This window comes from Oryx dammah, unplaced genomic scaffold (assembly GCF_014754425.2).
Source record: "Oryx dammah isolate SB20612 unplaced genomic scaffold, SCBI_Odam_1.1 HiC_scaffold_17, whole genome shotgun sequence".
In the NCBI taxonomy this organism is placed as follows: domain Eukaryota; kingdom Metazoa; phylum Chordata; class Mammalia; order Artiodactyla; family Bovidae; genus Oryx; species Oryx dammah.
This window is the reverse complement of record NW_024070201.1, coordinates 45,227,913-45,288,860: the sequence shown is the minus strand read 5'-3', so window position 1 is coordinate 45,288,860 and position 60,948 is coordinate 45,227,913. Positions and strand designations below refer to the sequence as shown.

Below are 60,948 nucleotides of genomic sequence, written 5' to 3'. Positions count from 1 at the left end.
GGTTTTATAGCCTCCTGACTCTCCAAGAGTTATTTCTCTCTCATTCTATGAGTCGGTGTGATATAATGAATAAAGGACCCCCCCAAAAAAGATATCCATTTTCTAATGCCCAGAAGCTGTGAATATATTGCTTTGCATGGCAAAAAGAACTTTTCAGATGTTACTAAAGATATTTAGTCACAAGATTGGGAGATTATTATGGGGGTTGTGACGAATGTAATCAGAAGAGTCCTTATGAGAGGGAGGTGTGGGGGTCAGAGGTAGAGTGATGTTGCATGCGGACAACTTGATTGGTCCCTGACAGCTTTGAAGATGGAAGGAGATTGTGAGCCTAGGAAGGGGGGCAGCCTCTAGAAGCTGGAAAAGGCAAGAAAACAGACTTTGCTTTAGAGCCTCCAAAAGGAGGCTTTGCCAATAATTTGTGTTTAGCCCCATAAGACCTAATTTTGGACATATCACCTCTAGAACTATAAGAGAATTAATCTGTTTTAAGTCACCAAATCTGTAGTAATTTGTTACAGTAGCAATAGGAAACTAATAGTGGGTAATTTATGTGCGGTGTTCTCCGATATTGTACCTGTCAGAGTACACTGTCCGTAATAGGTGCTCTGAAAATTGTACTGAATGTATGATCAAGCTTCAAAAGTGTCATTCCTCAGAATAGTAAAGGGATTTTTGAAATAAATAAAAATGTTGAGGATTCAACCAGTATGATGTGATGTGACCAGGCAGTTTGTACTAGTCTCTTTCTCTCTAATCTTCAAACTTCCATAAACATGAAAGGCTTAGTTAGAGTCTGGAGGTAAAGGAAAAGAGCACAGGGTTTGTAGTTATCAGGCACAACAAAACTGAATATGAGGATGCAGATAAAGATGGTATGATTAGGACTTTCCCTTGTCTGTGGAAGGCATTCGTTGTCAAGAGGGTGATTACAATATTTTACAAAAGAAATAAGACGGAGGTAATAATTCTTTTGATATCCCTAATGGATTTTGTTGTTGTAGTTCAACCACTCAGTCGTGTCTGACTCTTTGCAGTCCCATGGACTGCAGCACACCAGCCTTCCCTGTCCTTAACCATCTCCCAGAGCTTGCTCAAACTCATGTCCATTGAGTTGATGATGCCATTCAGCCATCCTGTCCTCTGCCGTCCCGTTCTCCTCCTGCCAACAGTCTTTCCCAGGATCACAGTCTTTTCCAAGAGTCCATTCTTCACATCAGGTGGCCCAAGAATTGGAAGTGCTACATCAGTCCTTCCAGTGAATATTCAGGATTGATTTCCTTTAGGATTGACTGGTTGGATCTCCTTGCAGTCCAAGGAACTCTCAAGAGTCTTCTCCAGTACCACAGTTCGGAAGCATCAATTCTTCGGTACTCAGCCTTCTTTATCATCCAACTCTCACATCCATTCATGACTATTGGAAAAACCATAGTTTTGACTATAGGACCTTTGTTGGCAAAGTAGTATCTCTGCTTTTTAATAAGCTGTTTAGGTTTGTCATAACTTTTCTTCCAAGGAGCAAGCATCTTTTAATTTTGTGGCTACAGTCACCATCCACAGTGATTTTGGAGCCCAAGAAAATAAAGTCTGTTACTGTTTCCATTGTTTCCTCATCAATTTGCCATGAAGTGGTGGGACTGAATGCCATGATCTTCGTCTTTTGAATGTTGAATTTTAAGCCAGCTTTTTCATTCCTCTTTCACCTTCATCAAGAGGCTCTTTAGTTCCTCTTCACTTTCTGCCATAAAGGTAGTGTCATCTGCATATCTGAGGTTATTGATATTTCTCCCTTGAATCTTGATACCTGCTTGTTCTTCATCCAGCCCAGCATTTTGCATGATGTACCCTGCATATAAGTTAGATAAGCAGGGTGACCGTATACAGCTTTGACCTACTCCTTCCCAATTTTGAACCAGTCCATTGTTCCATGTCCCGTTCTAACTGTTGCTTCTTGACCTGCCTACAGGTTTCTCAGGAGGCAGGTAAGGTGGTCTGGTATTCCCATCTCTTGAAGTATTTTCCACAGTTTGTTGTGATCCACAGATTTAAAGGCTTTAGCGTAGTCAATGAAGCAGAAGTAGATATTTTCTAGAATTCCCTTGCTTTTTCTATGATCCGGCGAGTGTTGGCAATTTTATCTCTGGTTCCTCTGGCTTTTCTAAATCCATCTTGAACATCTGGAAGTTGTCAATTCATGTACTGTTAAAGCCTAGCTTGGAGGATTTTGAGCATTTCTTTTCTAGCGAGTGAGATGAGTTCTATTCTGTGGTAGTTTGAGCATTTTTTTGGCATTACCTTTCTTTGGGATTGGAATGAAAACTGACCTTTTCCAGTCCTGTGGTCACTGCTAAGTTTTCCACATTTGCTGGCACATTGAGTGCAGCACTTTCACAGCATCATCTTTTAGGGTTTGAAATAGCTCAGCTGAAATTCTGTCACCTCCACTAGCTTTGTTCTAAGATCTACTTGACTTTGCACTCCAGGATGTCTGGTTCTAGGTGCATGATCACACCATCGTGGTTATCTGGGTCATTAAGATCTCTCATGTCTAGTACTTCTGTGTACTCTTGCCACCTTTTCTTAATATCTTCTGCTTCTGTTAGGTCTATACCATTTCTGTCCTTTGTTGTGCCCACCTTGGCATGAAATGTTCCCTTCGTATCTCTAATTTTCTTAAAGAGATCTCTAGTCTTTCCCATTCTATTGTTTTCCTCTATTTCTTTGCACTGGTCACTTAGGAAGGCTTTCTCATCTCTCCTTGCTATTCTTTGGAACTCTGCATTCAGGTGGATGTATCTTTCCTTTTCTTCTTTGCCTTTAGCTGCTCTTCTTTTCTCAGCTATTCGTAAGGCTTCCTCAGACAACAGTTTTACCTTTTTGCATTTCTTTTTCTTAGGGATGGTCTTGATCACTGCCTCCTGTACAGTGTTACAAACCTCCATCCATACTTCTTCAGGCACTCTGTCTATCAGATCTAATCCCTTGCATCTGTTTGTCACTTCCACTGTATAATTGTAAGGGATTTGATTTAGGTCATACCTGAATTGCTTAGTGGTCTTACCTACTTTCTTCAATTTAAGTCTAGTTATAATTACTACGGAGAAGGCAATGGCACCCCACTCCAGTACTCTTGCCTGGAAAATCCCATGGACGGAGGAGCCTGGTGGGCTGCAGTCCATGGGGTCACTAAGAGTTGGACATGACTGAGCGACTTCCCTTTCACTTTTCACTTTCATGCATTGGAGAAGGAAATGGCAACCCACTCCAGGGTTCTTGCCTGGAGAATCCCAGGGACGGGAGAGCCTGGTGGGCTGCTGTCTACGGGGTCGCACGAGTCGGACACGACTGAAGTGACTTAGCAGCAGCAGCAGCATAATTACTAAGATCTGTTCCCAACCAGAGAACACTTCTGACACTAAAAATGTGAGTTTTCCCTACCAAACAGTTCTCTAATTCCGTGCAGATACCAACTGGGTGGTGTCCTACAATTTAATTCAGTTCTGACACTAACTACCTGGAGTTAGTTCAGACCTCCCTTGTTAAGGGCTCAGGCCCACCAGACTGCCCTCCCACTTCAGATAGCAATTGCAAATTTTGGGTACCTAGTTATCCACAAGTTGTCTGACTTGTCTTAAAATTTGGGATTCCCATGACCCTCTCTTCTAGTTTGATAATTTGCTATGACGGCACATGGAAATCAGGGACTTTTCTTATTTATAGCTGAATGCATATGGGAGATACATATTTATATATCCTTACAAAGGATGTTAGAAAAAATATAAATGAAGAACCTGATTAAGAGGCAAATTCACAGAAGTGTCCTGAATAGAAGGGCTTCTGTGACTGTGGAGGTTGGGGTACACCACCTTTCTGCATGTGGGCGTGTTCACCACCCTAGAAGCTCTGCAAACCCTTTTCTTTTCAGTTTTATGGCGGTCCCATGACATAAGCATGATTAAATCATTGGCAACTCTGGATTAACTCAGTCTCTATCCCATTTCCCTCCTGGAGGTTTGAGGGGATTTGGAGCTGAAAGTTCCAACCCTCTAATCACATGGTTTCTTTGGCAAGCAACCTCCATCCTGAAACTATCTAGGGGGCTCATACAGAGTCACCTCATTAACATAAACTCAAGTATTCTAGGCAGGGACTTTTTAGGAGTAACAAAAGAGGCTCCTCTCATCCCTGTAACTCATCAAGTTCCAAGAATTCTAGGAGCTCTGCTCCAGCAACCTGGACAAAGACTGCATATATCTTTATTATTATATCAGAATAATGTACTAGTTAATAATGAGAAGTAATTGAAAACATCTCCTGGAAGCAGCCCCTTCCTTTCCCAGAAGAGACTCATCTGTGTTGCCAGTTTATTTCTCCTCTTGCCCCTCTTCCTCATTTTCCTTCATCTGTGTGTAACCTGTTCATTGAATGAGCAGGACTCAGTGGTGTATAATTGGAATATTCCTTTATTTATCTCTACTCTCTGCCTTCCACCATGTTATTTTGGTTCTCCCTGCCCCCATTCCTGGTAATATTCTTGGGAAAGTGACTTTTCTAGTCACTTTTGGTATTAGAATATCTAAAGTCTTAGGCATTAAAAAGGTTAGTCCTATCTACTATCAAAACTTCCATCTCTCATTAAACCCTAAGCTGGCACTTTGACCACCTTTCACCACCTCCATCAAGTTCAGGCGTGATTGACAATTTCATAGAATAGGAGGGAGTAAACTGAACTGAAGTCATGGCCTGTTTTCTTTTTCTCATTTCTTTACTTCCTTTCCTCCTCCTATTCTCATTATTTGGTTTGAGGGATGAAAGCTGAAGGGTAGCTGGTGCTATTTGTGATTTTTCTTTTAGTTGTTGAATATACAATAGTTGCTTCTTGTGGTTTTGCTTTTGTGGAGTCTTCAGAATGCGCCCATACACTTAATGACCTGATAGTAAATCCCATGGACAGAGGAGCTTGGTAGGCTACAGTCCATGGGGTCACAAAGAGTCAGACATGACTGAGCAACTTCACTCACTCACTCAGTGTAAGCTACCAGCACAACACATTGATGGATTTGTGGATAACGACCCATCCTAGCATCCCTGGGATAAATCCTACTTGATCACTGTATATGAGCCTTTTAATGTATTTTTGAATTTGGTTTGCTAATATTGTTTTTGAGAATTTTTGCTTCTATGTTCATTAGTGATATTGCCCTAATGTCTTCAACTATTTGCTGACCTGTTTTGCTGTTATCCCATGGTAACCTGTTTGACTTTCCTCTCATTCCTGCTTCTGGCAGTATATTTCCAGTTGCCTCTGCTAAAGTGGGTGGTGGGAGGGGTGGGGCATGGGAGGGGTGAGGGGTGGGGCGGGGTGAGAAAACTGTTGGGCAGAGGATCCCATCTGTATCCCATGGACCTTGGAGAAATTCAGCATCTTACTCAGGAGTAGAGGACACTAGTCACCATGAGCAGATAGCCCCAGCCTCCATGTGAACTACTATTATTGCTGTTTCCTGGAGGTTGCTCAAACTCAGTGATGCTATCTAACCATCTTGTCCTCTGCTGCCCTTTTCTCCTTTTGCCTTCAATCTTGATATCTCCTCCAAATTGAAAGACACAGAAGTCTGTCTTAAATCCCTGTGGATTTTGGGATGACAGAAATATTTAGTCTGCAACAGTTCATAATACACTTCATTTACTTAGAGACCTAAGTGAAAATCTTCTTAGTGCAAATTTCCATCTTTTTTAAAGCATGTGCTGGTGCTCAGTCAGGTCCAACTCTTTGCAGCCTCATCGACTATGGCCCACCAGTCTCCTCTGTCTATGGAATTTTCCAGGCAAGAATACTGGAGTGGGTTGCCATTTCCTTCTCCAGGGGATCTTCCAGACCCAGGGATGGAACCCAGGTTTCCCGCATTAGAGGCAGATGCTTTAACCTCTGAGCCACCAGGGAAGCCCTATGTCTATTGAAGTGGTGACCCCCAATTCCTTTGTTTCCATGATCCACATTTCAGTGACTCTGAGAGACTCTACTGATCATGTGAACCTTACCTCCAGTGACCTTACAACTCTGGCCATCTCTAATCCCTGTGACCTACACTGGGCCCAGCATCTCCCACTTTTGATGACTATAGGATTCTCATCCCTATGAATTCTATCATCCTACTCCAGTGTTCCTAAGATCTCCCTCACTGACCTCAACCCATTGACAATTTGATCCTGACCCCACCTTGATGGCACTTTACTCTCCACTACTATCACAGAAAACCATATTCATATGTTTCCATCTACCCTCTTTCCCAACTTATGTCTAGCCATTTTGTAGGGAACTCTTGACACCATCTCTGAATTGCATTTAGTAATCACTCTACTTAAATGCCTGAGGAATTGATAAAAAAATTATTTGTTTATACACAAGAATTTTGCCTGAAAATCAAGTTAATTATAATGCTTGTTAGTTAAAAGTTTTAATGGACTTACTGAACAAATATGAAAAGCATCGAACAAATGTTAACATTGCACAGTTATCAAGGATGCAGTGATGTCAGAGACAGGTGCTATATTGTGCATGGGTTCTGTTTTTATCACTATTTCAACTTTATCCTATTCGGAGGCTCTTCCAACTCTCAGTGAGACTATTTTTAAAGAATAAAAGGAAAATCCATCTATTCAAGAACATCTCTTTTCTATATAGCTTTTCTGTTTCATGATTTCTTCTGGAGACATGGTCATTTGACCTGAAACTGAAGAGTATGCTTGGGGCACAGAGATAGCAGAGTGAGCACTCCTGTCTCCCAGCTCCTAAGATCCATGTCCTTTGATTGATCTTCTTTGTACTGTATGTTTTCATACAGGCTGCGGAGGGGTAGAGAGTGTACTCTTAAATAGAAGCCAATGAATGGCCCTACGTTAGACATGAGTGACTTTTTTCTTTGCATCAGGATTCCTTCAGATCATCAGCTTTGAGAACGTAGCATAAGTCATTGTTTCAGAAGGTATAGGTTTGCAGAGTGGAGATTTCCTCCCCTCTCAGGTCCTTGGTTGGCTTCAGCATGTTCTCCTTTTTTATTTCTGATCATGACTCTATGGCTCAAATAATGTGAAAGTCACAAAGGTGCTTGATTGGAGATAAGCATTTTCTTACAGTTTAATACACAGAAACATTTCTTATTGAATTATCACTATGGTTTAGTGACTAAGACATGTCCGACTCTTGTGACCCCATGGACTATAGCTAGCCAGGCCACTCTGCCCATGGGATTCTCCCGGCAAGAATACTGGAGTGGGTTGCTATTTTCTTCTCCAGGGAATCTTCCTGACCCTGGAATCTAACCTGGGTCTCCTGCATTGCCGGCAGACTCTTTACCAACTGAGCTACAAGGGAAGCCCTGATCTGGTTCACAGCCTTGATTAAAATGGCCCCTTTTCCCTGGTCATAAATCTTGTTCCATAAACGGGTCCTTCTCAGATGTGTACAGAGCTCTAGGCCTTGAATACCTAAACTCCTGTGAATTTTTTCTTTACTTTTTTAAAAAAAACATGCCCAGGCAAGTGCCAAGTGCCCAGGAAGAAGAGAAAAATGGTTAAATTAGAAAAAGTTATTTAACTTCTATTTTTCATATTTGTTTAATATTGTTTCCTGAACTGATGTAGGCTCTATCTTGGCCAAGTTTCTGTTTTTTTTTTTTTTTTCCTTTAATAGAATGGCTCTAAATGGCATTATATTTGAGAATTGGAAATCTTGAATTTCCTATGATTGTTTTTGCATTCAAGCATTACTAACTCTTCCTCACAATTTCAGAGAGTGAAAAAAAAATACACTTGGAAATGAAAAGAATTTGTAACTTCCAGGGAATAACTGTATATTGATAAAAATATTCGTATAGTTATTCTATAGATTTTGTAGCAGTCTGCAATGATTTTATTATGGCACCCCACTCCAGTACTCTTGCCTGGAAAAATCCCATGGATGGAGGAGCCTGGGAGCTGCTGTCTATGGGGTCGCTAAGAGTTGGACACGACTGAAGTGACTTAGCTTAGCTTAGCTATGAAAATGAATCTCTTGAAGCTTTATATAATATTACATATTTAAAAATAAAAATATTCAGAATAATAATATAAAATATGAAGTTAGTATATTAAATGGACTTTATTTGATTTTATCATGTACTCGTATATATCAGTTATCTGTTTTTAAAGAAGGAATTGAGGCAAAGAAAAATAATGTTCTTACTCAACAAATCTTCAACTCTTGCTATGACTGATTTAGTTTTAGATGTTTCATTTGAAAAAAAATTGATACAAGGAAGGTTTCATTCTGAGTGGGTGGTATTTTAGGCTTGTTCTGGTAATGTGCCTTCTTTGTTTAGATACTGGAACTCTTATCTGTTCATTGAGTATTAATTTTTTTTCAAGTAATCAAGCACTTCCTGCTTTGTGATTTCCTTCCAGGTATCAGGAATTTCACCTTTATTGATAAATCTTTTGTCATAATTTTCTTCTAGTTTTGATCTGAAGTGACAGACAAACCATTGCCAGTATGGCTGGGTGGATGTGTCTGGGGTGATGCTCCATGTGGCATATTCCCCTCCTGCTTGTCGATAGGTCTTATATGGGATTTTCCTGCCATCATTCAAAATAAAATTACAGTCACTTGCTACCAGACTAGTACAGTAATCAATGACAAAATAGTCTGTTTGATCCCACCTCCATCCACTGAGAGCCTTTGGACGGTGGAAGGGAACACTGTGGTCTCCTTCATGGGTAGGGATTGTGTTTGTACAAATTGCTTTACAGAAGGGACACTGTTTCCAGCAGCCACAGAGATGTTCAGAGAGCATTTTCTGGATTTCAGGAATCATTTCTTCTACAAGAGTAGACAAACAGTTCTGTTCTACACTGTTCATTGCAGGATCCAAAGCTTTACTCATGGCCTCTTTGATAAACTCAGTATCTTTTATCTCCTGGTGTTCAATGCTTATCAAGTCTTTTCGTGGAAAGACCAAGGTACTCCCCAGGTGATCACAGAACAAATCTAACCACCCAGACACTGTGCTGCTTTTATCTTTAGCTATTGCTGTAGATGCATGTACAGCTGAGAGGATGGCATTCTTGATGTCATCTAAACTCATTTGTAGAAAAGTCTTTATTTTTTTACTTCCTGTGTCAGAAAAATACCTTTTAACATGGTTTTCAATGTAATTCTTAAAAAATGATTCTGGATTATGAAGGTACTGCCAGTAGTCATCAAAATTTTCCTCTTCTGCCAGAGAGATGAGAATGTGTTTCTCCAGGTTAGCTCTGTTTTCATTGAATGCCCGGCAGGTGGTTCGAATGTCCCCAGCAATTTTGAGGACCATGTTTTTCTTTATGTTGCTGGAGACAGCGGGTGTGAGTTTCTTCCACAGAAAATCAACAAATGTTTTAACTGAAGTTGCTCCTTGACAAGAGATCTTAAAACTCATGAAGAAATCATCTTTCTTGCTTTGCAGATAGTTTACGGGATCATTTGCCCTCTTGAATGCCTCGTGCATCTCCTTAAACTTCACTGATGCTCTTTGGAATAAACACAATGATAAGTATATTTCATATTTTCTTGTAAATATGTATCTTTTCTGAGTGGGTGCAGACTTCACCTCCTCTTCTATTATTCTCAGGATTTCATGGAAATAAGTTGGATTGTAATCATGCTTTTGCTGAGATATTTTGTTAACAGTTTCATTAACTTTTGAAATAATGTTGTCAGTAGTCATATCTATGGAGTGTATATCCTGGGCATCTATTGTCATTGTAGAGAGTCCCCAATATTTCCTGTTCTTCTTAACATGTTTGTCAAAGTTGATTTCAAACTTTTCTGCAGAATAGTTCTCCAGTATGCTTGCCATGTCTTTTTCCTTTTTGAAATATTCCAAAAGGATGTTTTCAGAATCCACTTCAATTTTAGGCTCTACAGCTGGAGGGAGACTTGAGGACACATCACAGACCCATTTTTCCCAAACTGAACTGAATTTCTCATGGAGCTCGTCCTTGCTCAATTCGGTGCCATTTAGCGATAAAGCCAAATTCCGGCTTTTTTCCAATAATTCCTTTTCATAACCTGACTTTTTGTTATCCAGATTTTCTTGATTTTTTTTTAAACTAATAAGTTCTTCAGCTTTTCTTTGGCCATCTAAAACTAGTGCCTCTTTAAGGGTTCTTAGTTTATTTTCAAAATTTCCTTTCCACTGAACCAGCACTTCACTATCTGGGTCTTCATTAAAATATTTTTCCAGTTTTTGCTTGATAGCTTCATATATCTCTGTAACTGGAGCCTCCAGGGTATATGTTTTGAGTGTCTGGATTTTTCCATTCTGAATCTGGTTGATCAGCTGGTCCTGTAACATCTTCACCTGACTCCTCAGCTCCCATGTCCAGGAGTTATACATGGTTTCCAGTTTGCTCATGGCCATGACTTCTTGAGTGTTTCTGAAGCTGAAAATAAAGTTCTCATTCAGTAGGGCTCTCCACAAATCTTGAACTCGGAATTTTACATCAGATATCTTCATGATGCTTCCGCTAGATTCCTGTTGGGCAGTCACAAGAATTCTGCTTTTGAGTTCCTGAGCATTGTGGCTGTAGCGAGGATTGGGTATGGCCATTGGGGGATTGCCATCCCAGAGGTGAGCAAAGTAGTAGACGTGGGTATTGACGTCAAACTTAATGACATCACTGAAGCAGGTTACATCGGAGCACTGCTCCTCTTCAGCTGCTATTGCTGCCATTTTGTCCAATGTCTGCTTTAGCCGCCTTCTTCCTTCCATAGTTTGGTCTTTAGCTGTAACTTCCTCCACATTCTGATGGACAAAGAGGCAACTGGGAGAGATTTTTACTTGCTTCATCCTCAGAAAAGCTTGCACAACTATTTGTAGAATATCTTGCATTTCGGATGGGTTTTCCCCCAAAATATTTATCAGAGTCAAGTTTCCAAGTCCAATGACAAAGGTTGCCAACTCATTGTCATGATTCAGGGACTTGCTGCTGAGTTCTGGGGCTCGAAGTCCCTCTGTGTCCACAACAAGCACAAAGTCAAAGCCAAGTTCAGCTGCGAATGTCTCCTCCACTTTCAGAAGCTGCATGTAGGCCCCCCGGGTACACCTCCCAGCACTGACAGTGAACTGCAGCCCAAAAAGGGCATTCAGCAGGGTGGACTTCCCTGAACTCTGCAGGCCAAGGACAGAGAGAACAAAGAGCCGCTTGTTTCCAAGTTTCTCAGAGAGCTTGTCAAAAACAGCTGCCACCCACCTCAGGGGCACATATGAAACATCCCCATCCATCAGCTCAATGGGAACACCAGATATCATCAGATCTGCAGCAATGTGGGGAAGGGAGAGAAATAGCGTAGCTTCATAGATCTGGCCCGCTTCTCTGAGAATGTGCTCAATTCCCAAGGTACAGTCATCAATCTCTCTGGAAATAGCTTCTATCTCTTTTTGCCAGTCTTTCAGAGAGCTACTCTTTGGGGCCTCTTGCTTTTCTTTTTGAACCAATGCCTTTTTCTTCTCCTTTAGATTTTCCAAGTGTCCTGCAGTCAGATTGTCCAAAGCTACATTCAGCCACTGGAGGAAGTAGAGTTTGGTGTGAGTTTCTGAATGATTGTGGAGAATTTCAAGGACAGAATGCATTAAAGCATTGAGAGGAATGGCTTTTCTCCACTGTTCATATCTTATCGTTTGTTTTTCTGTCTCAGTCTCACTTTTGTGTTGTTCAATGCTGCGATTCCCCTTTTCTCTCAGATGATAGAGTGCTTTGTCCTTTTTACACCAAAGTTGCCACAGTTTTCCCTGAAGAGGTAGTAAGTGTTCCTTGACCTGAGGTATTTCCATTTCTCTCAATAGGGTCATTAGAGCCTCTGCCTTTTCTTTGGCTTCCTTGCAATCTCTCTGGTCTTCATCAATAAGCATTCCTTGCTTGCGAGCAACGTGGGCACAGTTCTCCAAGCTGAGTGCAGTGTTAGAGAGCTTCAGCAAATGTTTGATTGTAGTTGTGAGCTCCCCTATTAATTCTGCCTCGTTTCTGTTCCTGATCCCAATTCTCACTCTTGAGCCAGATTTATTGACTGTGACTTTTCCTTTATCATCAAGCAACAAGATTAAAGGTTTTGATGACTGACACATGTCATGGACTATTTTTCGGTTTCCTTTATTGTCATCGGAAGTTGCCATGAGGACCACAATTATGGAGGAGACTTCCTGCAAAAAGGCGAGTTGCTTCTCATGTTCCTTTGCATCTCCATGAAGATTGGTAAAGGTCAAGCAGTTGTCAAATCTGTCCTGCTCTTCCCCCCCAGGACAGAACCAGGCGACTTCCACCACTCCTCCCATCAAGAGACAGTCTCTGCTGCTGCCTTTGCAATGTCGGTGAAAAAAGACATCATGTTTGCGTTCACTGAGAAGACAGTTCATGATCTGAGATTTGGAGCCAGAGAAGCCATTTCCAACTCTAATAAAGGTCACAATGGGGGCAGAAACACGACACATCTGTTGATTTGTGTAATTATCCTTTTCCTCTTTTATCGATATCCCTACTTGCTGCCAGCTCCTTCGAATTTGACTGAGAGACCAGAGAGAGAATTCAATTTGACCATTGCAAGGATTAGGTATGAGAAGGGGGAGGGCAAACTGACAAATGGAAAGTTTGTCCAAAATATATTGTCTGGAAAAATCATCTGCACAGTGAAGAATTGCCATCTGAATATCCATAGGGTGAACATAGGGTCTGACATTAGTGGCTGCTGAGGGCTTAGTAGGACAAACACTTTCTTCAAGTATATCTTCATATGGATCAAAAGCCTCCTTTTCTTGATTTGAGCTGCATGAATAGCCTTGGTTCTCTGTGTATTCTTCATGTTTGATGATCAGGTATCTCAGCCCATAATCCAGCATCATTAGCTTCTGTAGAAAATAGAAGGGAAGTTCTCTTTCAGAGCAGGGCTGGGTGTTGTACACAGAAGTCTTGTGGATCAGTTGGAAGTTAGCTCTGCTCATTTTTCTTGGGTAGTAATGTTCTAGGCCTAGACGCTGGAGCAAGTCTCGGAAGGCTCCATTTTCTATGACTTCCTCCTTTTTCTTTTCATTATCGTGTGGTTCGTGGGGCTCTTTCTTTTCAGGGAAGACACTTTGCAATTGTTTTCTCACCTCCTCCACTTGCAGTGAAGAGACAGTAGCCTCATAACTCCCATCAATGAGCAGTCTCAAGCCTTCTTCTAGGTTTTCCCAATCATGATCTCCAGGTTTGCTGAGGACATATACAACTTCTGTAGTCAAAGATTGTCCCATGTGATGTTTGATCAATGCCAAGCGTTGTGTTTTCTCCTCTGGAGAAACAGCGTTGATGCCCGCTGTTGCTGTCAGACCTGTGAGCACCAGGAATGCCTGAGCCCTGTAGTTGCAAATATTTTTAAGCTCTTGGTATTTATTTTGTGCAGTTTGCATTTTATCCAATAGGAAGTTTAACTCATCATGCCCTAGAAGATACTGAAATATATTGTCAACCACATGATATCCTGCACTAGATGCTATCAAAAGTAGCAAGATGTGTGTGTCTGGCTTCCCTATTTCTTGGAGGTATTTCAAGAAGCAAGCAAGAGACAAGCTGACCTCATCAGTCAGCTTTCTTTGAGCTTCCTCCACCAACTCTGTGGATCCAGAGTTTGCCTTTACTTCCCTTAGGTCATTCTTTTTTTTTTCAAATATTTCAATTAACTCAGAAAATTGGGTGATAGGGACATTGTCTTCCTTTGGTTCTGACTGAAATATCCACTGCATAGTGGAATGAGCTTGAGGAAAGTTTACTTTATGGATGTGAGGAACCAAAAGATTGCTCACCTGAGATTTCATATACGTTCCATAACTGGAAGATTTATCACACAAGTTGACAGTGTTTACCCGAAAATTCTGCAGATCCCGGTGTTTGAGGCATATATTAGTCCAAATGGTATTACTTTTAGCTTTTTGACTCAATCTTTGCATGAAATTTCTCAGCCTTTCAAGCTTTTCTTGAGACTTAAAAACTTTCCGGGATTTCACATCCTTTGGGAAAATCTTAGCCTCCTTCTCAATACTCAAGAATTCTTCTCCCTCCTGGATCTGAGCAGTGAGTTCAGCCAGAGCAGTATAGCTGTCTTTCAGGCAGTTAGCTACTTTAAGAGGGTCCTTAAAATCACTTCTGTGGCTAGAGAGGACAATGTCCCAAACAGGTACCAGCTGAAGTCCACGGTCAGTGACACACCAGGTTTGATTATTGGCAACTAGACCAGCTTTCCAGTTTAAAAAGCCATTTGCTTCTGGTGGGCCACCTGTCTGGGCTACAGATAACTGGACTTTGGTTTGGATATTTTGGAAGGTTGTTCTCTGAGAGGCTTTTTTCGAATGAGAGTCTGACATATCCGGAACTGTACCAATGTTCACTCCAAAGCCATGGTAACTGCCCCTTACGCAAATATTCAGGGCCTCTGCCGCTTGCTGTTTCACTTCTGCCAGCTGCTCTTTTTGGAAACCCTCTGAAATGGCTTTCCACCAGTAGATTCCCCCCAGGTGCAGAGGGCCCTGGTTAGCATGAGACCCATACCTCTGGAAGAAGGCTTCAGCCCTATGCCTCAGCAAGCATAGTTTGTCTGGGTCTTCTGACTGACTCAAAAGGTCTTCAATGTATTTTAAATCCTGGAGAGCAGCATTGGAAAGTTGTAGCTGGTCAATGGGAAAGTGGAAGGAGGCCAGTGGGATATAGATGAACTTGGTTGAGCAGAAATAAGAGTGTGTAGAATGTGACTGTTGTATTTTCTTGGATTCTGAATGCATGCTCTGATCCATACCAGCTTCCAGGCTAATTCCCCAACCTCCACCCTTTGCTAAGGCAGTTACACTGAAGCCCAGCTTCTCTACAGTCTGAGTGAACATGGATTCTTCTTGAGAAGATGTAAATTCCTTCATTTCCACCCGTGTACCCTGTTTAGGGCCACAGAGTACAAACTCCTTGGGGACACAGAGTAGCTCCTCTTTCTTCTCTAGGAGACACCTTTGGTCACTGGTTTTGTAAATTCCCTGTAGGGCTAGTCCTCCGGATGCATGTCTCACCAGTTCTCTATCTGGAAGACTTTTCCCGTGAGAAAGTGCTGCCTCCATGACCTTGGGTTGTCCCTGCATATCTTCTGTGACTTCTTCTGGGGGGTTTTCAGGAGATGGCCAGAGCTCTTTGGGGATCTCCATTGTTTGCTTCAGCCCTGCTTCCTTTTTCCTCACTGCCTCTTCCTGTTGCCTCTATTCTGACAGCATTTCTCTTTGTTCCTGTAGTGCCTGTTCTGCCTCCATCTTCCTTTTCTTTAATGATTCCACCCAAGACTTCTGTAACTCTGAAAGAGTATTTGAGTGTGTCAGGTTAAGCAGTTTCTCCAGGGCCCTTTTCTCCCAGGAATGTTGCACCTGGTATTTCAATTTCTAGAGGTCTTTTTTCCAGGTGTTGTAAGGCATGGGCAGAAGTCACACCCAGGTGTTCCTGCAGCTTTGACAACTAGTACTCAACTGCCAGTGTTACCTCTCTGAGCATCTCTTGGAGATCTTGCCTATTTTTGCCTCTAAACAGAGGGTCATTGGGCCTAGACTCTGCTGTGTCCCTGGCTGTTGGAAGAAAAGACACTCAGTTAGCCTGTGGCATGTTAATATGCAGTATTCTGTGACTAATTTGCAGAAATTGGTTGCTTTTGTATAAACTAATAATGAATTATCATAAAAAAATTTCAGGGAACAATCCCATTTATGATCACACTACAAAGAATAAAATACCAGGGAATAATCGTAACCAAGAAGGTGCAAGACCTATATTCTGAAAACTATAAACACTGATGAAAGAATTTGAAAATGATAAAAAGGAATGAAAAGGTATCCTGTGTTCCTTGATTAGAAGGATTAATGTTGTTTAAAATGTCCATACTATCCAAAGCAATCTATAGATTTAATGCAATCACTATCAAAATACCCAGGACACTTTCACAAAAGTAGGGCAAATTAATTCTAAAACCTTTTTTGGAACCACAAAAGACTAATTTGCAAGCTGACTGGAGAAAAAAAATAGCTGGATGTATCACGTTTCCTATTCAGACTTACTACAAAGCTACGTTAATCAAAAGAGCATGACATTGACATGAAAGCAAACACATAGATCAATGGAACAGAATAGAGAGCCAAGAAATAAACCTACACACTTATGGTCAATAATCTATGACAAAAGAGGTGAGAAAACAATGGAAAAAAGAAAATTCCAATAAGTGGTGCTGGGAAAATTGGATAGCTACATTAAAAGAATATTAGGAAAAAATAGGCAAAGAATAAATAGATGTTTCTCCAAAGAAGACATACAGATGACCAATAGGCACGTGAAACATCACTGAACATTTTTAATCGTTACGGAAATGCAAATCAAAACCATAATGAGGTATCACCTCAAGCCAGTCATAATGGCCATCATCATATAGTCTACAAATAATAAATGCTAGAGAGCGTGTGGAGAAAAGGGAACCCTTGTGTACTGTTGCTGAGAATATAAATTGGTTCAGCCACTATGGAAAAGATGGTAGAGTTTCCTCAAAAGTGAAAAATAGGATCACAATATTACCCAGCAATTCCACTCCTGGGTATATATGCAAAGGGAGTGAAGACAGGATACTGAAGAGATATATGCACCCCCATGTTTACTGCATCATTATTCACAATAGCCAAGATATGGAAACAGCCTAAGCGTCAGCCCATGGCTTAATGGATAAAGGGTATGTGATACAGCATGCACACGTGTGCACAGACACAGACACATGAGAAAGAGGGAAGTCCTGCCATTTATGTGTGACAACACGGATGGACCTCGAGTACATTATGCTAAGTGAGATGAGTCAGACCAAGCAAGAGAAATTCTGTATAATATCACTTACGTGTGGAATCTAAAAAAGCCACACTTGTAAAACCAGAGTAGTATGGTGGTTACCAGCGGTTGGAAGGTGCAGGAATTAGGAGATACTGTTTAAAGCTACAAATGTGCCATCAGTAGATAAATAAGTCCTAGATATCTAGGTTTCCCTGGTGGCTCAGATGGTACAGAATCTGCCCACAATGCAGGAGACCTGGATTTGATCCCTAGGTTGGGAAGATCTCCTGGAAGAGGGCATGGCAACCCACTCCAGTATTTTTGCCTGGAGAATCCTTATGGACACAGGAGCCTGGCGGGCTACAGTTCTTGGGGTCACAAAGAGTTGGACACACTGAGCAACTAAGCATAGCACATAGCACACATAGTGATTATAAACAATATACTGTATTATAAACCTCAAAGTTGCCAAAAGACTTTAGCTTAATTGTTCTCACCACAATAAAGAAATGGTACTGTGGTGAGATAGAGGTGTTAGTTAACTCTATCTTGGTCATATGGCTATATAAAAATGTATCATATCAGCACATTGTATACCTTAGACTTATGCAAGATAATATGTTCATTTATCTCAATAAATAAAATGCACTTCTTAGCTGATTTATACTTGTCACCCATTTCTCACTCTTTCTCTGACACTAGTTAATATTATATATATCTATTTTATATTATAAACTATATATGTATAATCAAATACTCTTTATCTACTGATGCCATATTAATGTGTTTATGTAGAACCAAACACTCTTATATTCAGTGTTTTCTCAATGTTATGTTTTTAACCCCGCTGTCTTTGAGACATATTATGAGACGAGATTTCACACATTTCAACTTCACACATAATTCAAGTTTCCTCTCTTCTTGTATTTCCTGTCCTACTGAATGTCACGATTATAATCCCACGCATCCTCTTCCTCCTAATGTGAATGTGGTTTCATGTCCTTTTGAATTATCCTTTTCAATCTCTCCTAAATCTCCATTCTTTTTAATCCCCTACCAGCTCTCCCTTAGATTTTTCCTTTATTTTTGTCTTTACTGAACCACTCTAATTGTCATCTCATCTTAGAGTCATTTTGATTTTTGTGCTTTTCCTCTTCCCCAGTGTCACTAAAATTTGAATCTAAATTTAATGGCAGACTCAGTAATTCAAAAAACCGGTTTTCTGGGCTTCTCTGGTGGACAGTGGTTAGGAATCCTCCTTGCAATGCAGGGAACACTGGTTCAATCCCTGGTCCAGGAAGATCTCACATGCCACGGAGCAACTAAGCCTGTGCACCACATCTGCACCTGTGCTTACAGCCCACAAGCCAAAACTACTGAGCCCATGTACTGCAATTACTAAAACCCGTGTGCCCTAGGGGCTGTGCTCCACAATAAAAGAAGCCACCACAATGAGAAACCCTTGGTGTATATGCAAAGGAAATGAAGACAGGACATGGATTAGATATATGCAGTGTGCATATGCACACTGCACCTAGAGTAGCCCCCACTCCTTTCTCAACTAGAGAAAGCCTGCGCACAGCAGTAAGGACCCAGCGCAGCCAAGACATAAATTAACGAAAAAAGAGAACAACTTTTCCAACTGAGTTATCTAAAATATCTAGATAAATTTTAAGACAAATTCTTTGCAGTCTAAGGAATTTAATTAGATAGTGAAATAATATCTGATGGAAGAGGTAAATAAATTTGAAGCAAGTGAAACACTTCCATGACAAATTAAAGACAACATTTAAGATACCTTGGCATACACCTCGGAAGACAAATAAAAGAAATTCACAGTCAGACATATCATAGTGAAACTGCAGAAAATACAATAGGAAAAGGAAAGCATTTAGAGAAAAGCAGATTTTAAAAAATTAATGTATTTTAATTGGAGAATAATTACTTTACAGTATTGTGATGGTTTGCCATACATCAACATGAATCAGCCACAGGTATACAGGTGTCCCCCACAATTCTGAACCCCCCTTCCCACCTTCCTCCCCTCCCTATCCTGGGTTGTCCCAGAGCACCTACTCTGGATGCTCTGCTTCACACATGGAACTTGCACTGCTCATCTATTTTACATATGGTAATGTGCATCTTTCAGTGGTATTCTCCCAAACCACCCCACCCTCACCTTCTCCTGCTGAGTTCAAAAGTCTGTCTTTCACATTTGTGTCTCCCTTGCTGGCCTGCATGTAGGATCATTGGTACCGTCTTTCCAAATTCCATATATATGTGTTACTATACAGTATTTGTCTTTCTCTTCCTGACTTACTTCACTCTGTATAATAGGCTCCAGGCTCATCCACCTCATTAGAACTGACTCAAATGCATTCTTTTCAAAAGCTGAGTAATATTTCATTGTGTATATGTAGCATGACTTCCTTATCCATTCATCTGTCAATGGATGTCTAGGTTGCTTCCATGTTCCAGCTATTGTAAATAGTGCTGCACTGAACACTGGGGTACATGTGTCTCTTTTAATTCTGGTTTTCCTGGAGTGTATGCCCAGCAGTGGGATCACCGGGTGGTATGGCAGTTCTAGTGCCAGTTTTGTAAGGCATCTCCACAAATGTACCAGTTTGCGTTCCTACCAACAGTGTAAGAGCATTCCCTTTCCTTCACAGCCTCCAGCACTTATTGCTATAGACTTTGATGATGGCCATTCTGACCAATGTGAGATGATACCTCATTGTGATTTTGATTTGCATTTACCTAATAATGAGTGATGTTGAGCATCTTTTCATGTCTTTATTAGCCATGTGTATGTCTCCTTTGGAGGAATGTCTTTTGTCCACTTTTTGATTGGATTGTTCATTTTTCTGGTATTGAGCTACATGCGAAGAGTTGACTCATTAGAAAGGACTCTGATGCTGGGAGGGATTGGGGGCAGGAGCAGAAGGGGACAACAGAGGATGAGATGGCTGGATGGCATCACTGACTCGATGAACATGAGTCTGAGTGAACTCCGGGAGTTGGTGGTGGACAGGGAAGCCTGGTGTGCTGTGATTCATGGAGTCACAAAGAGTCGGACACGACTGAGTGACTGAACTGAACTGAACTGAACTAAACTGAGCTACATGAGTTGCTTGTATATTTTGGATACTAATTCTTTGTCGGTTTATTCATTTGGTATTACTTTCTCCCATTCTGAGGACTGCCTGAGGTAAGTGGATTTTATCTTCAAATAATAATTAGAATGATGACCTCAACAGCATTGATGGAAGCCAGAAGGCAGTCGGATGGAAGGTTAAACCTACTGAAAGAAAATAGCTCATAAAGTAGGTTTCTATACAGAGTTTAAAATATCCTTAAAGAATTATGGTGGAAGAAAAACGTAATTGAAAACAGCACAGTAACAGAATTTGCTACCTGGAAACATACATTGAAGGAACTACTAAGGTATGTTTTTTCAGGAGGAGGAAAATATCACCAATGAATAGTCAGAGATACAGGAAAAGATGGTGAGGAACAAAGGAATAAGTATATGGAAAAATCTAAATAAATGCATAAAACAGTGGGGTTTAAAATACATGATGGCAATTACATTTAGGCTGGAGTATACAGCCAAATGGATTTATAGGACCCTCAGTTCCTTGGGGTATTTGAGAGGAAGGTCAAAGATTCTATTGATTTTGTAGAATATATGTTGCAATTTCTAGTACAATCTCAAATATAAGAGTCAAGAATATATAACTGTCACACTAACAGAGGAAAATAAAATAAGAAACATTTTATTATACAACTTATCAGTTTGTGGGTTACAGTGAAAGCTGTGCTTAGAGGGAAATTTACATTGAATGCATACATAACTAAAGAATAATTATATGAAAACAATAATCTAAGTTTCCACCTGAGGAAATGAAGAGAAAATTAAATCCAATTAATCAAGAGAAAAGAAATAAGAACTAAAAAAACAATAAAATTGAAAACAGAAAATCAATAGAAAAAAATCAGTAAAAGTACAACATGATTCTATGGAAATACCAACAAAACTAATAATTCAGACTGTGAAAAGAGGGAAAATACGAATTACTAATATCAGAAGTAAAATAGGGGTTATGGATATGAATTCTGTAGACATTGAGGATGAAGAAAAGAGTACTATGAAAAATTGTTTGCTCTCATGTTTGATATCCTAGATAAAAGGTATCAATTCCTTGGTAGACCAACTATTAAGCTTACATGAGAGGAAATAAATAATATAAATAGGTCTGTGTCTGTTAAAAAAAATTGAATCAATATTTAACAATCATCCAAAACAGAAAGCACCAGTCCTAGTGGGATTCACTGGTGAATTCTACCAAACATTTAGGGAAGAAATTGTACCAAATATCTACAATCTCTTTCAGAGGACTGAAGCAGAAGGAATACTTCCTAATTTAGTTCATGAGGTCAGCATTACCCTAATACCAAAACCAGTTAAGCACAGTATAAGAAAGAAAATTGAAAACCTATATCTCTTATGAAAAAAATTAACAAATTAAATCTAATAATGTAAAAAGGAGTTATATACCACAACCATGTAGCATTTACCTCAGGTAAGCAAAGTGGATTCAACATTCAGAATCAATTCATGTAATATACTACAATGAACTGAAAAGAAAAACCACATGGAGAGAACCCATTTGACAAAATCCAATACTTACTCATTATTAAAACTTCCAGCAAGCTAAGAATAGAGGGGAACTTACTGAACTTGATAAAAGACATTAACAAAAGCCCTACTATTAACATTACACTTAATGCTAAGAACCTAGAAACTGTCCTCTTAAAGAAAAATAGGTTAAGGATATCCTCTCTCATCCCTCTTATCACACATTCTATTGGAAGAGTTAGTTAATAAGATAAGGAAATAAAAATATACTGATTGGGAAGAAATAAATAGAACATGTCTTTGTTTGTAGATGACACTATGTAAAAAGTGCCAAAGAATCAAGAAAAAATCTCCTGGAACTGATAAGTGAATACAACAAGGTAGTAGAATATAAGGGTTAGAATACAAAAACTATTGTTTTTCAATATGCTAGCAATAAGCCATTGGAATTTGAGATTAAAAACACAATACCATTTAAACTAGCACCCTCGCAAAATAAATACTTAGATATAAACCTGATAAAATACGTGCACGATGTATATAAGGAAAACTACAAAACTCTGATGAAAGAAATCAAGGAATATCAATATAAATGGAGAGATATTTATGTTTAACATTGTTAAGGCATCAGTTCTTCCTAACGTAATTTACAGAGACAGTGTCTTCTTCAGCACCACTATATGAAAGCATCAGTTCTTCAGCATTCAGCTTTCTTTATGGTCCAACTCTCACATCTATACGTAATTGCTAGAAAATCTACAGCTTTGACTGTATGGACCTGTGTTGACAAAGTGATGTCTCTGCTCTTTAATATGTCATCTAAGTTATTATTACTGTTTAGCAAAAAAAAAAAAATAAATAAATAAAGAATTGAGCTATAAAACTATGAAAGACACAGAAGAATCTTGAATCACATTGCTATGTGAAAGAGAACAGTCTGATAATACTACATACTTTATTATTCCAGTGATATGGAATAGTGGAAGTCAAAACTATGGAGACTGTAAAATAGATCAGTGGTTGCCAGAGGTTGTGGGGAGAAATTAATGCAGGGTTGCCACAAAACTTCAGTTTGTAAAAAACACAATATCCACAAAGCACAATAAAATGAGATATGCCTGTATACCTATTCAGTTCAGTTCAGTTCAGTCGCTCAGTTGTGTTCAACTCTTTGTGACCCCATGGACTGCAGCACACCAGGCCTGCCGATCCATCACCAACTCCCAGGATTTACCCAAACTCATGTCCATTGAGTTGGTGATACTATGCAACCATCTCATCCTCTGTCATCCCCTTATCCTCCTACCTTCAACCTTTCCCAGCATCAGGGTGTTTTCCAATGAGTTACTTCTTTGCTTCAGGTGGCCAAAGTATTGGGGTTTCAGATTCAACATCAGTCCTTCCAACGAACACTCAGGACTGATCTCCTTTAGGATGGACTGGTTGGATCTCCTTGCAGTCCAAGGGACTCTCAAAAGTCTTCTCCAACACCACAGTTCAAAAGCATCAGTTCTTCGGTGCTCAGCTTTCTTTCCAACTCTCACATCCATACATGACTACTGGAAAAACCATCACTTTGATAGGTGGACCTTTGTTGGCAAAGCAATGTCTCTGCTTTTTAATATAGTGTTCAGGTTGGTCATAACTTTCCTTCCAAGGAGTAAGCATCTTTTACTTTCATGGCTGCAGTCACCATCTGCAGTGATTTTGGAGCCACCCAAAATAGTCTGCCACTGTTTCCCCATCTATTTGCCATGAAGTGACGGGACTGGATGCCATGATCTTAGTTTTCTGAATGCTCAGCTTTAAGCCAACTTTTTCACTCTCCTCTTTCACTTTCATCAAGAGGCTCTTTAGTTCTTCTTCACTTTCTGCCATAAGGGTGGTGTCATCTGCTTTTCTGAGGTTATTGGTATTTCTCACGGCAATCTTAATTCCAGTTTGTGATTCATCCAGCCTGGCATTTCGCATGATGTACTTTGCATATAAGTTAAATAAGCAGGGTGACATTATATAGCCTTGATTTGGAACCAGTCTGTTGTTCCATGTCCAGTTCTAACTGTTGCTTCTTGACCTGCATACAGATTTCTCAGGAGGCAGATAAGGTGGTCTGGTATTCTCATCTCTTGAAGTATTTTCCGAAGTTTTTGTGATTCACACAAAGGCTTTAGTGTAGTCAGTGAAGCAGAAGTAGCTATTCTTCTGGAATTCTCTTGCATTTTCTATGATCCAACGGATGTAGGCAATTTGATCTCTGGTTCCTTTGCCTTTTCTGAATCTAACTTGAACATCTGAAAGTTCACGGTTCATGTACTATAGAAGCCTGGCTTGGAGAGTTTTGAGCATTACTTTGCTAGCGTGTGAGTTGAGTGCAATTGTACGGTCCTTTGAAGATTCTTTGCCATTTCCCTTCTTTGGGATTGGAATGAAAACTGACCTTTTCCAGTCCTGTGGCCACTGCTGAGTTTTCCAAATTTGCTAGCATATTGAGTGAAGCACTTTCACAGCATCATCTTTTAGGATTTGTAATAGCTTAACTGGAATTCCATCACCTTCTTTAGCTTTGTTCATAGTCATGCTTCCTAAGGCCCACTTGACTTTGTATACCAAGATGTCTGGCTCTAGGTGAGGAATCATACCATCATGGTTATCTGGGTCATGAAGATCTTTTTTGTATAATTATTCTGTGTATTCTTACCACCTCTTCTTAATATCTTCTGCTTCTGTTAGGCCTATACAATTTCAGTCCTTTATTTTGCCCATCTTTATATGAAATGTTCCCTTGGTATCTTTAATTTTCTTGAAGAGATCTCTAGGGTTTCCCATTCTATTGTTTTCCTCTATTTCTTTATATTGATCACTGAGCAAGGCTTTCTTATCTCTCCTTGCTATTTGGAACTCTGCATTCAAACGGGTATATCTTTCCTTTTCTCCTTTGCCTTTAGCTTCTTTTCTTTCCTCAGCTATTTGTAAGGCCTCCTCAGAAAGCCATTTTGTCTTTTTGCATTTCTTTTTCTTGGGGATGGTCTTGATCACTTTCTCCTGTACAGTGTCACGAACACCGTCCATAGTTCTTCAGACACTCTGTCTATCAGATCTAATCCCTTGTATCTATTTGTCACTTCCACTGTATAATCATAAGGGATTTGATTTAGGTCGTACCTGAATGGTCTAGTGGTTTCCCCTACTTTCTTCAATTTAAGTCTGAATTTGGCAATAAGGAGTTTATGATCTCAGCCACAGTCAGCTCCCAGTCTTGTTTTACTGACTGTATAGAGCCCTCCATGTTTGGCTGCAAAGAATATAATCAACCTGATTTCATTATTGACCATCTGGTGATGTTCATGTGTAGTCTTTCTTCTCTTGTATTGTTGGAAGAGGGTGTGTGCTAAGACCAGTTCTTATTCTTGGAAAAACTCTGTTAGTCTTTGCCCTGCTTCATTTTATACCCCAAGGCCAAATTTGCCTGTTACTCCAGGTGTTTCTTGACTTCCTACTTTTACATTTCAGTCCCCTAAAGTGAAAAGGACATCTTTTTTGGGTGTTAGTTCTAGAAGGTCTTGTGGGTTTTCATAGAACTGTTCAGTTTCAGCTTCTTCAGCATTACTGGTTGGGGCATAGACTTGGATTACTGCAATATCGAATGGTTTGCCTTGGAAATAAACAGATCATTCTGTCTGTTTTTGAGATTTCCCCTAAGTACTACATTTTGGACTCTTGTTGACTATGAGGGCTACTCTATTTCTTCTATGGGAATCTTGCCCACAGTAGTAGTAGAATGGTCATCTGAATTAAATACGTGCTTTCCATTCCATTTTAGTTCACTGATTCCTAAAATGTTGATGTTCACTCTTGCCATCTCCTGGTTGACCACTTCTAATTTACCTTGATTCATGGACCTAACCTCCCAGGTTCCTATGCAATATTGCTCTTTATAGCATCAGACTTTACTTCTGTCACCAGTCACATCCACAACTGGGCTTTGTTTTTGCTTTGGCTCCGTCTCTTCATTCTTTCTGTAGTTATTTCTTCATTATTCTCCAGTAGCCTACTGACCTGGGGTACCTACCAGGTGGGGAGTTCATTGGGTACCTACTGACCTGGGGAGTTCATCTTTCAGTGTCATATCTTTTGTCTTTTCATACTGTGCATGGGGTTCTCAAAGCAAGAATACTGAAGTGGTTTGCCATTCCCTTCTCCAGAGAATGCATAAGGTTCATCCACCATCTTTGAGCTTGCTCTCTCACTTATCCTTATTTCCATTTGTTGCATCTGTATTTATCCCCTGATTGTTTCATATTGGCCTCCAGACATGCTCAGGCATTCCTATTCTAAATAAATACAGGTTGGAGTTTGTCTCCTCTTTAAGCTCTCAGCCTCTTTATTCCTTTCACTATAATATTTCCCCAAACTTGAAACATTATCTTAGTAAGTGTGACTATGTGTGCTGTGCTGTGCTGAGTTGCTCAGTTGTGTCTGGCTCTTTACAACCCCATGGACTATAGTCCCCCAGGGTCCTCTATCCGTGGAATTCTCTAGGCAGTTCTACAATAGGTAGTTATTTCCTTCTCCAGGGGATCTTCCCAACCCAGGGATGGAATCTGGGTTTCCTACACTGCAGGCAGATTCTTTTACTCTGAGTCATCAAATATGAATGCGCTTAGTTGCTCCTGACTCTTTGTGACCCCATGGACTGTAGCCCACCAGGCTTCTTTGTCCATGGGTTTCTCTATGCAAGAATACTGAAGGAGGGTTGCCATGTGCTCCTCCAGAGGATCTTTCCAACCCAGGGATTGAACCCAAGTCTCCCACACTGCAGGCGGATTCTTTACCATCTGAGCCCCCAGGGAAGCCCTCAAATATGAATATATGATGGCTAAATAAGCTAATGAACATCCTGTTTACTATTTTTCATAAGTTTACTTTGTGCCATATGACTTTTAATAACACAATCCTGTCCTTCTATCTCTGGTTGCTAAGTTAAATAATATTTTTGTACTCTGTCTTCATCTTACTGATTGTTAAGACCAATGAAACCCTTTTCTTCTTTCTTGTGTTTATCTAAGCTAGTTTAATAGAGTAAATATTATAGACCAGAGTGAGCAAAAATAAACCAATGTTGTGCTGTGCTGTGGTTAGTCACTCAGTCGTGTTCAACTCTTTGTGACCCCATGGACTGTAGCCTGTCAGACTCCTCTGTCCATGGGGATTCTCCAGGCAAGAATACTGGAGTGGGTTGCCATGCATTCCTCCAGGGGATCTTCCCAGCCCAGGGATTGAACCCAGATCTCCCACATTGCAGGCAGATTCTTTACCATTTGGACCACCAGGGAAGCCCAAACTAAGGATGCCCCACATTTATTTCATTGTTTACCTACCAATACTTGTCTTTTGCCAGTAATGTTCTAGGTTCTATAGATTGCTCACTGAAGAAGACAGAGATGTCCTGGCTCACCAGGGTGAGGAGACAGATAATTCATACATAAAGTGATATAATAAATAATAACAATATAATATTAATTATATTATTACAATGTATAATAAATTTAATATTATTATAAGAAGAGGACTACTGATTATAAGGTGGATTATATTGTATGTGTATGTGTGTGAGTGTCCCTGGGTGGAACATCACACATATAAGCCCTATTCATCAGCCAGGTGTCAAGGTGAGCCCCTCCTTTGCTTCTACTCACTGCTGTGGAAATGCTTTCAGTTTTATTTCTCTTTCTCTCATTTTCCAGAAACAATAGTTTTTCTTCTTTTTTTAAAAATTTAGCAATACCTTGGCAAGGATAGAAAACTTTTCCACATACGGAAATATTGTCATTTACTATAGACTGTGCCTCAACTTCATTCTTGCAACAGAAGTTTAGTTTAGAAATAAACATTTCAGTACTGTTTTTATATCCTATGACCCTAGTTATAACTATAATGTTTAAAATAATAACACAGCCTATGAAATTTTGGTTCATACATTTTCCGCTACAAAGGCTTAATTTAGAATATTATCTGACATTTATCTTATGATACTGTAATATTTTATTACGTTGCCTGTGAAAGGAGCCTAAAATCTTCAGCAGTTCTGATAACTGAGAGCTAGAGCAGGTAAGGGTCTAAGAGATTAGAAGTGGGGTATGTGTAGGGGACAATAATGAGTGATAAAATGGTTAGAAGAGCATACAAGAGCATTTTCAGGGAGGAATAAAATCTCAGTCATAGGCCTTCAATTCTTGACTGATTTGGGAAACTTTTCTTATAGATTCCCTCTTAGTGCCTTCTCAGAAACATCTGTAAACATCTGTTATGCCTTCAGTGACCATATTGCATGGTATCCTGGAACCAGCCTATACTGTCTCATGAGAAAATTGTTAAATGTTCAGGATTTTGTAAGACAGTTATTAAGCACAACCATTATGAAAAGTAAATTACATGGGAGCACATCTGCAAATATGAAGGGATAAGTAACTCCAGGGGTCCATCCTTCTACTGAGACAATAAATGAGGAGAAAACATCAGCATCTACTTTGTTGAAAATCTGGAAAACAATTAAAGGTTTATGTGTGCTGATCAACAAATGCAACTTACAAATGGGAGGGGAGTGTTGTGGCACTTTTACTTGCCTTTGGGCCACCTTCCTCCCTTGCTTGAGAGAGTCATGAAGTTAAAGGCCACGTTCCCATTCTGAGACCTTTGTCCCTGCTTTCAAAGGGAAAGGAGCAGACCCTGATCTCAAAGATTGTGTTTGTCTACTTGGAGCCCTCTGTGGGTTATCTGAAAGACTGAAGAAAGGCAGTTGGCTTTTGTTTTGGGCAGCACACAGCTCCATCAGAATGCAGCCAAGTGGAGGGCATTCCTTGCAAACAAGAAAGGTAAATAGACAACCCCTCCTATCTTGGGGAAGATGTTAAGGTTGAGGTAAACAATAGACATGTTGAAAACTTGGCAAGAAAGACTGAGAAGGGACATTTTGTAGGGAAGTGGAACAGTAAAAAATTCCCTATGTGTAGGATTTATATCTCTAAATGATCTTTAGTTTCAAGAGAAACAGAAACTAAAGCCTAAGGCAGAATTGTAAAGGGCCTGGTTAAGCATTGAAGGATTTAGAAAAGGCACAGGAAGCAGAGATCAAATTGCCAAGATGTATTGGATCATGAAAAAGCAAGAGAATTCCAGAAAAATAGCTACTTCTGCTTCACTGACTACACTAAAGGCTTTGTATGAACTGCAACAAACTGTGGAAAACTCTTAACGCATTGGGAATACCAGACCATCTTACCTATCTCCTGAGAAACTTGTATGCAAGTCAAGAAGCAACAGTTAGAACTGGTCATGGAACAATGGACTGGTTCCAAATTGGGAAAGGAATATGTCAAGGCTGTATATTGTCACCTTGCTTATTTAACTTATATGCAGAGTACATCATGCAAAATGCCGGGCTGCATGAAGCACAAGCTGGAGTCAAGATGGACACAATAAAGGATAGAAATGGTATGGACCTACGAGAAGCAGAAGATATTAAGAAGAGGTGTCAAGAATACACAGAAGAACTATACTAAAAAGATCATCATGACCCAGATAATCACAATGGTGTGATCACTTACCTAGAGCCAGATATCCTGGAATGCGAAGTCAAGTGCGCCTTAGGAAGCATCACTATGAACGAAGCTAGTGAAGGTGATGGAATTCCGGTTGAGCTGTTTCAAATCCTAAAAGATGATGCTGTGAAAGTGCTGCACTTAATATGCCAGCAAACTTGGAGAACTCAGCAATGGCCACAGGATTGGAAAAGGTCAGTTTTCATTCCAATTCCAAAGAAAGGTAATGCCAAAGAATGGGTGTGAGAGTTGGACCATAAAGAAGGATGAACTCCAAAGAATTGATGCTTTTGAACTCTGGTGTTGGAGAAGACTCTTGAGAGTCCCTTGGGCTGCAAGGACATCCAACCAGTCCATCCTAAAGGAAATCAGTCCTGAACATTCATTGGAAGGACTGATGCTGAAGCTGAAGCTCCAATACTTGGGCCACCTGATGTGAAGAGCTGACTCATTAGAAAAGACCCTGATTCTGGGAAGGATTGAAGGCAGAAGGAGAAGGGGATGATAGAGGAGGAGATGGTTGGATGGCATCACCAACTCAATGGACATGAGTTTGAGCAAGCTCTGGGAGATGGTGATGGACAGGAAAGCCTGGCGTCCTGCCATCCATGGGGTCACAAAGAGTTGGACACAACTGAGTGACTGAACAACAAAGTATTCGAGGCATGAGAAACACTGAGCCAGTATGCAGAGAGCGGTGTTTTTTTCTTGCTGTTGTTTGTTTGGGTATGTTTTTGTTTTGTCTCCAGGTGAAAAAACTCAAACAACACATCAACTTACCATAAGATAAAGGACACATTTCTAAGAGTACATGCCACTAATATTTTTAGAGAAAAAGGTAGAAAAGTGCTAGACATATAACCAAAACCCACAGGAATCAACCAAAACAAGCCCTGAGCATGAGAAAGTTTATGATTTCAAGAGTTATCTTATTATAAAATACAAAATGTTCAGCTTTCCACAAAAAATTTTAAAAACTTGCAAAGAAATAAAATATAACCCATTCATAGAAAAATTAATAGAAACTATGAGTAATCAAGTCATAGAAGTTACTCAGCAAGGCCTTTAATTCAAGTGGCTTAAATATGCTCAAAATACTAAAGGAAATCATGGACAAAAATTGTATAACTCGAGGGGAATGATATTCCTCAAACAGTGTACACCTCTAAAGAGATGCAGATTATGAAAAGGGACCAAACTAATTCTAGGTTAAAAATTACAATACTGGAAATGAATTCACTAAGAATTTCAACATCAGATTTGAGTGAGCAGTCAGAGTGGAAAATCAGAGAACTTGAAAACAAGTCATTTAAAATTATCCAGTCTGAGGAACATAAAGACAAGGGAATGAACAAAAATGAAGAGAGCCTATGAGATCTGTGAGACACTATCAATAATAGAACATCAAACAATGGAAGTTTTGTTAAGGAGAGAACAGAGAGAAAGGGATGTAAAAGAATTTTGAAGAAACTATGACCAACAAGACATACTTTGATTAAATACATGAATCTACACTATCAAGAAGCTCAATGAACTTTAGAAAGGAAAGACACAAGAGATCCACACTGAGACATGTTCTAATAAAACTTTTAAAAGTCAGAGACAAAGGAAGAACCTTGAAAGCAGCTAAAGAGAACTGAATGTCCTATTTAAGGAAGAGTCATTAAGAAAAAGACTGGACATCTTAGCAGAAACCATGGAGGCCAGAAGGCCGTGAGATGACATATTTAAAGCACCTAAAGAAAGAGAAAGCCCATAACTGTATACCTGCAAAACTGTCATTCAAAAATAAAGGAGATGTTAAGAGATTCCCAGATTAACAAATGCTGAGGGAATTCATCACTAGTAGGTGTGTCCTGTTTGTTCACTCGCTGAGTTGTGTCTGATTGGTTGTGACCCTGTGGACTGCGGCCTGTCAGGCTTCCATGTCCTTCACTGTTTCCTGGAGTTTGCTCAAATTCATGTTCATTGAGTTGGTGATGCTAGATGTGTCCTATAAGAAATGCTAAAAAGAGTCCTTCAGGTGGAAATGAAAGGACGCTAGACAGTAAACTTGAAGCCACGTGAAGAAATAACACAGGTAAAGGAATACATAAGCCAATATTAGTGTATTTTTCATTTGTGACTCCTTTTTCTTTCCCAGCTTGATCAAAAAGACAAATCATAGAATGATAATGATAAGCCTATGTTAAATGGGCACACAAAGTAGAAAGATGTAATTTGTGACACAATAACATAAAGGGAAGAGGGATGGAGAAATGAAGGATCAGAATTTTTACATTCCTATGGAAGTTCATATGATATTAACTCAAAATAGATTGTTACATGTTTGTGAGGTTAATTGTAAGCTCCAGCGCAACCAAGGCTAAAATGACTTTTAAATATGCAGAAAAATAAATTAGAAAGGAATCAAAATCATACACTACAAAAATACAAACACAAAAGAAGGCAGTTAATGGTGACATTGAGGAACAAACAAGATATGAAACATATGAAAGGCAAAGCAGAATTGCAGAAATAAATGTTCATTATCAGTAATTATAAATGGATGAAACTCTTCTACTAGAAGGTAAATATTCTCAAAATAGATTAAAAAGCAAAATGCTATTATATGCTGTCTAGAAAAGACTCATTTTATATCCAAGACAAATAGGTCAAACGTAAAAGAATGGAAGAGGACATTCCAGGTAAATAGTTAGTAAAAGAGAACTGAGATATCAGTGCTAAGATCAGATAATTTAGACTTAGTCGAAAATTGTTACAAGAGGCAAGGAGGAACACTAAATATTGATTAAAATGTGAACCCATCAGGAAGATATAAACCTAGGAACCTAAAAACAGAACTCTAACACATAGGAGGTAAAAATTGAGAAGTGAAAGCAGAAATATACAGTTCTAAAATAATAGTTGGAGATTTCAGTGCTGTACTTTCCATATGGAGAAACAGTTAGAAGACCAGTAGCAAATAGGGGAACTGAACAACACTCTAAACCAGCTATATCTGACAGACATAAACAGACACTCTCTCTAACCTCAGCTTAGTAGTGTTTCTGCTGAACAGATTTCCTCAAGAACTTTGTGGATCTTCTGTAAATGTCAGTGGGATTCACTCCTCTAGGCAAAAGCCACATTTATAGATAATGATAAAGTGAAAGTGAAGTCACTCGGTCATGTCTGACTCTTTGTGACCCCGTGGATTGTAGCCTACCAAGCTCCTCTGTCCATGAGATTCTCCAGGCAAGAATACTGGAGTGGGTTGCCATTTCTTTCTCCAGGGGATCTTCCCGACCCAGGGATCGAACCCGGGTTTCCCGCATTGGAGGCAGACGCTTTAACCTCTGAGCCATCAGGGAAGCCAAAAATTGTTACAGTTTTTAGATAATGATAAGCCTATGTTAAATGGGCACACAAAGGGTTTCCCTTTGCCAGAGAAACCCTACTAAGCTTTGCCCTCCTGCTGAAATAGTAGGAAACAGTACCCATAAGCTCACTAGAGGACTTATAGTTTGGTTGATATCTGTGAGGCAATCCTTATCCTCTTTTTGGGGAGGATGTAGTTAAAATGATTTTTATTTATTTATTATTTTTAATTGGAGGATAATTGCTTTACAGTATTGTGTTGGTTTCTGCCATATATCACCATGAATCAGCCAAGTATACATAGGTCTCCTCCCTCTTGAACCTCCCTCCAACCTACTATCCCACCCCTCTAGGTTGTCACAGATCACTGGGTTGAGCTCCCTGCATCATATAGCAAATTCCCACTGGCTATCTATTTTACATATGGTAATGTGTGTTTCCAAGATACTCTCTGAATTCATCTCAACCTCTCCTTCCCCTATTGTGTCCACAAATCTATTCTCTATGTCTGTGTTCCATTCCGTTCAGTGCAGTTGCTCAGACGTGTCCGACTCTGCAACCCCATGGACTGCAACACGCCAGGCCTCCCTGTCCATCACCGACTCCTGGAGCTTACTCAAACTCATGTCCGTTGAGTTGGTGATGCTATCCAACCACCGCGTCCTCTGCCGTCCCCTTCTCCTCCCGCCTTCAATCTTTCCCAGCATCTGGGTCTTTTCCGAGGAATCAATTCTTTGCATCAGGTGGCCAAAGTACTGGAGTTTCAGCTTCAGCATTAGTCCTTCTAAAGAATGTTCAGGACTGGTTTCCTTTTGGATGGACTGGTTTCATCTCCTTATAGGCCAAGGGACTCTCAGGAGTCTTCTCCAACACCACAGTTCAAAACATCAATTCTTCAGTGCTCAGCTTTCTTGATAATCCAACTCACATCCATACATGACTATTGGAAAACCATAGCTTTGACTAGAGGGACTTTTGTTGGCAAAGTAATGTCTCTGCTTTTTAATATGCTGTCTAGGTTGGTCATAACTTTTCTTCCAAGGAATAAGCGTCTTTTTATTTCATGGCTTCTGTCACAATCTGCACAGATTTTGGAGCCCCGCAAAATTAAAGTCTGTCACTGTTTCCACTGTTTCCCCATCTATTTGCCATGAAGTGATAGGACCAGATGCCATGATGTTAGCTAGCTTAATGTTGAGTTTTAAGACAACTTTTTCACTCTCCTCTTTCACTTGCATCAAGATGCTCATTAGTTCTTCTTCGCTTTCTGCCATAAGGATGGTGTCATATGCATATCTGAGGTATGATATTTCTCCCAGCAATCTTGACCCAGCTTGTGCTTCATCCAGCCTGTCATTTTGCATGATGTACTCTGCATATAGGTTAAATAAGCAGGGTGACAATATATAGCCTTGACGTACTCCTTTGCCAATTTTGAACCAGTCCATTGTCAATGTCCGGTTCTAAATGATGCTTCTTGACCTGCATACAGATTTCTCAGGAGGCAGGTCAGGTGGTCTGTATTCCCATTTTGTTCAGAATTTTCCACAGTTTGTCGTCATCCACAGAGTCAAAGACTGCATAGTCTCTAAGCAGATGTAGATGTTTTTCTGAAACTCTCTTGGTTTTACTGATGATCCACTGGATGTTGGCGATTTGATCTCTGGTCCTTCTGCCTTTTCGAAAACCAGCTTTAACATCTGGAATGATGGTTCATGTACTGTTGAAGCCAAGCTTGGAGAATTTTGAGCATTACTTTGCTAGCATGTGGGATGAGTGCAATTGTGTGGTAGTTTGAGCATTTGTTGGCGCTACCTTTCTTTAGGATTGGAATGAAAACTGACCTTTTCCAGTCCTGCGGCCACTGCCTAGTTTTCCAAACTTGTTGGCATATTGAGTGACGCACTTTCACAACATCATCTTTTAGGATTGTTTCCATTGCTGCCCTATCAATAGGTTCATCAATACTGTCTTTCTAGATTCCACATATATGTGTTAATATATCATATTTGTTTTTATCTTTCTGACTTACTTCACTCTGTATAATAGGCTCTAAGTTCATCCACCTCACTAGAACTGGCTCAAATGCATTCTTTTATATAGCTGAGTAATATTCTGTTGTATATATATACCACAGCTTCTCTATCCATTCATCTGTCAATAGATATCTAGTTTGTTTCCATGTCCTAGTTATTATAAATAGTGGTGCAGTGAACATTGGGGTATAGATGTTCTTTCAGTTACAGTTTTCTCAGGGTATATATAGATAGCTCACTAATAGGATTACTGGGTCATATGGTAGTTTTATTTCTAGTATTATAGGGAACCTTTATCCTTCAAATGATAGGAAGGCCTATTTTTGTGCCTGATTCCTTCACCTTTTAATCTTTCTGAAGCTTTAGGGAAAAGTTGTACAGTCATACTAAACAGATGAAGACTGTGAATCTCTTAATTCTTACAGATGGTGAGAAATTTCAAAATTGTAAGGTCTTGATTTCGTTTTGTGTAACAGTTCTTTCCTCAGTTTATCATTCTCCTCTCACGTATTATCATAAATAGAAAAAAAAGAATTCAAGAGTCACTTTTAACCAGCTCCCTAAGTATAAAACCAGCTTTTAAGTATTTTCTTGAACATAACTCCAGGATATAATTCTGCTAAGCTTTTTATCACTTTGTAACAAGAATCTTCCTCCTTCTGTTTCTAATAGCATGTTCCTCAATTTCTTCTGAACTCTCACTGTGGCATATTTAAAGATTAGATTTCTACCAACAGACTGTTGAAAACATATAGGCTTTCTCTCAAAGTTCTTCTAGTCTCTGCTCACTTGACTCATTTCAGTTATTTTCCAAGGTTTTAGGTACCACTTCTAGGCATCAAAATCTGCATTTTTTTTATATTGTTTTATGATGGATTGCCACAAACTTAGTATCTCAAAACACAGATATATTGCAATTTCTGTCAGGAGTCTGGCATGACTTAGCTGGGTTTTATAAGGCAGCACTCCAGGTGTTGACTGAGCTGTATTTTCATCTAGAGTTTCAACTAGAAAAGCTGCTCTTAGCTTATACATATTGACAGAATTAATTTTCTTGTGATTTTAGGACTGTTCACAGTTCCTGGCCACATTACCTTTTCCATAGGCCTTCCTTCAACACGATAGCTTACTTCTGTAAGTCAGCAGGAGGGAAAATTATTTCTAAAGAAGGGCTGAGACTCTTTTTAAGGCCTTCTGCCTGATTAAGTTGAGCCTATCCAGGATAATCTTCGTTTTGGTTAAAGCAAAATCAACTGATTGGGACCTTAATTTTACCTGAAAATTCCTTCATGTAGGCTACATTCTATTGTTTAGCAGCAAAGGGAGGTCATTAGGTAGGCCCTGAATCATGGAGCTACCCTCATCTGCATGCCAAGTGGTAAAGTATATGAAGTCCTCAGTCCAGTGTTTGACGTATACTAAGAGCTCAATGAAATTAAAAGACACTTACTCCTTGGAAGAAAAGTTATGACCAACCTAGATAGCATATTGAAAAGCAGAGACATTACTTTGCCAACAAATGTCCGTTTAGTAAAGGCTTTGGTTTTTCCACGGTCATGTGTAGATGTGAGAGTTGGACTGTGAGGAAAGCTGAGCGCTGAAGAATTGATGCTTTTGAACTGTGGTGTTGGAGAAGACTCTTGAGAGTCCCTTGGACTGCAAGGAGATGCAACCAGTCCATTCTGAAGGAGATCAATCCTGGGTGTTCTTTGGAAGGAATGATGCTAAAGCTGAAACTCCAGTACTTTGGCCACCTCATGTGAAGAGTTGACTCATTGGAAAGACTCTGATGCTGGGAGGGATTGGGGACAGGAGGAAAAGGGGACAACAGAGGATGAGATGGCTGGATGGCATCACCGACTCGATGGATGTGAGTCTGAGTGAACTCCAGGAGATGGTGATGGACAGGGAGGCCTGGCTGCTGCAATTCCTGGGGTCCCAAAGAGTCGGACATGACTGAGCGACTGAACTGAACTGAACTGAACTGAACTGAAGAGCTCAATAAATGTTAACACTTCCTGTCTTCAATTGTTCTAAAGTCTCTGTTGGAACCACAATCTCAGTGCCCAGAGGGATATGTTACTCAATGAAGCAAATCCCACTGAAGGGGAGGCGGCTCTAAAGGAGTTTGCCACCACCTAGCCAAAGGAGAATCAGATTCTCTGACTTATAAGGGCATGCTTCACAGTTTAGGAAAATCTGGAGAGAGGAACTATTACTGGAGACTTGAAGACCTAAACCAGAGAACTTGGAAGGAATACATATGCAGATTAGGTTCCAGGGAATTTTTCAGTGCATCAAGGTAGAGTAGAGAAAGGAATTAAGAGAGAAGCATAGCCCAGGGAGTGTATGCCATCCAAACAAGTAAGATGGCTGTTATATGGAGATACATATAACCTTCAAGATATCCTCTTAGTTGACTAATGGGACTTGGAGTTTAGGTGGTTTAGGATTATAACTGAGCTATTGTGTACATGGAATTCATTTGGTGCCTATACCTATTCCAGGTGGTAGAGGCAAATTTTAAGAGATGATATTCAGTTAAGATTGGCCTATGAACTAAAGTAACCTGAAAAGTGGCAAGTGCATCAGGGAAAACATCATGAAAAGAGACAAAGGCTGTTTGAATGGGATGAATAAATTCCAAGGACTAGAGGATCCAATGGGACCAAGAATGGAAATGTAGGAAGAAGAGAAGCTCCCCAAGGTAGAAGCAGGTTTCAATCTCTAGGAGACCATGAAGACTGAAAGTAGAATGTCAGACCCACCATTCCAAGGAGAATAAATATAGGGCTTAATGATAATATGTCAAGTCCAATAAAGATTAGGAAGGTTACATACATTTGGGAAATGAATGGAAAGATCAAGACTTAAGGGTCTAAATTAAGGCCAAGGTTTGTTTTTTGTTTGTTTGTTTGATTGATTTTTACTTTAACTAGAAACTACATACCACAACTGCAGTCAGGAACGCTGATCCTGTAGGTTTTCTTTCAGAAGTGGCTTCCCATCTTCTGAAGCTTCTGCCATGAGATAATAGGTAATATTAGTTATGGAAATTGCTGCAACATGGAACATAACTTTCAACATTTTGGTATAGACTCAAATTAATGGAGATGCTGTGGGTCTCTTCTGCTGCTGTTTTAGCAATTCTATTATTTTCTTGTCTCAAAATGGAGGGATGCTTTTCTTTAGGAGATATGGGAGATTGTAACCCAAAGAAGGCCTCTTAAGCATTTGAAATTCCATAGTCATTGACCTCCATATGGGTTAGGAAGGAACAAAAAATGTAGGACAGTAGCTCTTGCTACTTTTTCCTTCTAAGACTTTAAGACTAAGCCTACTGACCTAGAATTCTCAGAGCTGTCAGTTTGAGGGCGCAGACAAAGACACATAGGGAGAGGGTAGACTTCTCAATGATCATCTCCACTAGATGGTCTGCTTCATATTTGGACAGATACTGTGACACTGGAAAGCTGGGGAGTTGGTCTGTCCTGTTACACTCTCATGCTCCTATCATTATTCATTCTGCAAGAGTAACTGTGCTGAGTGTTGGGTAGGAGTTGAATGTGTGAGAAGACAATTTTTAGATTACCTTCCCTGAAGGAAACTGGCACACTATGGATATATCCCCACATTAGGAGATGATCTGCCTGTGATTTGAGAGCATTGGTTTACACCCCAGTGGACACAACGTTTGATCATGAAGCAGCATGGTAAAAGTAAGATTTTATATTGACTGCAGAAAGTGTAACATGGAAATCAATCCATATATTCAATTCTTGCTGAAGACTGAATCCTTGGTATCTATTATAACCTAACAAAATGATCTCTGCTGAAGATGAATGTAGAGGCCTTTACTAGGTGTATGTAGGTCCAGAACACACTAGTATTTCCCTCAAGAGTAAATAAATTTTACAGTTAAGGTGTTTACCAGGATCCTTCCTTTCCACTTCCAACTAGAATGTCTGGGAAGAAATCCACTGAAGTCACATAAAAATCACCTTTGTCAGTTCCAGCAGGGATCTAGTAATAGTCATAGAACTAGATCGTTGTTGAAGATCCTTTTTTGTCTTTCACTGACTTATTCTCTAAGAAAAATACATATAAAATACTGTGTATATTGAGGACTTGTATATAAGGCACTTTTTCTAATAGTTTCCAACGTCAATGAGTCATTCCTTGTAGCTTCATGTGCCTCAGAGCTGATACTGGTGTTGTGTCAATGAAAGAGGAGCAGAGATATGTGTAATAGGAACAAGGATGAGGAGAAGAAAAGATTCTTTTAGTTCTTGTCTACTTTGTTGTTGCCTACAGTGAAGGACTTTTGGGGTAGAGGTAGAATATTTACCCATTCTTGGTGGTACTGGAAAGATTTTATCGATGATTTCTCTACCTTGCTTATCATATGAAAATGAAGTGAAAATATTAGTCTCTCAGTCATGTCTGACTCTTTGTGACCTCATGGATTATAACTTGCCAGGCTCCTCTGTCCTTGAAATTGTCCAGATAAGAATACTGGAGTGGGTTTCTGTTCCCTTCTCCAGGGAGTCTTCCAAACTTAGGGATCAAACCCAGGTCTCCTGCATTTCAGGCAGGTTCTTTACTGTTTGAGTCACCAGGGAAGCATATAGTTTTGGTCTATTTGAATGCCAAATTATAGAGATAGATTTAAAGAAGACAGGAATCTATTCAAAATAGGCAGAAATTGCAGCAAATTAATGCAAGTGTTAAGGGTTGTAATGTCCTCACTCTTCTGACTGATTGAACTTGACTTGGTTTTAAACCAATTTAAAGTTAAAAACATGAGTTAATCTTTCAAAGTAGTTGTTGTCAGACTTTATATCGAATAATGTTTACCTGAGGATATCTTAAAAATGTGGATTCCCACCCCACTCACAGAGAATCTGACATGGAAGATCTAGCTTGTTGGTCAGGAACTATGGTTTTTATAAACACCTCAACTTCCATTTTGGAAATGTTGCCAAGTGGTAAATCACATTTTGAATAAAACTCTCTTCTAAGGAAACATTTTTAGTGGAGAAAGGGTGGGAGTGTAAAAAATAAATTTGCCATTTCTGTTGGCCTGAACATGATGATGTATCATTTGACTCTCTTTACTTCTTAGTTTCCAGTTGAGGTACTCTTTCTGTCTCAGTATTTGAATGAATACACATGAAAATTCAACTACTGTGCTAGAATGTTCAACTGAGTTAAATTTTTTAAGACTTTAACTTCAAAGGATAAAGAAATGGAAAGGCCTGTGCAGAGGTATAAAGCTTTTTAAGGAGACAGGTAGGCTAGATCGAGAAATGCTGCTGACATGTGACTGGGTCTAATATGGTCAGAAAAATTACCTGAAATTTCTGATAATTGCATAAATTATCGAAGAAATAAAATAGACTATTTCCCAGAGCTGTAGTAGGCCTGAGTGTCCATAATTAAAATTTAGATCAAATGTTGTATGAAGTTAACAACAACAGAAACAACTCTGTTTACTATATCCTGGAAATACTCTCCTATTCGTAGAATAGATAGTAAGGAGTTTGAATACTAAACAAATGAAAAATCTTGGTTATTTACAGATATGTTATTAATGAAAGCAGGCAGATGTCAGAGTTCCCAGTAGCAGCATGGTATTGCTACATGATATTATAGCACTATTTTTAATAGTCTTAAGGAATATGATTTTGATCCTAAGATTATCTGTCAACCAAATTAGTAAAGAAAAAAGTAAAGCCACTAGTGTAATGATTTTATTGTATAAGGTAAAAACTGAAAACAGTTATAATGAAAATTCTATCTAGTTCATACAAACAATGAATGCTTGAGAGGGTATTGAGAAAAGGGAAACCCTTTGAACTGTTGGTGGGAATATAAATTGATATACCCATTAAGCAGAACAGTATAAATATTCCTTAAAAAACTAAAAATAGAACTAAAATGTGACCCAGCAATCCCACTACTGGGCAATTACCCAAAGAAAACCATATTTCAAAAGGACACATGCACCCCTGTGTTCATTGCAGCACCATTTGCAATAACCAGGGTATGGAAACAACCTAAATGTCCATCAAGAGAGAAATGGATAAAGAAGACGTGGTACATATATACAATGGAATATTACTCAGTCATAAAAAGAAATGAAACTGGGTCATTTATAGAGATGTGGGTGGACCTAGAGACTTTTATACAGAGTGAATTAAGTCAAAAAAAGAAAAACAAATAGCATATATTAATGCATATGTGTGGAATTTGAAAGAATTGGTATAAATGATCTTATTTATAAAGCAGAAATAGTGACATAGATGTAGAGAACAAATATATAGATATCAAGGGGGAAAGGAGGACGGGATGACATATACATACTATGTATAAAATAGATAACAAATGAGAGCCTACTGTACAGCACAGGAAACTGTATGCAGTGCTCTGTGGTAACCTAAATGGGAAGGAAATCCAAAAGACAGAGGATAAATGTATTTGTACAGCTGATTCACTTTGCTATACAGTAGCAACAAACACAATATTATGAAGCAACTATACTTCAATAAAAACTAAAAATTCCAATTAGCTCAATACAGGACTAGGTGGTATAGGTGAGGATACTCTGTGTGTGTGCGTGTGTTTGGTGGTAATGACAGTGAAAATGTACCAAGCTGGTAAAAATTTATTTCTGAATGTGACAGATAAGAATGAAAGTTAGTAATGACATGAAAGGGTGATTCCTTTCTCTCTGTGTGTGTGCATGCTCAGTCATGTCCCACTTTTTGTGACCACATGTATGTGTCCCTCAGGCTTCTCTGTCCATCATCCTAACTAATGAAATCATAAAATGAAATAAAGAAATCTCAATTGGTATCACAAAAGTAGACAAAAAGAATTTCAAAAGAAGAAATTATGGGTACATATAAATAAGTGACAGGAATGAGTCAGGTTTTTCATCCTTATGTATATGCCAGTAGAACTGTTTTTAAACACACATCAAGTCATATCCACCAGAATGTTCATAGCAACACTATTCATAAAAGTGAAAAATTGGAAACAATCCTGATGTCCTTTTACAGTCACATCATAACTAAAAAATGACATATTCATACAATAATAAAAACAATATCATAGTGATATACAACAATATGGGTAAATCTCACAAATTTAAGTTTGAAACAAGCAAATACAAAAGAATACATATAATATGATTCCATATACAGAAAGATAAATACCTGCCAAAATGAATTTATAATATCACAAGTTTGAGTAATGACTAGTGTAAACTGTTAGGAAGTAGAGAGATTAATGATAAGAAGTAGCTAAGAGTATGAGAGATTGTTCTGGAATATGGGCAGTGTTCTAATACTCCATCTGGCCATGCTTAAGTGGTCAATTTGGGATACTTCATTAAACTATAGATACTGGTAGACTCTAATCTCATGGCATCATCTTCTCTATGGTTTGAAAAGTCATTGGTCATTGGAGGAAGGATCAAAGAGACCAGGAGAAGAGACCAAAGCAGTCTTTGTTCCATGCCAGGAGGACTGTCAAGTTAATCTGTGTTCTTCCTAATTAGGGTAAAGTCACAGGCACATGTTTTATGGTTATTGGGCTCAAATCTTTCATAGTCACATAAACAGAAAGCAGAGAATCTCAGACCTTATATGGAAAAACCTCTGAGAACCTGTTTGTTATTTCCTGAGCTAAAAAGACTGAACATGATTGGTCTGAGACAAATTTGAGGGTACAGTTGGACAGGACTAGAGAAAGACTTATAGCTCTTTAGGGTAAGGGTCAGGCCACTGGGAAATGGAGATTTTCAGAGACTAGCAGGTAAACTTAGGCTTTTTATTAAATGACTTGTTCCCTGTAAAAAAGGAGGAGAGGGTAATTCTTTGTTTAATTTCCTGTTGTCTAAGAAAAACACAGATAAAGTTGTGTGGACATCTATGTGACAGGAAAATAACATCAGGTAACTTGTATTCCGAGATCTTCTGTGACATTCCCTAACTCAAAGTTTCCTTTCTATCGCACCTCAGGTTCTAAAGAGGAAGACTGTGGAGAATAGGCCTCTCAGCCATATTTAGCAGAAATTCAGTAGAAGGGATATAGTTGATGACACCCATGTTATAAAGGTTCAGATATTTGTTCATTTATCTAATCTATATTGATCTCTAGCTTGTTAAAGTTCATGAATACTATTAATTCCAACTTGCTGAGATTGTCAGGAAGCTTTGAGCTATTCAAACTCAAGATATCTTCTCTCAGAAATAGGAATTTTTGGGACTCTTTTGTCCTAAGGAAAGTGCACATGTATATGTGGTTTGAGTGTGTATGTAGAGATAATTACATTGTCTGATTTTAAGACGTACATACTGCTACCAAGAACAAGATGGTATTAATGACGACAGATATAGGTCAATAGAAATGGAGGTGTACAGAGGATCTAGAAATACACTCATACATATATCCTACACCGATTTGCAAAGAAGAATGGAAAATCTATTCAACAAATGGTGCTGGGACAATTGTATATCCATGTGGAAAAAACCTGATCATTGAGCCTGCTTTATACCACACCCAAAATAGCTCATCACACCACACCCAAAATAACTCAAAATAGACCAAAACTTAAATGTAAAAATTAACCTATTAAACTTCTGGATGAAAGAAGAGTGAAAAACATTAATATTCATGCCCTTGTAGTGGGCAAAACTTTCTTAGGACACTAAAATCATGAGCCATAAGAAAACTGATCAACTAGAGAATAAAAATGAAAAATTTGGCTCTCTGAAAATTATATTAAGGTCTAAAAAGAATGGCAGAAAATATTTTCAATGAATCTATCTGACAAAAAAACTTGTATCCAAATTATATAAAGACTCTTACAGTTCAATAATATGTAGGAGAATGCAGTAAGAACAGGGCAAAGTGTTTAAATACCTGATTTCATAAAAGAATATAGAGTGGTCAGTAAGTGCCTGAAAAGATGGTGAACGTCATCAGTCATTAGGGAAATTCAGATTAAAACTGCAATGAGGAACCAGAACAAACTCTTTAGAAAGGCTAAAATCAAGAAGACTGACAATATCAAGCATCAGAGAGGATGTAGAGCAGCTAGACCATGCCTCACTATTGGTAGTCCATTTCAGAAACTTGTTAGTCTCTTGTGAAACACGCACACACCATATGACTCAGACATTTCACTTCTAGATATCTAAACAAGAGAATTAAAAATTTCATCCACACAATGATTTGTGTATAGATGTTCACAGTAGATTTTTGCATAATATTTAAAAGCTGGAAATACTCAAAATGTCCATAAATAGGTAGATACTGGGTTGGCCAAAAAGTTCTTTTGGGTGTTTGTGTAACATCCCCTGAATGAATTTTCTGGCTAATCCAATAGCTAAACAAAATATGCTATACAATAAAATACTGCTTAATAATAGAAATGGATAACTACTCATACAAGCCACAACATGGTTGAATTTAAAATTTATTCTGCTGTCTGAAAGAAGCCCTCAACAAAAGAGTACTTCTTGTATTATTCCACTTATATAAAATGCAAACTAATTTATAGTAACCCGAAGAATATCAGTGGTTGCCTGCGACTGGAACAGAGGGAGGAATCGACTGCAAAGGGGCACTGTAAATTTTGGGGGATCATGAAAATATTTTATGTCTTGATTGTGGGAATAGTTTCAAGGGTTTAGTGGTTTCAACTTGGCAAAATTCATCAAAATGTACAGCTTAAATGCATGCATTTTTTTGTGCTTAGGTTATTTCACAATAAAATTGACATAAAAATAAAATAATTTTAAACTAGGATAGAGGAAGTCTCATGATTCCATCTTCTGTGGGACCTTTCTAGTGTGAGAACATAGGTTCCTTTATGTGGGAGTGTATGCTTACACTTAGATGTGACTTCCGTGAGACTATTTTATTCCCATATTCTAATTTGCTTTTAGACTAGTGAAGCTTCTAGGAGCATTCTAAAGCCACATAGCAAGAGAAGATCTTTTCCTTTTCCTTGGTTTTTACATTTTTGTCTTCACGTACCTAGCGATTAGTAGCAAATGCCTTAGCTACAGTTGCAATATGAGGCATTGTCTTGAGGACAGAAAGAAACTGAACTGGGACCTGAGCCAGGAGCAGCCAAGTGTGCAGAGGATGTTTATGGATAACTGAGGAGACTGAAGAAAATAGTTGAATCCCTGGGGGCCCAAGGGAATGTGAAGCCAGCATGGGAGCAGCCTAGGACAGAGTTGTACTTCTTACCAGCAGGTGAGACCCTTGAGGTGGAACATACATGCATCCCAGCTTGCACCCAGTAACTTGTTTAAACCTCTCTCTGCCTTTCGTTTTCTCAACGCATCCATACTATTGCCATCTTCCCAGTGTCCCAAAAGAGTCTAGTTTGATTCTTTTTCATTCTCTTCTTCACTTTCCACAATCAAACGACTCATCTTCATAATTTTACATATAATTTACACTTACTGGTCTACACCTAAGTGCCAGGCACTTTTCGAGACAATGGGGTTAGAGAGATAAATAAGAAAAAGGCTGAGTAGGTCCTTTGAACCGATAGTCCAGAAACATTGAGAGGGGTCTATGAATGCAAGAAAGATTACATCAAAGAGAGCATTAGTTGAGGCTCCTCTCACATTTGGTGACGTCCCTTTCCATTTCTACAAAGGGTAGAAGCTATGTGGTCAGACCTTCCTCATCTTCAAAGGTTGTCACCTTCAAATTTAGACTCTATTCACTCTTGTGTTCTTCCCTCTGGTCCCTAAGGAAGAGGCATCCCTAACCTCTTTGCAATAATAACTCTGTCCTCTAAATCGTGCTATACTCACCTCCCATTGGGCTTTTTCTTTCTTTTTTTTCTTTATCTTGGGTCTAAAATATCTTCAGATTTTACTTTTGTGGTTGCTTTACTTTGGATAAGAAAACACATATCTTCCAGTTTTTGTTTAAATATAGAGTGGATCTTGCCTCCTCCATAAGCTTTTCTTTATATTTCTTTTATTGCCAGATTTCTCAAAAAGGAATTTCAAATTTAGTACTTCTGGCTCAGTAAATATTTGTTGATGAAATAAATTGCTGAACGCATCCTATCCACTTATTATTATTTAGTTTCACTTTTGCCCTCACCTTTTTCTACAAAAAGTTTTCTAGAAGCCTGATATTTACATTCTAATTATCCAGTCCAGGGAGCCTTTCCAGCTTTCTATCCTGTTAAACTTGGGAGCTCCTCTTTGTGGACCATCTCTCCTCTCTTATACCTATCATGATGATGTGCCGTTGAGTGAATGAGATCATACAAGTACCGCTGAATGGCAGTTTGGTAAAGATTTTTAAATGTCAGCATTTATTTCACACATATTTATTGAGGGCTTTCAGCATGCTGGGAAATGTTTTAGGTACTGTGTGTTGACCAATGAATAAGGCAGGTTAGCTCCCTGCCTCTACAGTGTTTACCTCTACTGAGGGAAGCAGACCATAAACTTCAAAATATTTGAAGAACGAAAATAATTTAGGTTATGTGTTAGCAAAGAAACAATGAGATAATTGGATGGAGAGTAACCTGAGACTGCTTTTGATCATGTAGTTAGAGAATATGTGTTCAAAGACTGCTGCTAATTGTGAGCTGCTTTAGGCTCTTGATGCAGTGTCTAGCCTTGTCCAGTTTCTATCAAATATCATGATCCACCAGTGACACCAGTGGGTATTTATCTAAAGGAAAAGAAAATACTAATTTGAAAAGATCCTCCCCATCCCTGACCAGGTTCATTCCAGCATTATTTACAATAACCAAAGTTGAAAGCAACATAAATGTCCACTGATGGATCGATGGATAAATAAAGTGTGGTACATTTCTAATGGAATATTACTCAGCAAAAATAAAAAAAGAGAGAGAGAGAGAAAGAAATCCTGCCATTTGTGACAACATGGTTTGACCTTGAGGGCATTATATTAAGTAAACTGTCAGACAAAGATAAATACCATATAATCTCACTTACATATGGAAGCTAAGACAAAACATAACATAACCAAAAATGAGCTAAATGATACAGAGAACAGATGGGTCGCTGCCAGAGGGTGGGAGAGAAGGATGGAAAACTGGTGAAGGAGGAACAAAGGCTGACATTTGTAGTTATAAAGGAGTGAGTCCTGGGAATGTTATGTGCAGCATGATGACTGTAGTGGATAGTACACTATTGTGACTTGAAAGTTGCTAAGAAGACCTTAAAGTTTTTCATCATAAGGAAAAGTAAAGTATAACTGTGTGGTGATGGATTTTACTAGACTTGCTGTGGATTATCATTTTGCAATATATACACATACGGAGTCATGTTGCACAGCTTAACTGATATTATATGTCAATTATATCTCAATAAAAAAGAAAAAAGTAACAAAATGTTAGCTTACCTCTTAATCTCTACCTCCTATTCTAGATATTACTATTTCTGTAGCTCCTCTTTGTACTTGGATTTATGGTGTTGAGTGGCTTATCCAGTTAGAAACTTAATTTGAATTCCTAACTCTGGCTCTTTGGGGGTATTACTGCATTTTGATAGGGAAATGGTGATGTGGGCACCTTTTATTTCTTGCAAGCCATTTTTTCCTACTTCTTCACCTAAACTATGTCCCTGTTAGTAACCTACTAAATGCCGAGCATTAGTTTCTGCTATTTGACTGCTCTGTATAAGAAGCTCTTGAATCTGTATCTCTATCCTTGTATGGTCCACCTTTCACAGTGCATCCTGAAACTCATTGGTAAATCATTAACTTGTTTACAAAACTCGAAAAGTCCTCATTGGTTTATGATATGATCAAATTACCTGGCCGTAGCATCCAATCCCTATCACAATCTGGCAACAATCAACCCAGTCACCCCTTTTTTTCTTTGAAATGAAGTGAAATGAAGTCGCTCAGTTGTGTCTGAATCTTTGTGTCTCCAGGGGCTGTAGCCTACCAGGCTCCTCTGTCCATGGGATTATCCAGGCAAGAGTACTGGAGTGGGTTGCCATTTCCTTCTCCAGAGGATCTTCCCGACCTAAGGACTGAACCTGGGTCTCCAGCATTGTAGGCTGACGCTTTACCGTCTGAGCCTTCTGTTATGATATTACTTCTCTCTTATGATTTGGTCATCTGGCTGCAAAGCAGTTGGCATCTTAGCTCCCCCACTGGGTATCAAACCTCAAAAAGTGAAGTCTTAACCACTGGACTGCCAGGGAAGTCCCAACCCAATTATTTTTGCAACCACTCTTTTTCCTTTTCTAAACTTCTAGTTCACTTTCTTCCCTTAAAAGCTGTACTCTGTCATCTTTCCTCAATCTCCTAGTTTTGTTAACCCTGTATGTTGAGGTGCAGCAGAATATGCCACCTCCAAATCTGCCACTCTGACATGTGGATTGTTCTGAGCAGAAGGCAATTAAGACCCAGCAGATTCGGGAAAAGCTTTTTTACCTCTCCTTGAACTGCCTAAAAGAATTATATAGAGGGCCTGTACCAGAAAGTCTTGGAGAAGGAAATGGCAACCCACTCCAGTATTTTTGCCTGGAGAACTCCATGGACAGAGGAGCCTGGTGAGCTACAGTCTGTGGGGTAGCAAAGAGTTGGAGTGACTGAACGACTAACACTGTGCCAGAAAGAGCTATTACCAGAGACAGCTTTTTTATCAGAAAGACATATCTGCACGGCATTGCAAACATTTGCTTACCAATCATTTGCTCTTCCCATCTGCTTAACTGTCCCCCTCCTCTTTGAAGCCCCAGACCCCTACTGCCTCCTCCTTAGCTTGAGATGGTATATATGCCTCACTTGCCAGACCATCTTTGAGTCTTGGTGGGGTTTCTGTAAGTATGTAATTAAACTTAACTTTGTCCTGTTAATCTGTTTTATATCAATTCAAATATTAGATCAGCAAAATATTATATTAGATGAGCATTTCCCAGGATACTATACTGCTAACCAATTCTCCTTATTTGTGAAACCTCCCTTTATTCTTCCAGGTCCAGTTAGTTCCCTTCTTCTCTGTATTTACTATAGCACCTCTTACTTACCTGAGTCATAATAAAGTAAATTTTCATGAGTCCTTTGCTCTTGGAAAGCAGTGATGGTTAAAAGAAATCCATGCAACCTTTTGTGTTCTGAGAATTAACTTACTGCAAAGAGCCCCCGTTTTGCATATGACTTTGGTAGAACTCATTTGTGTGTTCCTATTGCTTAAAGGAGGCCAGACACAGAGGCCCTTTTTTAAAATGAACTGCTTTTCTTTCTCTCTGTATTGTTATACAGTAGATCTTTCTTGCTTACTTGTTTTAAATGTGAAATCAGACAAAGACCCTTTAAATTCCATTCTTTGCCTCATGAAACTTTCACTAAGCTGTTTGTCCCCCTGATCAACTGCAGTGTTTGAAACTAAACATTAAACTTCTCTCCTTTTTAGCCCCCTTAAGGTTGACCCATCCTCGTTTTGATCCAGCATACAACCAACCCCTCCTTAATGATCCCTCCTAAGAATAAAAATATTTCCTTTTATACACACCCTCTCTTCTGTGTTCATTCTAGCCTGTTCACCCTTCCCTACAGACGAAAATTGCTTTCTACCTTTCCTTTGAGATGCTTGCAGTTTTGTTTGAACTGTTTTCTCAATTACAATAGTCTCTTTCCCTTGATTGCAATAATCCTTTCAAATGAAGTCTCTTCTTATGTCAGTGTAGATTTATTTTTATTTGACAATAGAAGTTAGAAAATTGTTTGTCTCTTTTGATAATGTACTCCCTTTCCCTCAGATTTGGAGCTGTTTATTGGAACAATGAGAATATTAGATTCATATTTGTGTTCTCATCGTGCCTTAATCTGCCTTGATCTATGACTGTCTCTATTCCCGTTTCCATCAATTTCTGTTTTTATTTTAGTCTCTTAGTATGTTGTTGTATCTCTCTGTCTACCCAATTCTCTCCTTTTCCTTCACTTACCTGCCTCCTTGAGGCCAAGCTTCTGTCTTCAGGTTGCTCCAGAGATGAGCGAGAAAACAGAGCAGGTTCCTTCCCTGAGTCTGGCAGTTTGCTTACTGAAATCTCCAGCCTAGACCTCAGCTCCTTCTGTGGTAAAACAGCAAGCAGGAAGTGAAAAACTGGTTTCACTTTGGTTTTTTTTTCTATTTTTTTTACCTCTTTTAAAAAATCAGGATACAGGATGCTTGGGGCTGGTGCATGGGATGATCCAGAGAGATGATATGGGGTGGGAGGTGGAAGGGGGATTCAGGATTGGGAGCTCGTATACACCCGTGGTGAATTCATGTCAATGTATGGCAAAACCAATACAGTATTGTAAAGTAAAATAAAGTAAAAATAAAATTAAAAAAAAATCAGCTGATTTAAAAGAATCCTACTCACTTATTTATTTATTCAATCATTCATTTATAACTGTGATTTATATTTATTTATATAATTATGATTAGATAATTGTGATTTATAATTGTGTTTGCATTGTGATTCCTGGGTGTTATGGTTATTGCAAATGGAAGACTAACGTTGGGGGAGTGGTGTGTGTGCATGTTTATTTATGGTGGCCTGGGGTGAGCACCAGATAAAGAACATGGGAGAAACGGGATACGGAAAGAATTTCAGAAAAGAGACAAGGGCACTTTAGAATGTCTTCCTCAGGAAACTTGGTTTAACTGCTTTACTGTTCTAGCTGTGTGATTGATTTGAAAATTAACAAAGTTTCAAAATTGTATTAGCTGATGTGGATGCTTCAACACTCACATGAGCTAAATTCTTAAAAGCATATTGTGTGTTTATAGTGAGAAAGAGAATTTTACTGTTCTCTAATGACTGAGCGACTGAACTGAACTGAACTGAATTTTATATTAGAGCTTTTGTAGTAGTTTAGTTGCTATGTCGTGTCCGAATTTTGCAACCCCATGGCCTGTAGCCTGCCAGGCTCCTCTGTCCATGGGATTCTCCAGGCAAGAATACTGGAGTGGGTTGCCATTTCCTTCTCCAGGGGATCTTCCCAACCAAGGAATTGAACCCAGGTCTCCTGCATTGCAGATGGATTCTTTGACTGAGCTACAAGGGAAGCAGAGCTTTTGAGTAATGTTAAAAATCTGTCTTCCCTTACACATCTCATGTAAAGCATTTTGTTTCGTAGATTATTATCTTATCCCATGATTTAATTCATTATAATTTTGCTTGTAAACAGTACTGCCTGCTCCATTGTTTCTCTGTTTGAAGCTGTATATGTCTGCACACGTCTTCTTGGAGGAGAACGTCATACTCATTTTCCCCAGGACCTCTAGAAATGCTAGCCACGTCATCTCATATTTCCCCTTTCCACTCCCAGTGCCCCTGTCCGTCTCCCCTACACGGCCTGGACTGAGCTGTCTGTGCTGCTCTCAGAGCCCTGACTCCACCTGCGGATGCCCCGTCACAGTGTGTGCACTGTAGCTGCTGCTGGTCTGCCTCATTTCTCCCATCCCCCAACCTCAAACACCCCACCTCCCTTTGTTCCTCCCAGTTGTGGGGGATTTGTCTTATTCATCTTTGTATCCCAAATGTAGTGCATGAACCATATGAACAAAATATCATGATTGAGTAAGAAAATGGTTGGTCTGTTTGAGCCTGTTTCTTCAGTAATTTGTGAGAATATTAACAGGCATTTCAGTGAGTGACATGAAACACAAAGAAGGAATAAGAAGAGCTGGAGTGGTACCCGTCCATCACACTTCCCTTTTCCTACTTTTAGAACAGGAATGGAAGTGTTTTCTAGTAGGCCAGAGTGTAAACGTCAGCCATCAGTCTGAGTCCAGGATCCAGCAGTTCCTAGCTGTATTTGCTTATGAGTGTGGAGAGGGGGACCTAAGCAATGGCGAGCAGTCGAGGAGCGAAATGAATCTGTGTCAGCAGCACCATCCACTCGCAGAATATTAATGAGGATGAAATGAGGGAGGTTAATCTCACCCAGTGCTTGACCTGAAGTACATGTTCACATATGAATTCTTTTCCAGCACACAATATGTTTGAAGATCAAATCTGTCAGAGCAAGAACTATCAAGGGAGGCGTCTTTAGCGGCAGAGTTCCCTCCACTGCTCAGTCTGCACCTCTGAGTGTTTCTGTGCTCATGCGTGTTTTTGCGTTCTTGTGCTGGGCTTTGTGTCACTGGCCGTGTCTTCTCTATTGCTATGCGTCTAGAGATCATAGAGTCTGTCTGATGCACCTCAGATGCTCTCACAGAGTGAGTAAACTTTCTGCGTATGGTAAGATTTCAGTAAATGTATAAATTAATGAAGGAGTAAAAGCAATCCCTTAGAATAAAATCAGATTTGAAAACAGGTTTATTTTACCACACATTTACCTCCCATTACTCCATGTCAACACCCAATACAGGAAACAGACTTTTGCTTTCTTTTTCACTTTTCTCTCAATTCCAGGAAATGTTTGTTTTTAACATGAACTTCTGTTAAATGACTGCTGCTGCTGCTGCTGCTAAGTCGCTTCAGTCGTGTCCGACTCTGTGCGACCCCACAGACAGCAGCCCACCAGACTCCCCCGTCCCTGGGATTCTCCAGGCAAGAACACTGGAGTGGGTTGCCATTTCCTTCTCCTATTGAATGTTTTCTGAAAGATGTTTTCTCTGGGCTTTTTTGTTTTTTATTGCCAGTTTTTAACTTAAGTTCTCTTTGAAAAATAATAGTCTTATTCTGAATAAACTGTGGAAAAAGGAAGTCAGCCAGTCCTCCACAGTGATACTTGAGAGAGCCAACCATCCAGGGCTGGAACTAGGGTGAGGCAAGGGAAGAGTTTAGGGCACAAGGGAACTTGAGAGTGAGAGAGATTTAAATTTTGTAGTCTGGGTGCCTCACTTGCTTCACCCTAATTTCAGCCCTTCTTTCAGCTTCAGCTAAAAATCCTGGCATGAACCAATCCATCTCTAACCCACTGATTACTGAGAAAGGGGCAGCTGAGATCACTGGGTCTCTCTTGTCTAACATTTCCCCCGATTCTTTCCTTCTAATTGGCTCTTCTTTGACTAAGAGAATATATCCATTAAGGGGCTCTGTTGGCTTCTTCTGAAACTATGTGGATGATACTTGCCAACAAAAAAGGGGTGGTGGTATTTTTCTTTTTCCCCTTTTATTTCTTTTGGCTAGTCAAATAATTAAAATGACATAAGACATTCACAGTAGAAAATAAGTTGAATACATATGTCTGGAGAGTTAACAGGCATGCGAAATTTGAAAGAGAGTAAGGTAAGGTGAGGTAACTTTATAAATCATACTGGACTAAGGAGAAAGTGGTAGGAGTCTGGGCCTTCAAAGGGAAGTAAAGTAATTCACAGGAAAACATAGAGATTTAATGTTTGTTAAACAAATGTTTGCTGGTCAATCTAGAGAGAATAGGACACAGAGAAGACTGTGATCAAAGTGGCCTTGCTAAGTTCCTCCCTGTTTAGCACACCTAGTTCATAGTTGACTATAGTTATGTATAGTGTTGTAGAGTACTCTCGGGTGGAGGAGCCTGGTAGGCTGCAGTCCATGGGGTCGCTAAGAGTCGGACACGACTGAGTGACTTCATTTTCACTTCTCGCTTTCATGCATTGGAGAAGGAAATGGCAACCCACTCCAGTGTTCTTGCCTGGAGAGTCCCAGGGACGGGGAGCCTGGCGGGCTACCGTCTATGGGGTCACACAGAGTCGGACACGACTGAAGCGACTTAGCAGCAGCAGCAACAGCATAGTTATCTTTAGCGGTATCTCCCTCCTGGAACAGGCTCTATATTCTGTTCTCTTAGGCAGTTAGGTAGAAATTCAAAGTTTCTGAGTCTTTTGGAACTTTCTTCCCTTCAGTTTTGAAATAATCTAGACACTCAAGTGGCACATGTTGGGTCTCCTGCACTCTATCCCATCAAAAGAGAGGAAGAAGAGGAGAAAAAAAATCAGACAACCTAGGTGTTTTAGACAAAAAGAAAAAAGAAAAAAACGTTTCCTTTGTTTCAATACCAGATGTGTGGGGGGCTTTCCCCACAACAAGCAATTCCACAGCACAGCCCGGTGTCCTACAGTTTACCTTGATTCTGACACTATGCGTCTTTCTGAATGTACTGGCAGGTCCCACAGTTTAAGGGCCCAGTCCCAGGAGACTGCGCCTGGCTTCATGTCAATTGCAGGCAGTAGATCCCCAGATTACCCTCAACTTCTGTGTGACTTGGCTATAAATCAGAAGTTCCCAAAAGCTGCCTCTTCAGGTTTGATGCACTTGCTAGCTGCTGCTGCTAAGACATTTCAGTCGTGTCCGACTCTGTGCGACCCCATAGACAGCAGCCCACCAGGCTCCCCCGTCCCTGGGATTCTCTAGGCCAGAACACTGGAGTGGGTTGCCATTTCGAGCAACTTCTAAAACTCAGGGAAGACGTATGTTTACTAGTTGAATAAAGAATGTGATAAAGGATACAGATGAACAGACAGATGAAGAGATACATAGGTTGAGGTCTGGGTGTATTCTGTCCCTGTGGAATAGGGGTCCATCCCTCTCTTGGTATATATGGATGTGTTCACCAAACTGAAAGCTCTCCAAACCCCATGCTCTTGAGATTTTATGTAGGCTTTCTCACATAGGATTTATCTATTATTAAGTTAATTTTCAGCCTTTCTCTGGAGAATGGCTTTGTCTTTCTGGTGGCCATTTCCCATCCAGGGGCCTACCCAGACTTGCCTCATTAGAACAAAAGTACTTCTACCATTTTTACTACTTACGAATTTATAAGCATTTCAAGAACCTGTTTTATGAACTGGGACAAAGGTCAACTATGTATTTCATATTATAAATAACAGTATTACACAGGGAAAGACACAGAGGCATCGGATCCTGCCTTCAGTGGACTTCTCCCTCTACCTCTCAGGGCAGTGCCCAGCTGCAACCAGTAGGGCTTTGCTAGCCCAGGTAGAGGTAGAAAGGAAGAGTGTCCTCTTCTCCTGTGAACCCTGAGATTTTCCTGCCTCTGCTGTCTGATCCTACTTCCAGTCTACTCCCTTTAGAAAACATGAATTTCTAAGCGAATATTTAGGTGGCATTATCCTCGCAGATGACAGGGATATAAAAATTTAGGCTGATTTGTCAAGTTTAGGAATGGCTATCAGTACTAGTCTCCTTAAATGAGTGTATTTACATGGAAAGTGGACCCAAACGCCATTGTTACTTTCTAATTATGCAAACTTTGGTCACTCATTTAATCTTTCTCCGTTTTTCAGTAACTAAGTTGGACCCTGTAGGGCTTTCCCCAAACCAAACTGCCCACCCTCCCATGTGCTCCATCTGCCTCTTGGTAGAAAAGCTTTAATCTCCCAGGTCTCCCCTGAGTCACAAAAGGCTGGCGCCAGGCTTGATTTAAAGACTGTGAATTTGTAGTCACAAAAAATAGCAGCTGGGGCAGGAGAACTGGTAACAATTTAAACAATGGATCAGCAATATAGCAAGGTTACAGGATCTTTAGTTCCTTCCTGAAGTACATAGATAATGGTGTCTGATACAACTTCCTGAGTTGTTTTGCAAATACTAGAAAACCTGGACCAGATATAACAAGTTAACTGCATTATGACTATGAGAACATGGCCCCCAACTGATTGGAGTCTGAGGATTGATGGTATTAACCCCTATGACACTAACTTGTTATATCACCATCAACCAATCAGAGAATTATGCACAAGCTGATCACTCACCTGCGATTCTCTCCCTCACTTTGCCTTAAAAAGGAAAAAAAAAAAAAAAAAGCCTTTTCTGAAATCTACTGGGGAATCTGGACCTTGGAGTCCATATGACTCCTTGTATGGACCTGTAATAAATGCAGTGACAGTGTTCTTGCTTCTTGACATTCATGACAGAGCACTTTTCTAGTTTCCCTCCTTTCCAAACCTGGATGGACTTTTCTGTTGGCTTTGCAGGCTCAACAAGCCTTATAAAGACATGCATACTGTAATTCATTTTGGCATTGTTGTACAACCTTCTTCATCTACTTCATTGTCTCTCTCTAAATGACCCCTTGGCTTCACTGGCCAATTTATATGTAAATTATTGTTTTGTCTATCAAGCACTGTATCAGAGTTCTATGTAAAACAAAACTGTTACTTTGAATAATTTGGAATATGGGATTTATTATAGGGTTTTGATTTCATGAAGCAGTATGACTATTGCCTCTGCGATTAGTGGTGGGCCTAAGTCATGGGGACAGGCACTTGGGGAGGAAAGATAAATATGACATGGGGAAGGATAATGATAAACTGGAATTCATGAGGATGAACCATAGACTGTTTTGGTCTTTTACAGCCTCCAATCATCCAATTACCTGACTTTGATAATTCAGGGAATCTACAAAAGAAGCTGGTGCCCTTGGTCACACTATTAAACTCTCTACATGGCTCATAGGTCAGTGAAGATGAAGCAGGGGAGCTGGATGGGAACTGATGGAGCTGTCAACTGAACCACTGCCCCACATCTACAAGGCGAGTCAGTGACAACATCCGTGAATTGAGATAGTGTCCCTAATCAACCTCCTACATGGAAGAAGAATACAAAGAATATTCCTACTGCAACAGCTCTGCCTTCTAAATCTCACACAAAATATCTCTGTAATTTACACTAACCTTGAACTATTAATGAAGATGGTGACTGCAGCCATGAAATTAAAAGGTGCTTGCTTGCTGGAAGAAAAGCTATGACCAACCTAGACAGCTTAGGAAAAAGCAGAGGTCCGTCTAGTCAAAAATATGGTTTTTCCAGTAGTCATGTATGGATGTGAGAGTTGGACTGTGAAGAAGGCTGAGCGCTGAAGAATTGATGCTTTTGAACTGTGGTGTTGAAGAAGACTCTTGAGAGTCCCTTGGACTGCAAGGAGATCCAACCAGTCCATTCTAAAGGAAATCAGTCCTGAATATTCATTCAGTAAGGACAGATGATGAAACTCAAACTCCAATACTTTGGCCACCTGATGCAAAGAACTGACTCATTTGAAAAGACCTGGATGCTGGGAAAGATTGAAGGCAGGAGGAGAAGGGGATGACAGAGGATGAGATGGTTGGATGGCATCACCAACTCAATGGACATGAGTTTGAGTAAGCTCCAGGAGTTGGTGATGGACAAGAGGGCCTGGTGTGCAGCAGTCCATGGGGTCTCAGGGAGTCAGACATGACTGAGTGACTGAACTGAACTGAACTATTAATAACACAAGGAAGGAAGTTCTAGAGAATGTACTTTCAGTTTAACTAAGTAGACACAGGACAGCTACACTACAGTCTTGATTTTCAGCCCCATAAACCTATGGTGATCACATACTTTGCTTTTAAAATGGGGCATTTTAAAGAGTGAAAGATGATGGGGCAAATGCTAAAATCCTCATAGCAATCCAGGCCATCTATTTAGAACATATACTCTAAATCTGCAAATTGCCTGCTTTAGACTGGACCTCTTGTAATATTTCCTCCAAGTTCAGTTTCTGATGCTAGTCAAGTTTATTCTTAGCATCATGTTAAATTGTATTAAAGAGACACATTCCTGTGGCAACCAAAATTTCTTGCCTGGCCTTTACAGTCTTCTGCCATGGTGGTCTCTATAATGTGTGCATGTTCTTAGTCATTCAGTTGCGTCTGATTCTTTGTGACCCTGTGGATGGTAGCTTGCCAGGCTCCTCTGTCCATGGGGATTCTCCAGGCAAGAATACTGGAGTGGGTTGCCATACCCTCCTCCAGGTCTCTAAAATAAGGAGCTCTAAAGATATTGCTTTCCTGTTTTCCATTTACTTCTGCTTTTTTCCTCCATGGAATCTTCTCAGTTTAAGTGAGTTTTAAACTTTAGCTTCAGGACTTCCCTGGTGGTCCAGTGGTTAAGAATCTGCATGCTGGTGCAGGGGACATGGATTCTATCCCTGCTCTGGAAAGATGCTACATGCCTCAGAACAACTATTCGCACAAGCTACAACTGAGCCCACATGCTGCAGCTACTAAAGATCATGTGCCTAGAGGTTATGCTCTGCAACAAGAGAAACCACTGCAGTGAGAAGCCCAGGCCCCAAAAGGAAGAGTAGCTCCCACTCGCCACAATTAGAGAAAGCTAAAGAAAGCCCTTACATAGTTATTAAGACACAGTACAGCCAAAAATTAAAAACAACAAAACAAAACGAAAAACTGGCTTCTTTCTCTTTAAATCGGTATATGGGCTTGGTGTCGCTACTAATGGTCTTAGTGTATCTAGTTAATTGGGGGCTATCTGCTATCTACTAATCTACCATAATTTCTGGAGTTGATCTTGTTGTTGTTCAGTCGCTAAGTCATGTCTGACTCTGCAACACCATAGCTACAGCATGCCAGGCTTCCCTGTCCTTCATCATCTCCCAGAGCTTGCTCAAACTCATGTCCACTGAGTCAGTGATACTATCTAATCATCTCATCCTCTATCACTCCCTTCTCCTCCTACCCTCAGTCTTTTCCAGCATCAGGGTCTTTTCCAATGAGTCGGCTCTTTGCATCAGGTTGCCAAAGTATTGGAGCTTCAGTTTCAACATCAGTCCTTCCAATGAATATTCAGAATTGATTTCCTTTAGGATTGACTGGTTTGATCTCCTTGCAGTCCAAGGGACTCTCAAGAGTCTTCTCCCACACCACGATTTGAAAGCATTAGTTCGTTGGTGCTCAGCCTTCTTTATGGTCCAACTCTCACATCCATACGTGACTACTGGAAAAACCATAGCTTTGACTATATGGATATTTGTTGGCAAGTATGTCACTGCTTTTGAATATGCTGTCTAGGTTTGCCATAGCTTTTCTTCCAAGGAGCAAGCATCTTTTAATTTCATGGCTGCAGTCACCATCTGTAGTGATTTTGGAGCCCAAGAAAATAAAATCTGTCACTGTTTCCATTTTTTCCCCATCTATTTGCCATGAAGTGATGGGACTGAATGCCATGATCCTAGGTTTTTGAATGTTGAATTTTAAGCCAGCTTTTTCACTCTCCTTTTTCACCTTCATCAAGAGGCTCTTTAGTTCCTCTTCACTTCTGCCATTAGGGTGATAGCATTGTATATCTGGGGTTGTTGATATTTCTCCCATTTATCTAAACTACATCAATTCACTTGGTTACTAAAAGCCTAACTTTTTTAGAATTCACATTTGAAAGTTTTTAATTGTTGATCTCAGGGGAGCATCCAACTCTAAATGACTATTCATAACAGAGATGAATGATTGGAAATTCCTGAGTTCAGTGGATCTTTCTTTCATTAAACAAGACTGTCCTCTCTCTTCAAGAAGTTCTCTTTGATGATGTTTCATCATTCTCAGGAAAATAAGAGAAATTTAAACAGGAATTAAAAGTCACATAGGAAAGCAAAGATTCATGCCTGAGCTAAAAAGTTTATCTCAAATGACTGCTTTATGTTTATACTGATTATTTAAGAAATATGTATACACAGAGACTTGGAGAAAAAAACAAGAAGAACAGGAAACCAGGTCAGGAACAGACTAATGTAAGTTGAGCCATGGTCTGAAGTAGAAAACAGTTGAATCTGTATCCTATGCATGGAATCAACACATATTGGAACATATCCAAGAAGCAACCTATTCAACAGTATGATTCAGAGACATGTTTGAAATAAGAGGAAGTCATGTCTTTGAAAGGTATTGAGAAATAGCCACTTTAAATTGTTATAAATATCATTTCTAGCCACCTTGGGAAGTATACATTATTGAAATGATAAATATGATAAATATTTATTAGCAACAGTGTTCCTGAAAACTAGATCATGAAGACTAGAAGTGGTCAGGTGATCTGGGAGTGATCAGGCTTACCAAATATGTCAAGAAAAACTTTTTGTCCTCCTGCCTTCAATGCTTTTACCTGTGTAGGTGGAGAAGGAGCCCCAGAACTGTTTATCTTGGCAAGATCCCTTTACTTCTCAGTATATCCCCAAACTCACAACTTTGCTGTCAGCATCTGCCGAGCCTTAATGGTTAAGCCCAGTTTAATGGGTTGAATTTTGTCCCCTAAAAGATATGTTAATAAATCTTCACTCCCTGTTGCTCAGAATGTGACCTTATTTGGAAATAGGGTGATTCCAGACGTAATTAGGTGAGATGTGGTCATATTTGAGTAGGGTGGCCTTAATTGAATATAACCGGTATGCTTGTAAGAAGAGGAGAAAGAGATCCACAGGGGGAATACCACGTGATGATGGAGGCAGAGATTGAGTTGCTGTAACTGCAAGTTCAGGATTGCCAAAATTTGTTAACAAATCACCAAAAGAATTGAAGAGACAAATGAAGATTCTTCTTTACTGGTTTCAGATGAAGGATGGCTCTCCTAACACCTTGATTTTTAACTTCTAGCCTCCAAGAACTTGAGGCAATGAATTTCTGTTATTTTAAGCAAAAGAGTGTGTGGTACTTTGTTAATGAAACCCTAGGCGACTAATGTACACAGTATATCCTTACACCCTTTATCTTTATTTGTGCTTGTTACAAAAAAATCCATGACATACAGTATAGCACATACCTCTGCATGTTAATTCTCATACAGTTTATACAGCCTTCATTTGACTATATCTTACGCCCTTCACTCAGAGGTTCAAGCGTCTGCCTCTAATGCAGGAGACCTGGATTTGATCCCTGGGTCGGGAAGATCCCCTGGAGAAGGAAATGGCAACCCACTCCAGTATCCTTGCCTGGAGAATCCCATGGACGGAGGAGCCTGGTGGGCTACAGTCCACAGGGTCACAAAGAGTCGGACATGACTGAGTGACTTAACTTTTAACTTTATGCCCTTCAAATCCTTTTCTTGTGTCCTGTGGAATATAAGGTCAGACAGCAAAATGAAACCAGGCTTTCATGAAAAGTCAAAGCTTCCTGTACTAACATCTCAAACACATCTGCTACATTCCCTTCTAAGGAATTTTAAACTTGCTGTTAGCTTTGTCCAGAATGCTCGTTCCTCAGATAACTGAATTACTCCCTCTTTCAATTCCTTTAGGCCTTTAATTCAAAATAACTTTCTTAGAAAGGCCTTTTATTTTTTTAAAATAGTTTTGTTTATGTATTTGTTTGTGGCTATGCTGGGTCTTTGTTGCTGTGTGGCCTTTTTCTCTAGCTGCAGTGAACAGGGGCCACTCTCTAGTTGCAGTGCACGGGTCTCTCATCGACGTGGCTTCTCTTGCTGCAGAGCCCTGGCTCGAGGGCACCTGGGCTTCAGTAATTGCGGCTCCCTTGCTCTAGAGCACTGACTCAGTAGTTGCGGTGCATAGGCTTAGTTGCTCTAGGCATGTGGGATCTTCCCATGTGTCCTGCGTTGGCATTCTTTATCTGTCACTAAGCCACCAGGGAAGCCATGGGAAGGCCTTTCTAATTGCTTTACGTGAAGTTGACATCCTATGTTTGCTATTCCCTTTTCTACTA

At 39.6% G+C, this 60,948-nt stretch overlaps 1 protein-coding gene across 1 annotated transcript; it reads right to left on the bottom strand.

The window, feature by feature from the left end:
* Window positions 1–8,125: 8,125 nt before the first annotated feature.
* On the bottom strand, window positions 8,126–49,698 carry LOC120876539 (interferon-induced very large GTPase 1-like). Its single transcript, XM_040258502.1, has 3 exons — window positions 49,493–49,698; window positions 37,465–37,534; window positions 8,126–15,641 (listed from the first exon to the last, which is right to left on the bottom strand). Exon 3 carries the CDS (start codon window positions 15,231–15,233, stop codon window positions 8,391–8,393), a length of 6,843 nt encoding a protein of 2,280 aa, XP_040114436.1. The 5' UTR covers window positions 15,234–15,641; window positions 37,465–37,534; window positions 49,493–49,698; the 3' UTR covers window positions 8,126–8,390.
* Window positions 49,699–60,948: the final 11,250 nt, after the last annotated feature.

Excerpts from the sequence above, each read along its gene's own strand:
- LOC120876539 (XM_040258502.1), bottom strand. The coding sequence starts at position 15,233 with ATGGAGATCCCCAAAGAGCTCTGGCCATCTCCTGAAAACCCCCCAGAA.